Below are 60,948 nucleotides of genomic sequence, written 5' to 3' on the forward strand. Positions count from 1 at the left end.
CAAAGAGGAAGTTTAAAATCACAGATTTTGGTTTGACAGGTTTTTTTGTATCGGCAGTAAAATGTTAAGAAATCAGCTTCGTGCTGACTCATTATTCTCTGCATGTTTTTCCAGGTCCAGGAGTTCGAACATGTGAACGGTCAGTGGTCGATGCCGTGGATGGCCGAGCTGGAGGAGAACAAGAGGGCCGCAGCTCAGCCCGACTCCCCCGGAAAAACCCCGTCCACCGGAACCCCCGCCGACACTCAGCCCAACACGCCTGCTCCAGGTAACACACACACACACACACACACACACACTGTACTACACTGCATTACTCAAACTGAAAGTTTGTACTGTTACAAAATGAATAAAAAATATAAATAGTGGATCTGTTTGTTTTTGTAGTTGATGAGTCCTCAAAGAATGACGAGGCAGTGAAGGACGGAGAGAAGGAGGTGAAGAAAGAAGGCGAGGCAGAGAAGAACGGCAAAGAGCCTGGAAAGGCGGCAGACGAGGTAAAGACATGATGCGTTTGAGACACGAAAAAGAGCGAGGCCCTTAAAACTTCCACTTGCTGAAGTGAAAAGTACAGGGGGAATTTCTTTTCTGAGACATGACACAGAATCCACTTCCTCTTCCCGTCTCCTCCAGGTGATCGCCATCCCGGACGACGACGAGAAGAGTCCGTCAGCGGAGCAGGAGAAGAAGAAGAACGGGGAGGAGCCGATGGAGACGGACAAACCGAGCAACGGAGAAGCAGAGAGCGTGAAAGAGAAGGACGGCGAGAAAGAGAAGGAGGGAGAGAGCGAGAAGAAGAGTCCGGAGGGAGGAGAGGAAACAAAGCCGCCTTCAGAGGCAAAGACGGAGGGGTCAGAGGTCAAACCTGAGGAAACTGAGGTCAAAGGTAAAACTCTACATGCTCCTATTTCCAGATTTTTATTTTTGGTGCCATGGAACAAATGTTCATCAATGTTCAATTCGAGTTTCACAGTTTTATATCAGAGGTTAATCAACCTTCGTGTTGTTTCGTGTTTGTTTTTTTAATGTTTTGCAGCAGAAGAAAAGAAAGACGAAAAGACAGAGAAGATGGACACCACTCCTCCTGCAGATGAAAAGAAAGGTACCAAAGCCTGTGCTTTTCTTTTAAATCTCTCACACAGGAACAAACAGCGATGAGATTTATTTTCCTCTGATTATTTGCTGTTTTCCTCGTGTGTAATCCTCCTCAGTGGGTCTCTGCCGTCAGCTTTATTCCTTCTCTATTCGTGCAGTCAGTTATTGTGTCTCCTCTCACGCTCCTGCTGCAGATCTGAAGGAGGAGAAGGAGGCTCAGAAGCCGGAGGAGGCGACCAAGCTGCAGAACGGAGACAGCAGTAAGGAGAGCGCAGCCTCGGCGGGCTCCGCCTCAGCTGGGGCAGCCAGCGAGGAGAAGAAGAAGGCGAAGACCAGGTTCATGTTCAACATCGCGGACGGAGGATTCACAGGTACAGACACGCACACGCAGAAACACACACACAGCGTGAGGTTGTGTCTTCACTATGCCGCTGACGTCCTCCTCCTTTGTCTTTCAGAGTTGCACTCTTTGTGGCAGAACGAGGAGCGAGCTGCCACGGTTACCAAGAAAACCAACGAGATCTGGCACCGTCGTCATGACTACTGGCTGCTGGCCGGCATCATACAGTATCCTTTTCCCACCTGAATGATTGGCTCGCACGTAAAGGCGGGGTGTGGGGTGGGTGGGGTGTAAAAGGGAATTATTTGTCTTTGAATTCATCCGCTGTGACCTTTGACCCCTGACAGTGTCACATAAACTTGTTGTTGCCCTTGACCGCGACCCCCTGCAGACACGGCTATGCCCGCTGGCAGGACATCCAGAACGACGTCAAGTTCGCCATCCTCAACGAGCCCTTCAAAGGAGAGATGAACAGAGGGAATTTCCTGGAAATCAAGAACAAGTTCCTCGCCCGAAGGTTCAAGGTACGAGAGAAAACGCTGAGCGATGAAGAAGAGCAGCCTCGATGAGTCGCAGTTTCTAAATCTCCGTTTTTAGTTTCACACACTGTAACTGAACAGTTTATTCCGTGCGTGGAAATGAAATGAAAATCTGTTCAAACTAATTTAAAGCCTCTGGGGACTGTTGACTGTTGTGTCGTTGTTGTGTTGCAGATTTAAATTTGTTTACTTCGGTGTGAAAATCACCAGGTTATTGTTGGTTTTGCGGGAACACTGAGCCTCGTTCTCTCTCCTCCAGTTGTTGGAGCAGGCGCTGGTGATCGAGGAGCAGCTTCGTCGCGCCGCTTACCTCAACATGTCCGAGGACCCCTCCCACCCCTCCATGGCCCTCAACACCCGCTTCAGTGAGGTGGAGTGTCTGGCTGAGTCCCACCAGCACCTCAGCAAAGAGTCCATGTCCGGGAACAAACCGGCCAACGCCGTCCTGCACAAAGGTAAAGACGGTTTATGGAGAGGGGGACGTCAGGAGGGTTTCAGTGTGATGGGGTGTTTGCTTTCCTTCTCTGAGTTCTAGTTCCTTATTGCTCTCTCTGTGTGTCAGTGCTGAAGCAGTTGGAGGAGCTGCTGAGTGACATGAAGGCAGATGTCACCCGCCTCCCAGCAACCATCGCCCGGATACCGCCGGTTGCTGTGCGCCTCCAGATGTCTGAGAGGAACATCCTGAGCCGGCTGGCGAGCCGAGGGCCCGAGACACAAACGCAGGCACAGACACAACAGGTAACATACACACACACACACACACACACACAGAGACACACACAGTGTACATCACTCACGTGGTGTAAAAATTTCTGGTTTATTCATCAAGAATTTTAATTTTATAAAATTAAAAATTAAAACTCCCCTTTTTTTTTAAATCTGTAGTTTTATCTTGTAACAGTCGTCGTCACAGCATCACAGCGCTGTCTGACTGTTCGGGTTATTTATTTTTTAAATTTTAAATGCAGCACGCAGGATTTTACCTAATACATAAAGTAATAAAAGTTTATTTATACTGTTAGATAGTAAAGATTTTCCCTCAGCATCACATAAAACTGCCCACAGGTCAAACTGTGCCCCAGGATGCTGCGGTCACATACTCACACATTTCATTATTAAACTGCGGATTAAACTTCGACATGTTGTTGTTGTTGTGGTGTTTTGGGGTTTTTTTGCTTATAGCAAAGTACTATCAGATCTTTGGGTTTCGATAAGGTGAGATAAGCTGAATGGAGTATGTAGAACGTGTAATGAAGCTGATCATTAAGTGGCGTTTTGAGATGAGGTTGAATGAGACGCTCACACTTTGTTTCTCGTCTCTGTCTTCTCGTCCGCAGATGTCGCAGCAGTAGACTGAAACTCGGCTCTTTACCTCGAAAACCACCCCCTGCCTCACCTCGACATTCCTGATTGGTGCACAGCAGAATGATGGACAGCGTGCCCAAGCTTGAAGCCACGCCCAGTTCAGCCCCCCCCCCCCCCCCCCCAAACAGACTTTACAGAGTTTTTCTGGAGGATCGAATCCCTTCCCGACCCCCAAGTTTGAGGCTGTGGACAGAAAAGCTATTTTATTTTTTTCCTCCTTTTTTTTTTATTTCTGTATTAATATTATTGATATAATGTTATTATGATGGTTTTTTGGGACCTAAATAAAAAAATGTAATAAAGCATTTGTTTGTTCTGTTGGAGGCAGTAGAGAGAAATGCAACCTAACAAACATGGATGTAAACAGTTCAGGATTTAAAGCAGCGATCGACAACAACAACACTCAGCTTCACAGTGAGTTTCAGCTCATTGTTTATCCGTCGGGACACAACTTTACCGTCCTGGTTCACCCTCGCTGTGTCGTTTTCAGCCGGAGAAACAGCTGTGAAAAGAGGGAGTGCTGGGGATTGATCAGGTGGGCACATACACACTGATTTACTATGAGTACATCGATCTTCCTCTTATTCTCTCTGAGCACGTTTATTCCAGGATTTAACAAATGATTTCATCATCGTCATCATGTCAGTAACATCAACATGTTTTTAAAGTTTTACAGGAACATTAGTTTTTTTTCTGATAGCGGGGAAAAAAAAACTCAGAGCACAAACTCTACATGTTTGTTGCAAACATTAATTTATTTGATCCCAGGCCTTAATCAGAAAATCAGTGCCTCTCACCTTAGCCTGTCAGATAGTTGATTTCCATTAAATACACTGGGTATAACACTCAGCTTCACCCACTTTAAATTTCTCTTTTCCTGATCACCCCTGTAATTTCGACAGTCCCACGCAGACACGCTCTCCACCACTCTGAGGGTTTTCAATCAAAGAAATCCTTCACACGCAGGAATCACGTTCAAGCAGGTTCAGAACAAACGTTTCACGTTCAGACCAGACACAGGAAACACGAGTCGGGTTGGTTCACAACACAAGAAAACTAAAACCGGCACTGCTGCCGTCACAATAAGGAAAACAGAGGCTGGTCACACTAACAGGTTCCTGTTGTACTTCAACAGGAGGAGGTAAACATCTGCTCAAAGTGGGAACACATCAGTCGCAGTTCCGACACTGACAGCAAGGGGGCAGCGTCCCTGTAAAATACTGTACAGGTGCAGTTCGGACAGAGAGGGACAGGAAGCAGAAATCCATTAACCCAGGTTTAAAATGCTGATTTCTCCACAGGTTTGTGTCAGATTTCACCTCCTAAATCCTTCTTTGCTTTTCCTCCCCGTGTGCACACCCAGCACACGAGAACTGAAGATAAACTAACGTCCATGTGAACTGCCTCCAGGTTCATGTCAGACACTGTGTTTGATGAACAAACCTGGATCAATGGATTTCAGATCTGCAGCAAAAACAAAGTATTTCATTTTTCATTTTCTCGGCCATGCGAGGGTTGACATTTGTTACTAAGGACAATATCACAAGTGTCGGAAAAGAAAAGAATTCTCATGATTTAAACTGTCCTGACGCACTGAGCTGCACTCATCTGGTTCTCCTGGAGAAGAAGCTGCTGAAAGCTGCCCGGAGAGAGTTTTTCCGCTGGGAGCAGAGGAAACAGGAGGCACTGGAGCACATCACAGACCATGCATGAAGGTTTCTGGGGAAGGCATCGGTGATGAAGCGCAGGAGGGAGCACTGAGGAAAGGCTGGATTTGGCTCCGTGGTGTGGGTGCAGACTCGTCCCGTGACTTGTGGTTCCGTCTCTGGAGACCAGCTCAGTAGAAGAAATACACTGAGGAGGGAGAGCGGAAACGTAACAAGAGCTTTTTAAGGATCTACTGCTCCCTGAGCTCAGGAGTCGGCTTCACCACACCAAACCACACCAGTAAAAAAAAAAAAAGTGAAAATCTAAAACCATAAAACCTTCATTACACAATAAATAAATAAAATAAAAAGAGAAACTACAAAACAGCTATTTTCTGTGACTGAACAAACTTCAAATGTTAGAAATATTTTGTGTGGAGGGTTAGGGTTTAAACACCCTTTAAACTTGAAAGTGAAGCTCCACAGATCATAACCCGTGTGTAATGTTGGACTGTGATACTTACAGAAGATGACTCCGACACATATAATTCCTATCACTGCCATCATGATCATCATCTGGAAGAAAAACAAACAGGAAGTTAGAACAAAATTGAGCCTGAGCAGATTCAGTGACGCCAGTACTGAACATATTTTACCAAAGTTTTTTTCAAGTCTTTTTTATTGTTTTGTATCCAACGTAATTTGTTTTTCCCTCTGCCTTGGTTTTTGTTTGTTTTTCTTGGTTTTTCATAGTCAGGTTATAATTTTTTTTTCTGACTTTCTGTGGTGAAATTTTAAAGAATCCAAAAATCTTTCAGGAGAGTTTCCAAAATACTCCATAAATAAATCCACACGAGGACACGAGCGTCGGAGCTGCTGACAGACAGGAAATCACTTCACCTCTGATGGGAGGAGGGCGAGAGAGATTAACAAGAACAAGGGGTTAGAGAGAGAGAGAGAGAGAGAGCAGATGTTTGTGGATTGACGTGTGAAAATGATTTTGTGTGTGTGTGTGTGTGCGTGCGTGTGTTCGTGGTAATGAAGGAACACACACATATTGTTAGCGGGATGTTCACTGTTGTTTTTGATAATAAGATTTGATAAGAAAAATGTAGATTCATCCTTTAAAAAGCGAGGAATCTGTGTGTGAAGCTCAGGGACTCTGTGTTGTTCGGGTTAATATCAGAGGCTTAGCAGTGAATCACGTCAGTGAGGGTCCTCACAGGTATAGCAGTACGATCCAGTGTGTGTCTTTGTGTATGTTGGGGGGAAGGTGGAGTTACATCACAAATCACAGCTGGCTCTTTAATCCGGGACTGTCGCCGTAATCCAGATTGGGATTTTTCCCCCCCTCTCTCTCTCTCTCTCTCTCTCTCTCTCTCTGACTTCCTGGTCAGTCATTCTCTCCTCTAATCTGATCCTCTTCCAGTTTTCTAAACGGCAGCTCCTGATTGGACGCCATGAAAGTGTTCTGTCTGTCCATCACAGGCGGGGTTTGATGAACTGATGCTGAGATGAAAATAGATTGGCAGCGGATGTCGGATGGATGGATAAATGGATGAACGGGGGACAGCATGATGCGGTGAGGGGAGGGGGCGACGGAGGAAATAAAGATGGCGGCCGGTGGGAAAATCCAGGCCTGAGCTGTGATAATCAGCGTATCGTGACGTCTCTGTCAGCTCCAACCAGTCTGACCTCTGACCTCTCATCAACCAGGTGTCTCTGTCCTCAGAGCTGCTTCTCACTGGAGGGTTTTCGTTTTTGGTTGTGGTGAATACTCTGTTGGCTCCAGTGATGTGAACATTAACTGAAGCTCCTGATCTGCACCTGCACCTGCTGAACTGCTGCCACGTGATTGGCTGATGCGTAGCTGCATGAGTGAGAGGCTGCTGATTGAATCGCTGCTGGGAAAAGAGCGACTGAGTCACACTGAGGGATGGATGCTGCTGTGGGGAAGAAGTCTGAGATACTACTGAGAGGGACCGATGCACACGGTAACACACAGTAACACACACTGACACACAGTAACACACACTGTAACACGCCCACCTTGCAGTTTTTCCACCAGTACTTGTTCTTGAGTTTGGCAGCGCTGCTTTCGAACTGCGAGGCTCCGGCCTGCAGGGCGTCAGCCCGGTCGTCCAGCTCCGACAGCTTCTGGTCTCTCTCCAGGACTTTGTCCACATTCACACGCATGATGTCCACCACCTGAGGGACAAAAACACCTGTCAGTAACACTGTTATTGTCTGCCCCGTCTCTAACCAGACACACACACAACACAACCGACCTGCATCATCACTAAGTAACATGTTCATGTAAAGTACACAAACACTCAGAGCAGTGTCCTCACCTCGTCCACCTGTGCCTGTGTCTGCTGCAGCCGCCTGTTGCTCGTCAAGTTCGGGGCCGGAGCCGGGGGCCCCCCCTCACCCTCTGGGGCCCCGGGAGCTCCTGGAGTACCTGCTGCTTCTGAAGTAGACCTGCAGGACAAGAGCATGTGTATGAAAGAAAGAGGGAGAGAGATGAAGCGACGGCTCCTCAGACAAAACTTCTGACTTCTGTCTTCACTTCGACTCCATCACTTCATATCTGTCCATTCATTCAGGCAGAAGACCACATGAGGCTGTAGCAACAGAACACGTGAGTGTGCTGAACTGGCCACAGCTGTGTTTTATTGATTATGAATTAAACTTTTTATTTGTAGGAGACAAAATGTTTTATTTCTTCTTTTAAAAGTTACAAAGTTTGGACTTTAAAGCTGCAGAGAAACATTTTTTTGGCTCCAAACAGAAGGAAAAGTTTCGAAACTTGAATTTTACCCAAAAGAAAATGAGCATTAAGTATTTTCACGTTGTGTTGTTGCAACTTTTACTCGTTATAGATTATTTTTGTGGTTCTGACATTTTGACTTAATTAAAACATCTATACTTTTAGGAAAGGAAAATTTTAAATGCAGGACTTTTACTGTACTTGCAACAGAGTACTTTAACATTGTAGCGTTGCTACTTGTACACTGTGGTGTTTCTCTTACTTAGGTAAAATGTCTGAGTACTTTTTCATTTGTCAGCGACTTTAAAAGCGATAAAAAAGAAACTGTCCTAACAGTAAAACCTGTAAAAGCCAAACTCTAATTCAATAACAGAAACATGACTCATCTGACTTTGGCCTGCGTCCACATAATCAAAGTATCAGAGAGAAGCCGGAACAGCTCAGCAGTTTGGAGGAAGACAACGACAAAACCCAACAACATTACAAACACTGTGCAGATAATGATTTTTACTTCACACACACAGGCTACAACACAGCAGGTGGTTTGATGCATGATTACAGTAAACAGCAGTTCAGAGTCGCTGCCTGTTTTCAGAGGTAAAATGGAGAGAGATTAGTGCAGCAGCAGCAGCAGCAGCAGCAGCCACAGAGGTTCTAACAGCGAGAGCTGGATTTGACTGATGGAGATAAACATGCACGCCATAATACCCCTCCCCTCCCCCACGACAAGAAACAAATCATATTAAATAAAAAGTCTCCATAATGTATTTTTATTTTTCTAATATAAATATTGCAAGAGCTTTCAATAAGACATTTTAAATGATCTTACGTCTTTATTTTGACTCACTGCTGTTATTTTCGATGCGGAGCGCTGAATAAAGTGTGTATTTGTCTGATTAAAAAAAAAAAAGTGAGACTTCAGCCGATCACAGAATTGATGGATAGTTTTTGGGGGCGAATCAGCCGGTGAGTCACGGTGATGTTTCTGCAGTCTAACAGCTGCAGCCCAGACATTTCCAGACTATTCACAAGTTTCGAAATAAAAAGAAATAAAACGAGAGATCAGAATGAAGGAAACACGGATGAAGATGAAATATGAGCAGTTTAAATACGGCGGAAACTACAACGACCTGGACGTTTCTGTGAGATCACAAGCAAGCTACTGTTTGATTGAACTTTAACTCAGGACAGTGATTAGATATTCACAGATTTTAGAGGTTTGTAAATCATTAAAAATGAATGAAGTACTCACATCTCAGCGGCAGGATGATGGAGATAATGTGAGTCCGAGAGAGAGAGAGAGAGGGTGAGGGAGGGTGAGAGAGCTATAAAGGGAGGGAGAGAGAGGAGAGAGAGAGCGAGCGAGAGAGACTCCAGTTGAATTTAAATGGAGGATGACTCGAGTCTTCTTGTCTCTGTCTGATCTCGATTCACATTTTCTTTAAAAAGAAACGACTGAAGCACGCGCTGGCGCGCGCGCGCACACACACACACACACACACACACACACACACACACACACACACACACACACACACACACACACACACACACACACACACACTTATACACGCCCTCTCAGTCAGACGCTGTAACACCCTTAACGGAAATCATTATTTGTCTTTTCCAACACTGACCACAGATTGTTCCTTTAAATAGCTCGTAGGGTACCGCACGCGCGCACAGGCGCACGCACACGCCATATGGTCAGTCAATGGGTGAAAGTCACCTGCTCAGGTAAGCAGCATATTACTGTCAGCACATCAGCTCTCGGACACATATGTGAAGGAGTGTAGTTTTGTATTGTATACTACTTAATAGTATCTCATAGTATATTATGGTATAGAAGCAGAAGAAGTAGCCATGTCATATTCTTTACTTAAGTAAAAGTATAATAACACACTTATACTTTACTACCACACTATTTTTTAGGCCTCAACATTTCGATGTAACTGTCAGGTGGAAAACGGTTACGTGTTCAGGAGACGTGAGGTTTAGTCATCACTCGCCTTGTCACCTGAACTGAACGGGCTGCAGGGGGAGCGAAATCAAACGCATCCCCTGGGAGGATCAGGCGCAGGTGTATTAATTGTCTTCGGTTTCCTCTCGTTCGGTTTGACAGTGACATGTTGTGGCTTTAGCTGAGGCCTCACAGCGTTACAGTGAGTATTCACCTCATTCTTTCATTTTACTGACTTTTAACAGTAGTGCTGATTGACACTTGGATTGTTTGGCGCTGAATCTTTGTGGTTCTGTGCGGCTTAGTGTGTATATGTTTATATTTATTGGTTTATATCTGTACGTTGAGGGAGACCACGAGGCAGTGCTGCTGTTTTACTGAGCTTCATTTACATTAAAAGCAAAATTTTACAAACATGTTAGGATATATACTCAGCTGCCAGTTTATTAGATACTGAAACAAACAAAGCAGCCTCACAGAACAGGCCTGCAGTGGATCCTGTCTTCACCGTAATATTCAGCCTGTGTTGAATAGTAAATGGTCGAGTCAGCTTGATAGACTGATAGAAATGAACACACCTCAGACCACAGCCTCTAAAATGATTATGAAGTTGAATCAACACTTTTCCAAAGTAGTATCTTATTGTATAGTATGGCATAGTGTAGTAGTCTGTAATATCTCATAGTATAGTATGGCATAGTGTGGCATTGTGTGGTAGTCTAGAATGTCTCATAGTATAGTATGGTATACTGTGGCAAAGTATAGTATGGCATAGTGTGGTATAGTTTTGCAGTCTATAGACTGCTGGGGCACTTCCCACGATCATCTGCAAAAATCTTCTCTTTCTCTCCTCAGACCCACTGTGTCCTCTCTCTCCCGTAGTACCGTGCTTGTTCCTGTCTGGTCTCTCTTTCTCTGTCTGTGGTCCTGGCTCCACTGACCTGCCGCTGCTTATTGTCTACACTTATCCATTTCTAACACATTACTATGTTTAAGGTTCCATTCTACAGATAAATTATGGAATAATATTCTATGCAGACTGTAATGTAAATAATTACCAATTATGACAGCTTTTTGCTTCTGTGCTCTGTAGTAAGGCTTCAAAATATGCCAAAAGAAAAACGATATTTTAGGATGACCTCAAAATGTCATATCAAACATGTCATACGGCTGTAAGGCTTCAAAATATGCCAAGAAAGATCATTTTTTAGTATGACGTAAAAATGTCAAAAAACATGTGATGTGGCCTCGTCAAAGTCGGCCAAAAAAAAGTCATTTTTTAGAACAGCCTCAAAAAGTCAAAAAAAAGTCATAGCATAGTAAGGCGTCAAAATCGGGCAAAAAAAGTCAAAATTTTTGTCGACCTCCAAAAGTCATAAAACACGTCATAGTATAGTATGGCGTTTTTTTCGGGCAAAAAAAGTCAAAATTTTTTCGACCTCAAAATGTCATAAAAAACGTCATAGTATAGTATGCCGTTTTTTTCGGCCAAAAAAAGTCAAAAAATTTTTCGACCTCAAAATGTCATAAAAAACGTCATAGTATAGTATGGCGTTTTTTTCGGGCAAAAAAAGTCAAAAATTTTGTCGACCTCCAAAAGTCGTAAAACACGTCATAGTATAGTATGGCGTTTTTTTCGGGCAAAAAAAGTCAAAATTTTTTCGACCTCAAAATGTCATAAAAAACGTCATAGTATAGTATGCCGTTTTTTTCGGCCAAAAAAAGTCAAAAAATTTTTCGACCTCAAAATGTCATAAAAAACGTCATAGTATAGTATGCCGTTTTTTTCGGGCAAAAAAAGTGAAAAATTTTTTCGACCTTAAAATGTCATAAAAAACCTCATAGTACAGTATGGCGTTTTTTTCGGGCAAAAAAAGTCAAAATTTTTTTCGACCTACAAAAGTCATAAAAAACGTCATAGTATAGTAAGGCGTTTTTTTCGGGCAAAAAAAGTCAAAATTTTTTTCAACCTCCAAAAGTCATAAAAAACGTCATAGTATAGTATGGCGTTTTTTTCAAGCAAAAAAAGTCAAAAAACTTTTCTACCTTAAAATGTCATAAAAAACGTCATAGTATAGTATGGCGTTTTTTTCGGGCAAAAAGAGTCAAAAAATTTTTTGACCTCCAAAAGTCATAAAAAACGTCATAGTATAGTAAGGCGTCAAAATCGGACAAAAAAAGTCAACATTTTTTTTCACCTCCAAAAGTCATAAAAAACGTCATAGTATAGTATGGCGTTTTTTTCGGACAAAAAAAGTCAATTTTTTTTTTGACCTCCAAAAGTCATAAAAAACGTCATAGTATAGTATGGCGTTTTTTTCGGACAAAAAAAGTCAAAATTTTTTTTGACCTCCAAAAGTCATAAAAAACGTCATAGTATAGTAAGGCGTCAAAATTGGGCAAAAAAAGTCAAAATTTTTTTTTGACCTCCAAAAATCATAAAAAACGTCATAGTATAGTAAGGCGTCAAAATCGGACAAAAAAAGTCAAAATTTTTTTTGACCTCCAAAAGTCATAAAAAACGTCAGTATAGTATGGCGTTTTTTTCGGACAAAAAAATCGAAAAATTTTTTTGACCTCCAAAAGTCATAAAAAACGTCATAGTATAGTAAGGCGTTTTTTTCGGACAAAAAAATCGAAAAATTTTTTTGACCTCCAAAAGTCATAAAAAACGTCATAGTATAGTATGCCGTTTTTTTCGGCCAAAAAAAGTCAAAAAATTTTTCGACCTCAAAATGTCATAAAAAACGTCATAGTATAGTATGGCGTTTTTTTCGGGCAAAAAAAGTCAAAAATTTTGTCGACCTCCAAAAGTCGTAAAACACGTCATAGTATAGTATGGCGTTTTTTTCGGGCAAAAAAAGTCAAAATTTTTTCGACCTCAAAATGTCATAAAAAACGTCATAGTATAGTATGCCGTTTTTTTCGGCCAAAAAAAGTCAAAAAATTTTTCGACCTCAAAATGTCATAAAAAACGTCATAGTATAGTATGCCGTTTTTTTCGGGCAAAAAAAGTGAAAAATTTTTTCGACCTTAAAATGTCATAAAAAACCTCATAGTACAGTATGGCGTTTTTTTCGGGCAAAAAAAGTCAAAAATTTTTTCGACCTACAAAAGTCATAAAAAACGTCATAGTATAGTAAGGCGTTTTTTTCGGGCAAAAAAAGTCAAAATTTTTTTCGACCTCCAAAAGTCGTAAAACACGTCATAGTATAGTATGGCGTTTTTTTCGGGCAAAAAAAGTCAAAATTTTTTCGACCTCAAAATGTCATAAAAAACGTCATAGTATAGTATGCCGTTTTTTTCGGCCAAAAAAAGTCAAAAAATTTTTCGACCTCAAAATGTCATAAAAAACGTCATAGTATAGTATGCCGTTTTTTTCGGGCAAAAAAAGTGAAAAATTTTTTCGACCTTAAAATGTCATAAAAAACCTCATAGTACAGTATGGCGTTTTTTTCGGGCAAAAAAAGTCAAAAATTTTTTCGACCTACAAAAGTCATAAAAAACGTCATAGTATAGTAAGGCGTTTTTTTCGGGCAAAAAAAGTCAAAATTTTTTTCGACCTCCAAAAGTCATAAAAAACGTCATAGTATAGTATGGCGTTTTTTTCAAGCAAAAAAAGTCAAAAAACTTTTCTACCTTAAAATGTCATAAAAAACGTCATAGTATAGTATGGCGTTTTTTTCGGGCAAAAAGAGTCAAAAATTTTTTTGACCTCCAAAAGTCATAAAAAACGTCATAGTATAGTAAGGCGTCAAAATCGGACAAAAAAAGTCAAAAATTTTTTTGACCTCCAAAAGTCATAAAAAACGTCATAGTATAGTAAGGCGTCAAAATCGGACAAAAAAAGTCAACATTTTTTTTCACCTCCAAAAGTCATAAAAAACGTCATAGTATAGTATGGCGTTTTTTTCGGACAAAAAAATCGAAAAAATTTTTTGACCTCCAAAAGTCATAAAAAATGTCATAGTATAGTAAGGCGTTTTTTTCGGACAAAAAAAGTCAATTTTTTTTTTTGACCTCCAAAAGTCATAAAAAACGTCATAGTATAGTATGGCGTTTTTTTCGGACAAAAAAAGTCAAAATTTTTTTTGACCTCCAAAAGTCATAAAAAACGTCATAGTATAGTAAGGCGTCAAAATTGGGCAAAAAAAGTCAAAAATTTTTTTTGACCTCCAAAAGTCATAAAAAACGTCATAGTATAGTAAGGCGTCAAAATCGGACAAAAAAAGTCAAAATTTTTTTTGACCTCCAAAAGTCATAAAAAACGTCATAGTATAGTAAGGCGTCAAAATCGGACAAAAAAAGTCAAAATTTTTTTTGACCTCCAAAAGTCATAAAAAAACGTCATAGTATAGTATGGCGTTTTTTTCGGACAAAAAAATCGAAAAATTTTTTTGACCTCTAAAAGTCATAAAAAACGTCATAGTATAGTATGGCGTTTTTTTCGGACAAAAAAATCGAAAATTTTTTTTGACCTCCAAAAGTCATAAAAAACGTCATAGTATAGTAAGGCGTTTTTTTCGGGCAAAAAAAGTCAAAAATTTTTTCGACCTCAAAATGTCATAAAAAACGTCATAGTATAGTATGGCGTTTTTTTCGGCCAAAAAAAGTCAAAATTTTTTTTGACCTCCAAAAGTCATAAAAAACGTCATAGTATAGTAAGGCGTCAAAATCGGGCAAAAAAATCGAAGAATTTTTTCGACCTCCAAAAGTCATAAAAAACGTCATAGTATAGTAAGGCGTCAAAATCGGACAAAAAAAGTCAAAATTTTTTTTGACCTCCAAAAGTCATAAAAAACGTCATAGTATAGTATGGCGTTTTTTTCGTACAAAAAAATCGAAAATTTTTTTTGACCTCCAAAAGTCATAAAAAACGTCATAGTATAGTAAGGCGTCAAAATCGGACAAAAAAAGTCAAAATTTTTTTTGACCTCCAAAAGTCATAAAAAACGTCATAGTATAGTAAGGCGTTTTTTTCGGACAAAAAAAGTCAAAATTTTTTTTGACCTCCAAAAGTCATAAAAAACGTCATAGTATAGTAAGGCGTTTTTTTCGGACAAAAAAAGTCAAAATTTTTTTTGACCTCCAAAAGTCATAAAAAACGTCATAGTATAGTAAGGCGTCAAAATCGGGCAAAAAAAGTCAAAATTTTTTTTGACCTCCAAAAGTCATAAAAAACGTCATAGTATAGTAAGGCGTCAAAATCGGACAAAAAAAGTCAAAATTTTTTTTGACCTCCAAAAGTCATAAAAAACGTCATAGTATAGTAAGGCGTTTTTTTCGGACAAAAAAAGTCAAAATTTTTTTTGACCTCCAAAAGTCATAAAAAACGTCATAGTATAGTAAGGCGTCAAAATCGGGCAAAAAAAGTCAAAAATTTTTTCGACCTCCAAAAGTCATAAAAGACGTCATAGTATAGTAAGGCGTTTTTTTCGGACAAAAAAATCGAAAAATTTTTTTGACCTCCAAAAGTCATAAAAAACGTCATAGTATAGTAAGGCGTTTTTTTCGGACAAAAAAAGTCAAAATTTTTTTTGACCTCCAAAAGTCATAAAAAACGTCATAGTATAGTATGGCGTTTTTTTCGGGCAAAAAAAGTCAAAAATTTTTTGACCTCCAAAAGTCATAAAAAACGTCATAGTATAGTAAGGCGTCAAAATCGGGCAAAAAAAGTCAAAAATTTTTTCGACCTCCAAAAGTCATAAAAAACGTCATAGTATAGTAAGGCGTCAAAATCGGACAAAAAAAGTCAAAATTTTTTTTGACCTCCAAAAGTCATAAAAAAACGTCATAGTATAGTATGGCGTTTTTTTCGGACAAAAAAATCGAAAAATTTTTTTGACCTCTAAAAGTCATAAAAAACGTCATAGTATAGTATGGCGTTTTTTTCGGACAAAAAAATCGAAAATTTTTTTTGACCTCCAAAAGTCATAAAAAACGTCATAGTATAGTAAGGCGTTTTTTTCGGGCAAAAAAAGTCAAAAATTTTTTCGACCTCAAAATGTCATAAAAAACGTCATAGTATAGTATGGCGTTTTTTTCGGACAAAAAAATCGAAAATTTTTTTTGACCTCCAAAAGTCATAAAAAACGTCATAGTATAGTATGGCGTTTTTTTCGGACAAAAAGATCGAAATTTTTTTTTGACCTCCAAAAGTCATAAAAAACGTCATAGTATAGTAAGGCGTCAAAATCGGGCAAAAAAAGTCAAAAATTTTTTCGACCTCCAAAAGTCATAAAAAACGTCATAGTATAGTAAGGCGTCAAAATCGGACAAAAAAAGTCAAAATTTTTTTTGACCTCCAAAAGTCATAAAAAACGTCATAGTATAGTATGGCGTTTTTTTCGGACAAAAAAAGTCAAAAATTTTTTTGACCTCCAAAAGTCATAAAAAACGTCATAGTATAGTATGGCGTTTTTTTCGGACAAAAAAAGTCAAAATTTTTTTTGACCTCCAAAAGTCATAAAAAACGTCATAGTATAGTAAGGCGTTTTTTTCGGACAAAAAAAGTCAAAATTTTTTTTGACCTCCAAAAGTCATAAAAAACGTCATAGTATAGTAAGGCGTTTTTTTCGGACAAAAAAAGTCAAAATTTTTTTTGACCTCCAAAAGTCATAAAAAACGTCATAGTATAGTAAGGCATCAAAATCGGACAAAAAAAGTCAAAAATTTTTTTGACCTCCAAAAGTCATAAAAAACGTCATAGTATAGTAAGGCGTTTTTTTCGGACAAAAAAAGTCAAAATTTTTTTTGACCTCCAAAAGTCATAAAAAACGTCATAGTATAGTATGGCGTTTTTTTCGGACAAAAAAATCGAAAATTTTTTTTGACCTCTAAAAGTCATAAAAAACGTCATAGTATAGTATGGCGTTTTTTTCGGACAAAAAAAGTCAAATTTTTTTTTGACCTCCAAAAGTCATAAAAAACGTCATAGTATAGTAAGGCGTTTTTTTCGGACAAAAAAAGTCAAAATTTTTTTTGACCTCCAAAAGTCATAAAAAACGTCATAGTCTAGTATGGCGTTTTTTTCGGACAAAAAAAGTCAAAATTTTTTTTGACCTCCAAAAGTCATAAAAAACGTCATAGTATAGTAAGGCGTTTTTTTCGGACAAAAAAAGTCAAAATTTTTTTTGACCTCCAAAAGTCTTAAAAAACGTCATAGTATAGTAAGGCGTTTTTTTCGGACAAAAAAAGTCAAAATTTTTTTTGACCTCCAAAAGTCATAAAAAACGTCATAGTATAGTATGGCGTTTTTTTCGGACAAAAAAATCGAAAAATTTTTTTGACCTCTAAAAGTCATAAAAAAACGTCATAGTATAGTATGGCGTATTTTTCGGACAAAAAAATCGAAAATTTTTTTTGACCTCCAAAAGTCATAAAAAACGTCATAGTATAGTAAGGCGTCAAAATCGGGCAAAAAAATCGAAAAATTTTTTCGACCTCCAAAAGTCATAAAAAACGTCATAGTATAGTAAGGCGTCAAAATCGGACAAAAAAAGTCAAAATTTTTTTTGACCTCCAAAAGTCATAAAAAACGTCATAGTATAGTATGGCGTTTTTTTCGGACAAAAAAATCGAAAAATTTTTTTGACCTCTAAAAGTCATAAAAAACGTCATGGTATAGTAAGGCGTCAAAATCGGACAAAAAAAGTCGAAAATTTTTTTTTGACCTCCAAAAGTCATAAAAAACGTCATAGTGTAGTATGGCGTTTTTTTCGGACAAAAAAATCGAAAATTTTTTTTGACCTCCAAAAGTCATAAAAAACGTCATAGTATAGTAAGGCGTTTTTTTCGGGCAAAAAAAGTCAAAAATTTTTTCGACCTCAAAATGTCATAAAAAACGTCATAGTATAGTATGGCGTTTTTTTCGGCCAAAAAAAGTCAAAATTTTTTTTGACCTCCAAAAGTCATAAAAAACGTCATAGTATAGTAAGGCGTCAAAATCGGGCAAAAAAATCGAAAAATTTTTTCGACCTCCAAAAGTCATAAAAAACGTCATAGTATAGTAAGGCGTCAAAATCGGACAAAAAAAGTCAAAATTTTTTTTGACCTCCAAAAGTCATAAAAAACGTCATAGTATAGTATGCCGTTTTTTTCGGACAAAAAAAGTCAAAATTTTTTTTGACCTCCAAAAGTCATAAAAAACGTCATAGTATAGTAAGGCGTTTTTTTCGGACAAAAAAAGTCAAAATTTTTTTTGACCTCCAAAAGTCATAAAAAACGTCATAGTATAGTAAGGCGTTTTTTTCGGACAAAAAAAGTCAAAATTTTTTTTGACCTCCAAAAGTCATAAAAAACGTCATAGTATAGTAAGGCGTCAAAATCGGGCAAAAAAAGTCAAAATTTTTTTTGACCTCCAAAAGTCATAAAAAACGTCATAGTATAGTAAGGCGTCAAAATCGGACAAAAAAAGTCAAAATTTTTTTTGACCTCCAAAAGTCATAAAAAACGTCATAGTATAGTAAGGCGTTTTTTTCGGACAAAAAAAGTCAAAATTTTTTTTGACCTCCAAAAGTCATAAAAAACGTCATAGTATAGTAAGGCGTTTTTTTCGGACAAAAAAAGTCAAAATTTTTTTTGACCTCCAAAAGTCATAAAAAACGTCATAGTATAGTAAGGCGTCAAAATCGGACAAAAAAAGTCAAAAATTTTTTTGACCTCCAAAAGTCATAAAAAACGTCATAGTATAGTAAGGCGTTTTTTTCGGACAAAAAAATCGAAAAAATTTTTTGACCTCCAAAAGTCATAAAAAAACGTCATAGTATAGTAAGGCGTTTTTTTCGGACAAAAAAATCGAAAAATTTTTTTGACCTCCAAAAGTCATAAAAAACGTCATAGTATAGTAAGGCGTCAAAATCGGACAAAAAAAGTCAAAATTTTTTTTGACCTCCAAAAGTCATAAAAAACGTCATAGTATAGTATGCCGTTTTTTTCGGACAAAAAAAGTCAAAATTTTTTTTGACCTCCAAAAGTCATAAAAAACGTCATAGTATAGTAAGGCGTTTTTTTCGGACAAAAAAAGTCAAAATTTTTTTTGACCTCCAAAAGTCATAAAAAACGTCATAGTATAGTAAGGCGTTTTTTTCGGACAAAAAAAGTCAAAATTTTTTTTGACCTCCAAAAGTCATAAAAAACGTCATAGTATAGTAAGGCGTCAAAATCGGGCAAAAAAAGTCAAAATTTTTTTTGACCTCCAAAAGTCATAAAAAACGTCATAGTATAGTAAGGCGTCAAAATCGGACAAAAAAAGTCAAAATTTTTTTTGACCTCCAAAAGTCATAAAAAACGTCATAGTATAGTAAGGCGTTTTTTTCGGACAAAAAAAGTCAAAATTTTTTTTGACCTCCAAAAGTCATAAAAAACGTCATAGTATAGTAAGGCGTTTTTTTCGGACAAAAAAAGTCAAAATTTTTTTTGACCTCCAAAAGTCATAAAAAACGTCATAGTATAGTAAGGCGTCAAAATCGGACAAAAAAAGTCAAAAATTTTTTTGACCTCCAAAAGTCATAAAAAACGTCATAGTATAGTAAGGCGTTTTTTTCGGACAAAAAAATCGAAAAAATTTTTTGACCTCCAAAAGTCATAAAAAAACGTCATAGTATAGTAAGGCGTTTTTTTCGGACAAAAAAATCGAAAAATTTTTTTGACCTCCAAAAGTCATAAAAAACGTCATAGTATAGTAAGGCGTCAAAATCGGACAAAAAAAGTCAAAATTTTTTTTGACCTCCAAAAGTCATAAAAAACGTCATAGTATAGTAAGGCGTTTTTTTCGGACAAAAAAAGTCAAAAATTTTTTTGACCTCCAAAAGTCATAAAAAACGTCATAGTATAGTAAGGCGTCAAAATCGGGCAAAAAAAGTCAAAAAATCTTTTTGACCTCCAAAAGTCATAAAAAACGTCATAGTATAGTAAGGCGTCAAAATCGGGCAAAAAAATCGAAAAATTTTTTCGACCTCCAAAAGTCATAAAAAACGTCATAGTATAGTAAGGCGTCAAAATCGGACAAAAAAATCGAAAATTTTTTTTGACCTCCAAAAGTCATAAAAAACGTCATAGTATAGTAAGGCGTTTTTTTCGGGCAAAAAAAGTCAAAAATTTTTTCGACCTCAAAATGTCATAAAAAACGTCATAGTATAGTATGGCGTTTTTTTCGGACAAAAAAAGTCAAAATTTTTTTTGACCTCCAAAAGTCATAAAAAACGTCATAGTATAGTATGGCGTTTTTTTCGGACAAAAAAATCGAAAATTTTTTTTGACCTCTAAAAGTCATAAAAAACGTCATAGTATAGTATGGCGTTTTTTTCGGACAAAAAAAGTCAAATTTTTTTTTGACCTCCAAAAGTCATAAAAAACGTCATAGTATAGTAAGGCGTTTTTTTCGGACAAAAAAAGTCAAAATTTTTTTTGACCTCCAAAAGTCATAAAAAACGTCATAGTATAGTATGGCGTTTTTTTCGGACAAAAAAAGTCAAAATTTTTTTTGACCTCCAAAAGTCATAAAAAACGTCATAGTATAGTAAGGCGTTTTTTTCGGACAAAAAAAGTCAAAATTTTTTTTGACCTCCAAAAGTCATAAAAAACGTCATAGTATAGTAAGGCGTTTTTTTCGGACAAAAAAAGTCAAAATTTTTTTTGACCTCCAAAAGTCATAAAAAACGTCATAGTATAGTATGGCGTTTTTTTCGGACAAAAAAATCGAAAAATTTTTTTGACCTCGAAAAGTCATAAAAAACGTCATAGTATAGTATGGCGTTTTTTTCGGACAAAAAAATCGAAAATTTTTTTTGACCTCCAAAAGTCATAAAAAACGTCATAGTATAGTAAGGCGTTTTTTTCGGGCAAAAAAAGTCAAAAATTTTTTCGACCTCAAAATGTCATAAAAAACGTCATAGTATAGTATGGCGTTTTTTTCGGCCAAAAAAAGTCAAAATTTTTTTTGACCTCCAAAAGTCATAAAAAACGTCATAGTATAGTAAGGCGTCAAAATCGGGCAAAAAAATCGAAAAATTTTTTCGACCTCCAAAAGTCATAAAAAACGTCATAGTATAGTAAGGCGTCAAAATCGGACAAAAAAATCGAAAATTTTTTTTGACCTCCAAAAGTCATAAAAAACGTCATAGTATAGTAAGGCGTTTTTTTCGGGCAAAAAAAGTCAAAAATTTTTTCGACCTCAAAATGTCATAAAAAACGTCATAGTATAGTATGGCGTTTTTTTCGGCCAAAAAAAGTCAAAATTTTTTTTGACCTCCAAAAGTCATAAAAAACGTCATAGTATAGTAAGGCGTCAAAATCGGGCAAAAAAATCGAAAAATTTTTTCGACCTCCAAAAGTCATAAAAAACGTCATAGTATAGTAAGGCGTCAAAATCGGACAAAAAAATCGAAAATTTTTTTTGACCTCCAAAAGTCATAAAAAACGTCATAGTATAGTAAGGCGTTTTTTTCGGGCAAAAAAAGTCAAAAATTTTTTTGACCTCAAAATGTCATAAAAAACGTCATAGTATAGTATGGCGTTTTTTTCGGCCAAAAAAAGTCAAAATTTTTTTTGACCTCCAAAAGTCATAAAAAACGTCATAGTATAGTAAGGCGTCAAAATCGGACAAAAAAAGTCAAAATTTTTTTTGACCTCCAAAAGTCATAAAAAACGTCATAGTATAGTAAGGCGTTTTTTTCGGACAAAAAAAGTCAAAATTTTTTTTGACCTCCAAAAGTCATAAAAAACGTCATAGTATAGTAAGGCGTCAAAATCGGGCAAAAAAAGTCAAAAATTTTTTTGACCTCCAAAAGTCATAAAAAACGTCATAGTATAGTAAGGCGTCAAAATCGGACAAAAAAAGTCAAAATTTTTTTTGACCTCCAAAAGTCATAAAAAACGTCATAGTATAGTAAGGCGTTTTTTTCGGACAAAAAAAGTCAAAATTTTTTTTGACCTCCAAAAGTCATAAAAAACGTCATAGTATAGTAAGGCGTCAAAATCGGACAAAAAAATCGAAAATTTTTTTTGACCTCCAAAAGTCATAAAAAACGTCATAGTATAGTAAGGCGTTTTTTTCGGGCAAAAAAAGTCAAAAATTTTTTCGACCTCAAAATGTCATAAAAAACGTCATAGTATAGTATGGCGTTTTTTTCGGACAAAAAAAGTCAAAATTTTTTTTGACCTCCAAAAGTCATAAAAAACGTCATAGTATAGTATGGCGTTTTTTTCGGACAAAAAAATCGAAAATTTTTTTTGACCTCTAAAAGTCATAAAAAACGTCATAGTATAGTATGGCGTTTTTTTCGGACAAAAAAAGTCAAATTTTTTTTTGACCTCCAAAAGTCATAAAAAACGTCATAGTATAGTAAGGCGTTTTTTTCGGACAAAAAAAGTCAAAATTTTTTTTGACCTCCAAAAGTCATAAAAAACGTCATAGTATAGTATGGCGTTTTTTTCGGACAAAAAAAGTCAAAATTTTTTTTGACCTCCAAAAGTCATAAAAAACGTCATAGTATAGTAAGGCGTTTTTTTCGGACAAAAAAAGTCAAAATTTTTTTTGACCTCCAAAAGTCATAAAAAACGTCATAGTATAGTAAGGCGTTTTTTTCGGACAAAAAAAGTCAAAATTTTTTTTGACCTCCAAAAGTCATAAAAAACGTCATAGTATAGTATGGCGTTTTTTTCGGACAAAAAAATCGAAAAATTTTTTTGACCTCGAAAAGTCATAAAAAACGTCATAGTATAGTATGGCGTTTTTTTCGGACAAAAAAATCGAAAATTTTTTTTGACCTCCAAAAGTCATAAAAAACGTCATAGTATAGTAAGGCGTTTTTTTCGGGCAAAAAAAGTCAAAAATTTTTTCGACCTCAAAATGTCATAAAAAACGTCATAGTATAGTATGGCGTTTTTTTCGGCCAAAAAAAGTCAAAATTTTTTTTGACCTCCAAAAGTCATAAAAAACGTCATAGTATAGTAAGGCGTCAAAATCGGGCAAAAAAATCGAAAAATTTTTTCGACCTCCAAAAGTCATAAAAAACGTCATAGTATAGTAAGGCGTCAAAATCGGACAAAAAAATCGAAAATTTTTTTTGACCTCCAAAAGTCATAAAAAACGTCATAGTATAGTAAGGCGTCAAAATCGGGCAAAAAAAGTCAAAATTTTTTTTGACCTCCAAAAGTCATAAAAAACGTCATAGTATAGTATGGCGTTTTTTTCGGAGAAAAAAATCGAAAAATTTTTTTGACCTCCAAAAGTCATAAAAAACGTCATAGTATAGTATGGCGTTTTTTTCGGACAAAAAAATCGAAAAATTTTTTTGACCTCCAAAAGTCATAAAAAATGTCATAGTATAGTAAGGCGTCAAAATCGGGCAAAAAAAGTCAAAATTTTTTTTGACCTCCAAAAGTCATAAAAAACGTCATAGCATAGTATGGCGTTTTTTTCTGACAAAAAAAGTCAAAAATTTTTTTGACCTCCAAAAGTCATAAAAAACGTCATAGTATAGTAAGGCGTTTTTTTCGGACAAAAAAAGTCAAAATTTTTTTTGACCTCCAAAAGTCATAAAAAACGTCATAGTATAGTATGGCGTTTTTTTCGGACAAAAAAATCGAAAAATTTTTTTGACCTCCAAAAGTCATAAAAAACGTCATAGTATAGTAAGGCGTTTTTTTCGGACAAAAAAAGTCAAAAATTTTTTTGACCTCCAAAAGTCATAAAAAACGTCATAGTATAGTAAGGCGTCAAAATCGGGCAAAAAAAGTCAAAAATTTTTTTGACCTCCAAAAGTCATAAAAAACGTCATAGTATAGTAAGGCGTCAAAATCGGGCAAAAAAAGTCAAAATTTTTTTTGACCTCCAAAAGTCATAAAAAACGTCATAGTATAGTATGGCGTTTTTTTCGGACAAAAAAATCGAAAAATTTTTTTGACCTCCAAAAGTCATAAAAAACGTCATAGTATAGTAAGGCGTTTTTTTCGGACAAAAAAAGTCAAAATTTTTTTTGACCTCCAAAAGTCATAAAAAACGTCATAGTATAGTAAGGCGTCAAAATCGGACAAAAAAAGTCAAAATTTTTTTTGACCTCCAAAAGTCATAAAAAACGTCATAGTATAGTAAGGCGTTTTTTTCGGACAAAAAAAGTCAAAATTTTTTTTGACCTCCAAAAGTCATAAAAAAACGTCATAGTATAGTAAGGCGTTTTTTTCGGACAAAAAAAGTCAAAATTTTTTTTGACCTCCAAAAGTCATAAAAAACGTCATAGTATAGTAAGGCGTTTTTTTCGGACAAAAAAATCTAAAAATTTTTTTGACCTCCAAAAGTCATAAAAAACGTCATAGTATAGTATGGCGTTTTTTTCGGACAAAAAAATCGAAAAATTTTTTTGACCTCCAAAAGTCATAAAAAACGTCATAGTATAGTAAGGCGTTTTTTTCAGACAAAAAAAGTCAAAATTTTTTTTGACCTCCAAAAGTCATAAAAAACGTCATAGTATAGTAAGGCGTCAAAATCGGACAAAAAAAGTCAAAATTTTTTTTGACCTCCAAAAGTCATAAAAAACGTCATAGTATAGTAAGGCGTTTTTTTCGGACAAAAAAAGTCAAAATTTTTTTTGACCTCCAAAAGTCATAAAAAAACGTCATAGTATAGTAAGGCGTTTTTTTCGGACAAAAAAATCGAAATTTTTTTTTGACCTCCAAAAGTCATAAAAAACGTCATAGTATAGTAAGGCGTCAAAATCGGGCAAAAAAAGTCAAAAATTTTTTCGACCTCCAAAAGTCATAAAAAACGTCATAGTATAGTAAGGCGTCAAAATCGGACAAAAAAAGTCAAAATTTTTTTTGACCTCCAAAAGTCATAAAAAACGTCATAGTATAGTAAGGCGTTTTTTTCGGACAAAAAAAGTCAAAATTTTTTTTGACCTCCAAAAGTCATAAAAAACGTCATAGTATAGTAAGGCGTTTTTTTCGGACAAAAAAAGTCAAAATTTTTTTTGACCTCCAAAAGTCATAAAAAACGTCATAGTATAGTATGGCATTTTTTTCGGACAAAAAAATCAAAAAATTTTTTTGACCTCGAAAAGTCATAAAAAACGTCATAGTATAGTATGGCGTTTTTTTCGGACAAAAAAATCGAAAATTTTTTTTGACCTCCAAAAGTCATAAAAAACGTCATAGTATAGTAAGGCGTTTTTTTCGGGCAAAAAAAGTCAAAAATTTTTTCGACCTCAAAATGTCATAAAAAACATCATAGTATAGTAAGGCTTCAAAATCGGGCAAAAAAAGTCAAAATTTTTTTTGACCTCCAAAAGTCATAAAAAACGTCATAGTATAGTAAGGCGTCAATATCGGGCAAAAAAAGTCAAAATTTTTTTTGACCTCCAAAAGTCATAAAAAACGTCATAGTATAGTATGGCGTTTTTTTCGGACAAAAAAAGTCAAAAAATTTTTTGACCTCCAAAAGTCATAAAAAACGTCATAGTATAGTAAGGCGTCAAAATCGGGCAAAAAAAGTCAAAATTTTTTTTGACCTCCAAAAGTCATAAAAAACGTCATAGTATAGTAAGGCGTTTTTTTCGGACAAAAAAATCGAAAAATTTTTTTGACCTCCAAAAGTCATAAAAAACGTCATAGTATAGTAAGGCGTCAAAATCGGGCAAAAAAAGTCAAAAATTTTTTCGACCTCAAAATGTCATAAAAAACGTCATAGTATAGTATGGCGTTTTTTTCGGCCAAAAAAAGTCAAAATTTTTTTTGACCTCCAAAAGTCATAAAAAACGTCATAGTATAGTAAGGCGTCAAAATCGGGCAAAAAAATCGAAAAATTTTTTCGACCTCCAAAAGTCATAAAAAACGTCATAGTATAGTAAGGCGTCAAAATCGGACAAAAAAATCGAAAATTTTTTTTGACCTCCAAAAGTCATAAAAAACGTCATAGTATAGTAAGGCGTTTTTTTTCGGGCAAAAAAAGTCAAAAATTTTTTTGACCTCAAAATGTCATAAAAAACGTCATAGTATAGTATGGCGTTTTTTTCGGCCAAAAAAAGTCAAAATTTTTTTTGACCTCCAAAAGTCATAAAAAACGTCATAGTATAGTAAGGCGTCAAAATCGGACAAAAAAAGTCAAAATTTTTTTTGACCTCCAAAAGTCATAAAAAACGTCATAGTATAGTAAGGCGTTTTTTTCGGACAAAAAAAGTCAAAATTTTTTTTGACCTCCAAAAGTCATAAAAAACGTCATAGTATAGTATGGCGTTTTTTTCGGACAAAAAAATCGAAAAATTTTTTTGACCTCGAAAAGTCATAAAAAACGTCATAGTATAGTATGGCGTTTTTTTCGGACAAAAAAATCGAAAATTTTTTTTGACCTCCAAAAGTCATAAAAAACGTCATAGTATAGTAAGGCGTTTTTTTCGGGCAAAAAAAGTCAAAAATTTTTTCGACCTCAAAATGTCATAAAAAACGTCATAGTATAGTATGGCGTTTTTTTCGGCCAAAAAAAGTCAAAATTTTTTTTGACCTCCAAAAGTCATAAAAAACGTCATAGTATAGTAAGGCGTCAAAATCGGGCAAAAAAATCGAAAAATTTTTTCGACCTCCAAAAGTCATAAAAAACGTCATAGTATAGTAAGGCGTCAAAATCGGACAAAAAAATCGAAAATTTTTTTTGACCTCCAAAAGTCATAAAAAACGTCATAGTATAGTAAGGCGTTTTTTTCGGGCAAAAAAAGTCAAAAATTTTTTCGACCTCAAAATGTCATAAAAAACGTCATAGTATAGTATGGCGTTTTTTTCGGCCAAAAAAAGTCAAAATTTTTTTTGACCTCCAAAAGTCATAAAAAACGTCATAGTATAGTAAGGCGTCAAAATCGGACAAAAAAAGTCAAAATTTTTTTTGACCTCCAAAAGTCATTAAAAACGTCATAGTATAGTAAGGCGTTTTTTTCGGACAAAAAAAGTCAAAATTTTTTTTGACCTCCAAAAGTCATAAAAAACGTCATAGTATAGTAAGGCGTCAAAATCGGGCAAAAAAAGTCAAAAATTTTTTTGACCTCCAAAAGTCATAAAAAACGTCATAGTATAGTAAGGCGTCAAAATCGGACAAAAAAAGTCAAAATTTTTTTTGACCTCCAAAAGTCATAAAAAACGTCATAGTATAGTATGGCGTTTTTTTCGGACACAAAAATCGAAAAATTTTTTTGACCTCGAAAAGTCATAAAAAACGTCATAGTATAGTATGGCGTTTTTTTCGGACAAAAAAATCGAAAATTTTTTTTGACCTCCAAAAGTCATAAAAAACGTCATAGTATAGTAAGGCGTTTTTTTCGGGCAAAAAAAGTCAAAAATTTTTTCGACCTCAAAATGTCATAAAAAACGTCATAGTATAGTATGGCGTTTTTTTCGGCCAAAAAAAGTCAAAATTTTTTTTGACCTCCAAAAGTCATAAAAAACGTCATAGTATAGTAAGGCGTTTTTTTCGGGCAAAAAAATCGAAAAATTTTTTCGACCTCCAAAAGTCATAAAAAACGTCATAGTATAGTAAGGCGTCAAAATCGGACAAAAAAATCGAAAATTTTTTTTGACCTCCAAAAGTCATAAAAAACGTCATAGTATAGTAAGGCGTTTTTTTCGGGCAAAAAAAGTCAAAAATTTTTTCGACCTCAAAATGTCATAAAAAACGTCATAGTATAGTAAGGCGTCAAAATCGGACAAAAAAAGTCAAAATTTTTTTTGACCTCCAAAAGTCATAAAAAACGTCATAGTATAGTATGGCGTTTTTTTCGGACAAAAAAATCGAAAAATTTTTTTGACCTCCAAAAGTCATAAAAAACGTCATAGTATAGTATGGCGTTTTTTTCGGACAAAAAAATCGAAAAATTTTTTTGACCTCCAAAAGTCATAAAAAATGTCATAGTATAGTAAGGCGTCAAAATCGGGCAAAAAAAGTCAAAATTTTTTTTGACCTCCAAAAGTCATAAAAAACGTCATAGCATAGTATGGCGTTTTTTTCTGACAAAAAAAGTCAAAAATTTTTTTGACCTCCAAAAGTCATAAAAAACGTCATAGTATAGTAAGGCGTTTTTTTCGGACAAAAAAAGTCAAAATTTTTTTTGACCTCCAAAAGTCATAAAAAACGTCATAGTATAGTATGGCGTTTTTTTGGGACAAAAAAATCGAAAAATTTTTTTGACCTCCAAAAGTCATAAAAAACGTCATAGTATAGTAAGGCGTCAAAATCGGACAAAAAAAGTCAAAAATTTTTTTGACCTCCAAAAGTCATAAAAAACGTCATAGTATAGTAAGGCGTCAAAATCGGGCAAAAAAAGTCAAAATTTTTTTTGACCTCCAAAAGTCATAAAAAACGTCATAGTATAGTAAGGTGTTTTTTTCGGACAAAAAAAGTCAAAATTTTTTTTGACCTCCAAAAGTCATAAAAAACGTCATAGTATAGTAAGGCTTCAAAATCGGGCAAAAAAAGTCAAAATTTTTTTTGACCTCCAAAAGTCATAAAAAACGTCATAGTATAGTAAGGCGTCAATATCGGGCAAAAAAAGTCAAAATTTTTTTTGACCTCCAAAAGTCATAAAAAACGTCATAGTATAGTATGGCGTTTTTTTCGGACAAAAAAAGTCAAAAAATTTTTTGACCTCCAAAAGTCATAAAAAACGTCATAGTATAGTAAGGCGTCAAAATCGGGCAAAAAAAGTCAAAATTTTTTTTGACCTCCAAAAGTCATAAAAAACGTCATAGTATAGTAAGGCGTTTTTTTCGGACAAAAAAATCGAAAAATTTTTTTGACCTCCAAAAGTCATAAAAAACGTCATAGTATAGTAAGGCGTTTTTTTCGGGCAAAAAAAGTCAAAAATTTTTTCGACCTCAGAATGTCATAAAAAACATCATAGTATAGTAAGGCTTCAAAATCGGGCAAAAAAAGTCAAAATTTTTTTTGACCTCCAAAAGTCATAAAAAACGTCATAGTATAGTAAGGCGTCAATATCGGGCAAAAAAAGTCAAAATTTTTTTTGACCTCCAAAAGTCATAAAAAACGTCATAGTATAGTATGGCGTTTTTTTCGGACAAAAAAAGTCAAAAAATTTTTTGACCTCCAAAAGTCATAAAAAACGTCATAGTATAGTAAGGCGTCAAAATCGGGCAAAAAAAGTCAAAATTTTTTTTGACCTCCAAAAGTCATAAAAAACGTCATAGTATAGTAAGGCGTTTTTTTCGGACAAAAAAATCGAAAAATTTTTTTGACCTCCAAAAGTCATAAAAAACGTCATAGTATAGTAAGGCGTCAAAATCGGGCAAAAAAAGTCAAAAATTTTTTCGACCTCAAAATGTCATAAAAAACGTCATAGTATAGTATGGCGTTTTTTTCGGCCAAAAAAAGTCAAAATTTTTTTTGACCTCCAAAAGTCATAAAAAACGTCATAGTATAGTAAGGCGTCAAAATCGGGCAAAAAAATCGAAAAATTTTTTCGACCTCCAAAAGTCATAAAAAACGTCATAGTATAGTAAGGCGTCAAAATCGGACAAAAAAATCGAAAATTTTTTTTGACCTCCAAAAGTCATAAAAAACGTCATAGTATAGTAAGGCGTTTTTTTCGGGCAAAAAAAGTCAAAAATTTTTTTGACCTCAAAATGTCATAAAAAACGTCATAGTATAGTATGGCGTTTTTTTCGGCCAAAAAAAGTCAAAATTTTTTTTGACCTCCAAAAGTCATAAAAAACGTCATAGTATAGTAAGGCGTCAAAATCGGACAAAAAAAGTCAAAATTTTTTTTGACCTCCAAAAGTCATAAAAAACGTCATAGTATAGTAAGGCGTTTTTTTCGGACAAAAAAAGTCAAAATTTTTTTTGACCTCCAAAAGTCATAAAAAACGTCATAGTATAGTATGGCGTTTTTTTCGGACAAAAAAATCGAAAAATTTTTTTGACCTCGAAAAGTCATAAAAAACGTCATAGTATAGTATGGCGTTTTTTTCGGACAAAAAAATCGAAAATTTTTTTTGACCTCCAAAAGTCATAAAAAACGTCATAGTATAGTAAGGCGTTTTTTTCGGGCAAAAAAAGTCAAAAATTTTTTCGACCTCAAAATGTCATAAAAAACGTCATAGTATAGTATGGCGTTTTTTTCGGCCAAAAAAAGTCAAAATTTTTTTTGACCTCCAAAAGTCATAAAAAACGTCATAGTATAGTAAGGCGTCAAAATCGGGCAAAAAAATCGAAAAATTTTTTCGACCTCCAAAAGTCATAAAAAACGTCATAGTATAGTAAGGCGTCAAAATCGGACAAAAAAATCGAAAATTTTTTTTGACCTCCAAAAGTCATAAAAAACGTCATAGTATAGTAAGGCGTTTTTTTCGGGCAAAAAAAGTCAAAAATTTTTTCGACCTCAAAATGTCATAAAAAACGTCATAGTATAGTATGGCGTTTTTTTCGGCCAAAAAAAGTCAAAATTTTTTTTGACCTCCAAAAGTCATAAAAAACGTCATAGTATAGTAAGGCGTCAAAATCGGACAAAAAAAGTCAAAATTTTTTTTGACCTCCAAAAGTCATTAAAAACGTCATAGTATAGTAAGGCGTTTTTTTCGGACAAAAAAAGTCAAAATTTTTTTTGACCTCCAAAAGTCATAAAAAACGTCATAGTATAGTAAGGCGTCAAAATCGGGCAAAAAAAGTCAAAAATTTTTTTGACCTCCAAAAGTCATAAAAAACGTCATAGTATAGTAAGGCGTCAAAATCGGACAAAAAAAGTCAAAATTTTTTTTGACCTCCAAAAGTCATAAAAAACGTCATAGTATAGTATGGCGTTTTTTTCGGACACAAAAATCGAAAAATTTTTTTGACCTCGAAAAGTCATAAAAAACGTCATAGTATAGTATGGCGTTTTTTTTCGGACAAAAAAATCGAAAATTTTTTTTGACCTCCAAAAGTCATAAAAAACGTCATAGTATAGTAAGGCGTTTTTTTCGGGCAAAAAAAGTCAAAAATTTTTTCGACCTCAAAATGTCATAAAAAACGTCATAGTATAGTATGGCGTTTTTTTCGGCCAAAAAAAGTCAAAATTTTTTTTGACCTCCAAAAGTCATAAAAAACGTCATAGTATAGTAAGGCGTTTTTTTCGGGCAAAAAAATCGAAAAATTTTTTCGACCTCCAAAAGTCATAAAAAACGTCATAGTATAGTAAGGCGTCAAAATCGGACAAAAAAATCGAAAATTTTTTTTGACCTCCAAAAGTCATAAAAAACGTCATAGTATAGTAAGGCGTTTTTTTTCGGGCAAAAAAAGTCAAAAATTTTTTCGACCTCAAAATGTCATAAAAAACGTCATAGTATAGTAAGGCGTCAAAATCGGACAAAAAAAGTCAAAATTTTTTTTGACCTCCAAAAGTCATAAAAAACGTCATAGTATAGTATGGCGTTTTTTTCGGACAAAAAAATCGAAAAATTTTTTTGACCTCCAAAAGTCATAAAAAACGTCATAGTATAGTATGGCGTTTTTTTCGGACAAAAAAATCGAAAAATTTTTTTGACCTCCAAAAGTCATAAAAAATGTCATAGTATAGTAAGGCGTCAAAATCGGGCAAAAAAAGTCAAAATTTTTTTTGACCTCCAAAAGTCATAAAAAACGTCATAGCATAGTATGGCGTTTTTTTCTGACAAAAAAAGTCAAAAATTTTTTTGACCTCCAAAAGTCATAAAAAACGTCATAGTATAGTAAGGCGTTTTTTTCGGACAAAAAAAGTCAAAATTTTTTTTGACCTCCAAAAGTCATAAAAAACGTCATAGTATAGTATGGCGTTTTTTTGGGACAAAAAAATCGAAAAATTTTTTTGACCTCCAAAAGTCATAAAAAACGTCATAGTATAGTAAGGCGTCAAAATCGGACAAAAAAAGTCAAAAATTTTTTTGACCTCCAAAAGTCATAAAAAACGTCATAGTATAGTAAGGCGTCAAAATCGGGCAAAAAAAGTCAAAATTTTTTTTGACCTCCAAAAGTCATAAAAAACGTCATAGTATAGTAAGGTGTTTTTTTCGGACAAAAAAAGTCAAAATTTTTTTTGACCTCCAAAAGTCATAAAAAACGTCATAGTATAGTAAGGCTTCAAAATCGGGCAAAAAAAGTCAAAATTTTTTTTGACCTCCAAAAGTCATAAAAAACGTCATAGTATAGTAAGGCGTCAATATCGGGCAAAAAAAGTCAAAATTTTTTTTGACCTCCAAAAGTCATAAAAAACGTCATAGTATAGTATGGCGTTTTTTTCGGACAAAAAAAGTCAAAAAATTTTTTGACCTCCAAAAGTCATAAAAAACGTCATAGTATAGTAAGGCGTCAAAATCGGGCAAAAAAAGTCAAAATTTTTTTTGACCTCCAAAAGTCATAAAAAACGTCATAGTATAGTAAGGCGTTTTTTTCGGACAAAAAAATCGAAAAATTTTTTTGACCTCCAAAAGTCATAAAAAACGTCATAGTATAGTAAGGCGTCAAAATCGGGCAAAAAAAGTCAAAATTTTTTTTGACCTCCAAAAGTCATAAAAAACGTCATAGTATAGTAAGGCGTTTTTTTCGGACAAAAAAATCGAAAATTTTTTTTGACCTCCAAAAGTCATAAAAAACGTCATAGTATAGTATGGCGTTTTTTTGGGACAAAAAAATCGAAAAATTTTTTTGACCTCCAAAAGTCATAAAAAACGTCATAGTATAGTAAGGCGTTTTTTTCGGACAAAAAAAGTCAAAAATTTTTTTGACCTCCAAAAGTCATAAAAAACGTCATAGTATAGTAAGGCGTCAAAATCGGGCAAAAAAAGTCAAAAATTTTTTTGACCTCCAAAAGTCATAAAAAACGTCATAGTATAGTAAGGCGTCAAAATCGGACAAAAAAAGTCAAAAATTTTTTTGACCTCCAAAAGTCATAAAAAACGTCATAGTATAGTAAGGCGTCAAAATCGGGCAAAAAAAGTCAAAATTTTTTTTGACCTCCAAAAGTCATAAAAAACGTCATAGTATAGTAAGGTGTTTTTTTCGGACAAAAAAAGTCAAAATTTTTTTTGACCTCCAAAAGTCATAAAAAACGTCATAGTATAGTAAGGCTTCAAAATCGGGCAAAAAAAGTCAAAATTTTTTTTGACCTCCAAAAGTCATAAAAAACGTCATAGTATAGTAAGGCGTCAATATCGGGCAAAAAAAGTCAAAATTTTTTTTGACCTCCAAAAGTCATAAAAAACGTCATAGTATAGTATGGCGTTTTTTTCGGACAAAAAAAGTCAAAAAATTTTTTGACCTCCAAAAGTCATAAAAAACGTCATAGTATAGTAAGGCGTCAAAATCGGGCAAAAAAAGTCAAAATTTTTTTTGACCTCCAAAAGTCATAAAAAACGTCATAGTATAGTAAGGCGTTTTTTTCGGACAAAAAAATCGAAAAATTTTTTTGACCTCCAAAAGTCATAAAAAACGTCATAGTATAGTAAGGCGTCAAAATCGGGCAAAAAAAGTCAAAATTTTTTTTGACCTCCAAAAGTCATAAAAAACGTCATAGTATAGTAAGGCGTTTTTTTCGGACAAAAAAATCGAAAATTTTTTTTGACCTCCAAAAGTCATAAAAAACGTCATAGTATAGTATGGCGTTTTTTTGGGACAAAAAAATCGAAAAATTTTTTTGACCTCCAAAAGTCATAAAAAACGTCATAGTATAGTATGGCGTTTTTTTCTGACAAAAAAATCGAAAAAATTTTTTGACCTCCAAAAGTCATAAAAAATGTCATAGTATAGTAAGGCGTCAAAATCGGGCAAAAAAAGTCAAAATTTTTTTTGACCTCCAAAAGTCATAAAAAACGTCATAGTATAGTATGGCGTTTTTTTCGGCCAAAAAAAGTCAAAAATTTTTTTGACCTCCAAAAGTCATAAAAAACGTCATAGTATAGTAAGGCGTCAAAATCGGGCAAAAAAAGTCAAAAATTTTTTTGACCTCCAAAAGTCATAAAAAACGTCATAGTATAGTAAGGCGTCAAAATCGGACAAAAAAAGTCAAAAATTTTTTTGACCTCCAAAAGTCATAAAAAACGTCATAGTATAGTAAGGCGTCAAAATCGGGCAAAAAAAGTCAAAATTTTTTTTGACCTCCAAAAGTCATAAAAAACGTCATAGTATAGTATGGCGTTTTTTTCGGACAAAAAAATCGAAAAAATTTTTTGACCTCCAAAAGTCATAAAAAACGTCATAGTATAGTATGGCGTTTTTTTCGGACAAAAAAATCGAAAAATTTTTTTGACCTCCAAAAGTCATAAAAAATGTCATAGTATAGTAAGGCGTCAAAATCGGGCAAAAAAAGTCAAAATTTTTTTTGACCTCCAAAAGTCATAAAAAACGTCATAGTATAGTATGGCGTTTTTTTCGGCCAAAAAAAGTCAAAATTTTTTTTGACCTCCAAAAGTCATAAAAAACGTCATAGTATAGTAAGGCGTCAAAATCGGGCAAAAAAAGTCAAAATTTTTTTTGACCTCCAAAAGTCATAAAAAACGTCATAGTATAGTAAGGCGTTTTTTCGGACAAAAAAAGTCAAAATTTTTTTTGACCTCCAAAAGTCATAAAAAAACGTCATAGTATAGTAAGGCGTTTTTTTCGGACAAAAAAAGTCAAAATTTTTTTTGACCTCCAAAAGTCATAAAAAACGTCATAGTATAGTAAGGCGTTTTTTTCGGACAAAAAAATCTAAAATTTTTTTTGACCTCCAAAAGTCATAAAAAACGTCATAGTATAGTATGGCGTTTTTTTCGGACAAAAAAATCGAAAAATTTTTTTGACCTCCAAAAGTCATAAAAAACGTCATAGTATAGTAAGGCGTTTTTTTCAGACAAAAAAAGTCAAAATTTTTTTTGACCTCCAAAAGTCATAAAAAACGTCATAGTATAGTAAGGCGTCAAAATCGGACAAAAAAAGTCAAAATTTTTTTTGACCTCCAAAAGTCATAAAAAACGTCATAGTATAGTAAGGCGTTTTTTTCGGACAAAAAAAGTCAAAATTTTTTTTGACCTCCAAAAGTCATAAAAAAACGTCATAGTATAGTAAGGCGTTTTTTTCGGACAAAAAAATCGAAATTTTTTTTGACCTCCAAAAGTCATAAAAAACGTCATAGTATAGTAAGGCGTCAAAATCGGGCAAAAAAAGTCAAAATTTTTTTTGACCTCCAAAAGTCATAAAAAACGTCATAGTATAGTATGGCGTTTTTTTCGGCCAAAAAAAGTCAAAAATTTTTTTGACCTCCAAAAGTCATAAAAAATGTCATAGTATAGTAAGGCGTCAAAATCGGGCAAAAAAAGTCAAAAATTTTTTCGACCTCCAAAAGTCATAAAAAACGTCATAGTATAGTAAGGCGTCAAAATCGGACAAAAAAAGTCAAAAATTTTTTTGACCTCCAAAAGTCATAAAAAACGTCATAGTATAGTAAGGCGTCAAAATCGGGCAAAAAAAGTCAAAATTTTTTTTGACCTCCAAAAGTCATAAAAAACGTCATAGTATAGTATGGCGTTTTTTTCGGACAAAAAAATCGAAAAATTTTTTTGACCTCCAAAAGTCATAAAAAACGTCATAGTATAGTATGGCGTTTTTTTCGGACAAAAAAAGTCAAAATTTTTTTTGACCTCCAAAAGTCATAAAAAACGTCATAGTATAGTAAGGCGTCAAAATCGGACAAAAAAAGTCAAAAATTTTTTTGACCTCCAAAAGTCATAAAAAACGTCATAGTATAGTATGGCGTTTTTTTCGGACAAAAAAATCGAAAAATGTTTTTGACCTCCAAAAGTCATAAAAAACGTCATAGTATAGTAAGGCGTCAAAATCGGGCAAAAAAAGTCAAAATTTTTTTTGACCTCCAAAAGTCATAAAAAACGTCATAGCATAGTATGGCGTTCTTTTCTGACAAAAAAAGTCAAAAAATTTTTTGACCTCCAAAAGTCATAAAAAACGTCATAGTATAGTAAGGCGTTTTTTTCGGACAAAAAAAGTCAAAATTTTTTTTGACCTCCAAAAGTCATAAAAAACGTCATAGTATAGTAAGGCGTTTTTTTCGGACAAAAAAAGTCAAAATTTTTTTTGACCTCCAAAAGTCATAAAAAACGTCATAGTATAGTAAGGCGTCAAAATCGGACAAAAAAAGTCAAAATTTTTTTTGACCTCCAAAAGTCATAAAAAACGTCATAGTATAGTATGGCGTTTTTTTCGGACAAAAAAAGTCAAAATTTTTTTTGACCTCCAAAAGTCATAAAAAACGTCATAGTATAGTAAGGCGTTTTTTTCGGACAAAAAAAGTCAAAATTTTTTTTGACCTCCAAAAGTCATAAAAAACGTCATAGTATAGTAAGGCGTCAAAATCGGACAAAAAAAGTCCAAAAATTTTTTTCGACCTCCAAAAGTCATAAAAAACATCATAGTATAGTATGGCTTTTGTTTCGGACAAAAAAATCGAAAAATTTTTTTCACCTCCAAAAGTCATAAAAAACGTCATAGTATAGTAAGGCGTCAAAATCGGACAAAAAAAGTCAAAATTTTTTTTGACCTCCAAAAGTCATAAAAAACGTCATAGTATAGTAAGGCGTCAAAACCGGCCAAAAAAAGTCAAATTTTTTTTTTTATCTCAAAAAGTCATAAAAAAAGTCATAGTATAGTAAGGTGTCAAAATCGGCCAAAAAAAGTGCAAAAAATGTTTAACCTCAAAACGTCATTAAAAACGTTATAGTATAGTAAGGCGTCAAAATGGGCAAAAAAATCAAAATTTTTTTTCACCTCAAAAAGTCATAAAAAACATCATAGTATAGTAAGGCGTCAAAATCGGGCAAAAAAAGTCAAAATTTTTTTTCACCTCAAAAAGTCATAAAAAAACGTCATAGTATAGTAAGGCGTCAAAATCGGCCAAAAAAAGTCAACAATTTTTTTGACCTCAAAAAGTCATAAAAAACGTCATAGTATAGTAAGGCGTCAAAATCGGACAAAAAAAGTCAAAATTTTTTTTGACCTCCAAAAGTCATAAAAAACGTCATAGTATAGTATGGCGTTTTTTTCGGACAAAAAAAGTCAAAATTTTTTTTGACCTCCAAAAGTCATAAAAAACGTCATAGTATAGTAAGGCGTTTTTTTCGGACAAAAAAAGTCAAAATTTTTTTTGACCTCCAAAAGTCATAAAAAACGTCATAGTATAGTAAGGCGTCAAAATCGGACAAAAAAAGTCAAAATTTTTTTTGACCTCCAAAAGTCATAAAAAACGTCATAAGGCGTTTTTTTCGGACAAAAAAAGTCAAAATTTTTTTTGACCTCCAAAAGTCATAAAAAACGTCATAGTATAGTAAGGCGTTTTTTTCGGACAAAAAAAGTCAAAATTTTTTTTGACCTCCAAAAGTCATAAAAAACGTCATAGTATAGTAAGGCGTTTTTTTCGGACAAAAAAAGTCAAAATTTTTTTTGACCTCCAAAAGTCATAAAAAACGTCATAGTATAGTAAGGCGTCAAAATCGGACAAAAAAAGTCAAAATTTTTTTTGACCTCCAAAAGTCATAAAAAACGTCATAGTATAGTATGGCGTTTTTTTCGGACAAAAAAAGTCAAAATTTTTTTTGACCTCCAAAAGTCATAAAAAACGTCATAGTATAGTAAGGCGTTTTTTTCGGACAAAAAAAGTCAAAATTTTTTTTGACCTCCAAAAGTCATAAAAAACGTCATAGTATAGTAAGGCGTCAAAATCGGACAAAAAAAGTCCAAAAATTTTTTTCGACCTCCAAAAGTCATAAAAAACATCATAGTATAGTATGGCTTTTGTTTCGGACAAAAAAATCGAAAAATTTTTTTCACCTCCAAAAGTCATAAAAAACGTCATAGTATAGTAAGGCGTCAAAATCGGACAAAAAAAGTCAAAAACTTTTTTGACCTCCAAAAGTCATAAAAAACGTCATAGTATAGTATGGCGTTTTTTTCGGACAAAAAAATCGAAATTTTTTTTTGACCTCCAAAAGTCATAAAAAACGTCATAGTATAGTAAGGCGTTTTTTTCGGACAAAAAAAGTCAAAATTTTTTTTGACCTCCAAAAGTCATAAAAAACGTCATAGTATAGTAAGGCGTCAAAACCGGCCAAAAAAAGTCAAAATTTTTTTTTTATCTCAAAAAGTCATAAAAAAAGTCATAGTATAGTAAGGTGTCAAAATCGGCCAAAAAAAGTGCAAAAAATGTTTAACCTCAAAACGTCATTAAAAACGTTATAGTATAGTAAGGCGTCAAAATGGGCAAAAAAATCAAAATTTTTTTTCACCTCAAAAAGTCATAAAAAACATCATAGTATAGTAAGGCGTCAAAATCGGGCAAAAAAAGTCAAAATTTTTTTTCACCTCAAAAAGTCATAAAAAAACGTCATAGTATAGTAAGGCGTCAAAATCGGCCAAAAAAAGTCAACAATTTTTTTGACCTCAAAAAGTCATAAAAAACGTCATAGTATAGTAAGGCGTCAAAACCGGCCAAAAAAAGCCAAAAATTTTTTTGATCTCAAAAAGTCATAAAAAACGTCATAGTATAGTAAGGCGTCAAAACCGGCCAAAAAAAGTCAAAATTTTTTTTGATCTCAAAAAGTCATAAAAAAAGTCATAGTATAGTAAGGCGTCAAAACCGGCCAAAAAAAGTCAAAAAATTTTTTGATCTCAAAAAGTCATAAAAAAAGTCATAGTATAGTAAGGCGTCAAAATCGGCCAAAAAAAGTGCAAAAAATGTTTGACCTCAAAAAGTAATTAAAAACGTTATAGTATAGTAAGGCGTCAAAATGGGCCAAAAAAGTAGCATTTTGGCAGGTCAGGATGGGATCAGAAGTGGGAATAATGTGTAGAAGTATGAAGTAACAAAGTCAAAATATTCAGGTGAAGTACCTCTAGAAATTGGTCTTCATGACAGTATTTGAGTAAATGTACTCAGTTACTTTCCCCCAATTTCTGTTCAGTACTGTACTTTCCTGTTATATACTGGACAATACATCACTGTGTTGTATCTTTGTCTCCTCACACACAGTGGAGTGTGCTGGCAGCTGTGCTTCTCTGAGCTCTCAGTGTTTAAAGTGCTGAAGCAGCTCAGCTGTTTTCCCTCAGCAGCTCTTTCTTCTGCTGCTGTTTGTGTGTTTGTTTGTCTGCATCGATTTGCTGTGAAGTTTGTTTTGCTGCTTTGGTGTCTCCGGGTGTCCTGCTCAGACGCTAAAATGGTCTGAACAGGAGGAAAAATGTGTTTTGATCTGTACTGGAACTAAACAACCAGAAGCTGAAGAAGCATCTGAAACCTTTAGTAGCAGCAGTCGTATTCACAAACTTCCTCAAGTACAAGTCGCACTTATTAAAGCAACTATTAAACAATAGTTAAAGTATCAATACCACAAAGTAAAAATACTCCATTAAAAGTCCTGCATTCAACTGAGTACTTTAATACTTTAATTACATTTTTCTAACACTACCTCCAAACATGGCAGGAGTTTAACATGTACTGGAGCATTTTTTCAGTGTGGTGCAGCTACTTTTACTTTAGGAACTAAGTACAAGGCCGAACAAATTTATTAGACCACCACCTAATGTAAGGTTTATGCAGCTGCCCTAAATTAACAGCAGTGGTAATTACGAAAATCATTTTGTTTCTGTAATGGTTAATACCCCAGTATGTAGAAGCTCTTTAACCCAAATGATATTTTAATGCTAAAATATAATTATTATTTTTATCCATGAATTTTCTAATTTACTGTTCTACAAAAAAACTGAAAAAAAGTAAAGCACATTATTTCTTGATTAAGATGTCAGTTTTTTTTTGTTGTGTGAAAAAGGACTGTTTAGTTGTCTCTGTTTGTTATTTGCCAAATAAACAACAATAACATTTTTAGTTTTTGAAAGATTTGTACAATATTTTTGTTTTCTCGTTTTTATGACAGGTGGTCTAATAAATGTGTTAAGCACTGTGTTTCATCATATCTGTTCTGCTGTTAAACGTAGTGAAATGTAATACTTCTCTTTAAAATGTGGTGGAACAGGAAGTAAAAACGTTTCGAACAGTATCTGAATAAATGTAGTTACTTTCAGCCTTTGTAAAACAAACTCGTACAACAGAGGCTCTTTGAATGTTCTTTATTCTGTGGAACTGTTGACTCAGTAAACTGATCAGACACACAGCTCTGCACAGTCTGACAGTTAAAGACCCCTTGAAAACTGAAATGTCTTGTTTTCCTTGTGGAGACATGGAGAGTCTGACTCAGGCTCATTAAATCACTCCCACAGAGCCCGGACTCAGCGTTTCTCATCAGTCCTGTGTCTCATTCATGCATTTAGTTGGTACAGAGACAACCAGGTTTCGTGCCATGCTCAAGGACACGCTGGCAGAGACTGAACTCGTCTCACAGTTTCAGGCTAATGAGCATCAGCTGGTTTATTTTGCTCCTGTTGTGCAGCTTGCGTATCTTATCCTGTTCATCTGAGACACACTCTCATCTGTTCATGAGCTCTAATTTCTGTTTCAGGAGGTCTTTAACTCTTTCACACTTTGTTTTCTGCTCTTTCCATAGATGCTATTTACATCCTGCAGCTACACAGATCCTGGCAGTTCAGCTAAAGCAGCATCTGTACAGTTTCATGAGGTGAGTGACGTTTGCCTGTTTTGTTTTAAAGTATATTGCAGACTTGCTGTTGCTCTGATTCTCTTTGACATTAAAGGAACAACATTTTGAATTTTAGTCCTTGGGTTTCTTCACTGGTAACCATCTGTAACATAATAGTACATGGAAACAAGCATTTTAAGTTTTATTTATTAAATTTTTTCGGTCGTCTTGATTGAATATGTTAAGAGAAGAAAACCTGAGGACTAAAACTGAAAGTGTTCCTTTAATGGATCTGTGTTTTCTGTGGTGAACATGGCAGGTTACTGAATAAGCAGACATTCATTTGATCAGTGATGTGACAGTGTTTGAAGAGGTGAACTGTAAAACAGAAACAGAGGCGGAAAAACTGGCACAGATGTTTAAAATGATTGTTTTTCGGCTTTTTGTATGTTTCTGCTCAAACACACCTGCAAAAAGGCTTCGTTCCCTCACCAACAACGTGTACAAGTCCTCAATCAGAAAATGAAAACATAAACTCCCTTTAGCTCGAATCATTTCTGGAGGTGTGTTGGATCTGAAACAATTGAATAAAGAAAAGCGTCACTAATGCCAGCTCTGCTGCTATGATACTGCTAATAATTCAGTCAATAGCAAAGCTAAAACCAAAATAATGGTGTAAATAAAATCTTAAATTGCACAAACCCTCAGCTAAATTTACATCATAAGAACATGAAGCTTACAGCATTATTGGTTCAGCTCTATGTACAGCCTTATTATGTACATTACATACAGTATTTAGCCTTTACAAACTGTACATTTGAGGACAAAGTTTCCTTAAAATAAGTTTTCGATTTTGTTAAAGAAAGAAAATGTTTGTAAATTTCTCAAAATCACAGACAAATCCTTCCAACAAATCTGTCACATGTACTGTGTTTTTTTTCTTTGACACAATAACTGCGTAGGGTTGCATGGGACTTTGAGGGTTATGGGTAGTTGATTGATAAACTGATTGCTCTTAACATGGACGTTGGCTTTTATTGACGCTGTATCTAAAAATGTGACACCTTCTCTATAAATTGACAGGAAAAATTCATCAAAACTAAAATTTTTCCTGACTAATTTTTACTAAGAAAAAGCTAAAAAAAAAAGATAGCCTTTACTTTTACAGACTGTATTTACAAGCCAACAGTTTGTGGTACAGATCTGAGGAAACATTGTCCCGCCAACTCTTCTCTCTGTCACAGGATGTTAAATTATCTGTGGACAGTCTCAGTGTTGGGTCGAACTCAGCCTGTGTTAACTAAAAGATATTAACAGTCCAGATTTCCATAGTGCAAATGTTTGGATGGACACCAAAATAATCCCTACTAAATTCAGATTAAACAATCAGAGGTGGAGTTTTTCACTTAATTTTGGTGAATGAATGATGTTATAATGCAGTTTCTTTTGTTTACTGTGAAAATTATTTTTTTCAGGACATTTATCCAAATAAGAAACATGCTAAACATACATTTAACCTTTTGGTCAGAGAAGGTGTCATATTTCTCAACTATCTGATATCTGATCTGTTTAAGGCAAGCTGGGCTTTGATAAGTGGAGATTTCTTTTCATCTTGTAGTTACTGTAGTATAGGCTCAGGCAACAGGGGTAGAGCTTCTACTGTACCTCTACACAGGAGTTCAAGTAAGACAGAAATACAGAATAAAACCAAAGATTTAATTATAATAGGGGGAAATAAGTTAACAAAAAGTTTATATAATAGCTCTAAACATTGATAATGAAAAATGTGCAGACTATTTCTTTGTGCATTGCTTCCTCTCAGTTGAAAGGAATTATTGCAGAAATTGTGCAAATAATTGGCTCCTGCACTAAACAGCAAGATCAGTGTGCAAACTAAAAAAACATGCTGTTCGTCTTATTACACAGGAAAATAGAAGTAAAATCAGTGAATGTCTCTTTGTTTTTTATAAGTCATGTAAGCAAATCTGTGTTTGTGTAAAGACGAAGGTGAAAGTTTCCTGCCGACACTTTTAAATCTGCTGATCTTAAACTAATTTCTGCTTCAGGTGAATAGACAGACGGCACTAGAGGAAGAGAAGAGCATGAGTGTGACATTATCTCAGAGTACCAGCAGCGGGAGTTAGGGTTTCCTCCAGGTCAGAGGAGGGATGGCGGCGTTGACGTCGCAGTAAGAATCGCTGCTCTCAGAGTCGGCAGGTAGAGCCGGCTTCTTCCTCTCCTTCTCCTCGCTGTCGGTGTCGTCCACCGTCAGTGTGATGAGAGAGGTGGACTTCCTGTCAGTGGAGAGAGAGAAGAAGAGGAGGGAGGTTAATGTAGCAGGGACGTTTGCTGCTGCTTAAATGTCTCATCCACATTAAACCTGAAAAGACAAAAAGCTGTGCTGCTCTGATGCTTAGCTGAGTCTCAGAGCGCCACCTTCAGGCCAAACTCTACCTCTTTCACACCATGAATCCTTCCAGCTTACGCTCATTTCTCAGGGTTAAGTTTGGATTTCTATCCCAAAACACTCAGGCATCTGTGATGTTAACTGCATTCACACATCCAGCAAGAACAATTCAGTGTTGTTCAGATTGTTTATCGTGTTGCCTTGTGTGTGTGTTACCTGTCTCCGCTCTGTGTGATGAGTCTCCTGCAGGTCTCCATCTGGACGTCCAGCCCTCTTTTCATCGAACACATCTCCATGTACTCGTGCAGGTGACGGTTCATGTCGCTCTTCGCTGTGGCCAGTTCCAGCTGATCGACACAGAAAACATATTAATGCCACTGAAAACTGGACTGATGGCATTTACTGCTCACACTGTTCCAACAATAACTACTTCAGATACACTGGAACTATTTGTACAGTATAAATATCTCATTGAAATGTGACTGTAACGCATATTTGTCCCTGTGACGTGGTAAATTCGATAACCATAAATGACTGTCTCACCTCTATCTGGTCGATGGTGTCCTGGTATTCCTTCTCTCTGGATTTGAACAGAGACTCCGTGTCTTTAATCACTTTCTCGATGGACTCCTCCTGCTGCTGCAGCTGGACAGAGTCAGTGTGTGAGACAGAATAAAACAGTCAGTCTACAGCAACACAGCCTGATCTTTACCGCTGAGCTGAATCAACACATCTCTACTATAAATGTGCCAAATTCCATCCATGAACAGATGTTAGACTATCACCCTAAATTAATCTATAGTTGATTAAATAAATAATTGACAGATTTAGTCTCTGCAGAACACTAAAAAATGACATAAATTGCTTTTGTGTTGTTTTGTTTAACCAAAACCCAAACACGCTGAATACACAATGATATCCTACAGAAACACAACAGATCCTCACATTTGAGAAGCTGGAAGCAGGAAGTATTTGGTATTTTTACTTGATTCTGACACAATGTCAGCCGAGCACAGCTGTGAGAACACAGTTAAAACTTCAGTGCATCATGGGAGTGTTGCGTTTTCCCTGCAGCGTCTTTCAGCTCCTCACTCAGCAGGTCGTTAGCCTCCTCTGACTTATCTGGTTAAAAACAGCTCACAGGTCACTGAAATAGACTCGAGCCATCTGCATCATCAGACTGTACTCAACAACAAAAACATCAACCGGCTCCAGTGAACTGTAATAAGGGGCTAAAAGCAGCTCGTCCACCGGGTCAGGTCAGCCAAGTGGGACAAACTAAAACTGCCCCTGACAGGAGACGCTGGCGGCTTCCCCGACGGCGGGAAAACAGATTTGCACAGAGCTGGATGAGGAACACTACAACCTACACGTGCTGCTGGTCACTGCAGCAAACTGGGAACCGCACACACATTTTCAGGACAAGTTTCTTGTTGTAAAGGTAAAAGTTTAGATCTTGGGAGTAACAATTAACAACTTCCTGTTTGAAAGTGCAGCGCCTTTATGAACATCTGAGCAGCGATTCTACGCAGAAAACACTAAAACTCGTGACACAAACACGTTTTAGTTACATGCACAAAACTTTTCAGCTTTAAAACTATAATCAGATGTTTAGAAAGCACCAAACTATTTTATTATTACAAATTAAATTAGTTGTCAGAAAAGACAAATGATAGAAAGATGCCACTGTGGATCACAGACTGTTCGATGGCCATTTTTCCTTATTTTCTTTTACATTGTGTGGATTAAACAAAAAAAATCAATACATGACTTGATAATGAAATAATTATTAGTTGTAGCCCTTTGACCTGTCCTGTGTACACGTCTACGGTCTATACAAATAAACCTATGTGTAAGAATGTGTGTGTGTGTGTGTGTGTGTTTACCTCTCCCTGTGTTTCAGCTCCCAGTGTGTAGCCAGAAAAATCTTCCCACAGTAAAAGAGTTTCTTCAGTTTCCTCCCAGGCCAGACTGTCACAGTCATCCTCAAACTCACACTCTCTTCTGGGTAAACACACAGACACACACACACAGACACACACATTAGATGTATCACAGACACGATGCTTTAGCGTTGGCACACAAACATCTTTGGCTAAAACCTACAGCTGATTCAGCATCTTCTGCATCTGCTCGTTGATCTGATTGGCCGATGTGCTGCACAGGTCCTCGTCTCTACCCCCGCCTCCCTCGCTCTCTGACATGCTCAGTTCATCTCCATCACCGCCCTTGGCCGACTGGCCACTCTGTTTCCTGGCCCGGCGGTTCAGGGTGGAGGGGGGCGTGGCCACCTGCTGGGAGTGGGGGAGACAGGTGTATTCAAAATGAAGGAGGATGATTTTTTTTTTAAGACATTCATCGTCACAGACGTACCTGGAAGATGTGAATCATGTCCTCGCAGTTCCTCTGCTGGGCGACGTCACAGAGGCGGGCGGTGATGTCGATGCGGCGGCAGATATCCATGTCCACCTTCATGGCCTTTTCCTGGATCTTACTGTCCAGATCTGACAGGTTCTGGAGGAGAGAGAGAAAAGATTTGTCTTCTTTTCCATTCATTAAAATAATGTGAACCTTCTCTGATGATAACCATTCTCTGTGCTTACAGAGGAAACCTTAAATAAACAGTGAATTCTCTACCATTAATTAGCTTGTGTTCAGTTTGGGAAATATTTAAATAGTTGTCTTATAATAATTATTTATAAAAATCTTAATGAAAAAATATTGTGGACCCATTTCTAAATATTTCAGCCTAAATAAATAAATAAATAAAGCAGCACAAAACAAACTTACGTTGCTGACGAGTCCTTTAAAGAGAACGAGCTCAGCCTTCAGCTGCTTCACCCGAAGAGCCAACTCATCCTGACACACCTCACTCTCCTGCAGGTCCTGAAAAACACACACACAGTAGGAAGTTACATCTTACACAGAAAATATTAGTGTATTATATGGTGATAATAAATAACATTTGTCTGTGAATGGCTGTGAAATCAGTTTAACCATCAGAAGGTTCATAAATTTAGTTCTCAGCCTCCAGACAATTATTTTCTGCTTTACCTTTACAATTCAAAGGCGCAGCAATAGAACAGACTCCTTATCACCAATAATCAATATACAAAAATGACGAATGAAAAGATGTTTGGGGCTTCACCTTAAGGTTGGATTCACATGGAAGCAAACGTTGTAGAGACTTAATATTTGTTTACAAATGGTTATATATTATTCTACATTCTCACATATAGCTAAGTAAAACCTGTTAAAGCTGGTATGCACAGCGAATGGTGTTTTACAACTGATTGGTACTGTTTATGTTGATTCACTGACCAGTTAAACCAAGATGAGATCATGTGTAAATATAGTTATAGTAATATTTCTTCACCTCCTCCAGTTCTGCCACCTTCTCCTGCAGGTCCACTCTGGCTGTGTACTCCTCCTCCCATCTAGAAACACACAAAAAAACGAGTGTTCATGAAATATTTATCAAGTCTGGAGCAGAAAATCTGTCTTTCAGAGCTACACAAAGATTTGCTGCATCCATCTGTTTTACATTTATTAATCAAGGAAAGTTTCGCCCCATTCACTCATATACACACAGACACACACACAGTTTACACTCGGCCAGTCAAGTGTCTCCTGTTACTTTAAAGTTCAACGTTTTTTTCTATTTGTTTATCGTCTTTTATCTTTGGTGTTTTTTATTGTTCATCTGCAAACAGTGTCAGCTGCTCTTTTATCACAGGAACATGACTCCACCCGATGAGATGGGTGAGGAGGCTCAGCCTGAGATTAGTCCAGCTTCCTGATCTCCTCGATCTCCCCACGGTTACCTGACTGACCTACACTGTGCAGCATCAGGGCTCCTCCTACCACCGCTGGTATTACTCAGCATGTGTTACATAAGGAGAGACCGTGCAGTGTGCATGTAGAGCGTGAACAGCACGAGGAGCATGAGAAGCATGCGACAACACACGGCCAGTCGCTATGGAGAAGACATAAATAAACAGGAGAGCAGAGACAGACAGGCTGCAGTTCCACTTCAGGGCCACAACAGTAACATGATTTTTGGGGGATTTTCTTCATTGTAATGTGATAAATCTAATGTCTGAACTCACAGCAATATAAAGAAAATGGCCTGTGTAATAGGAAATGCTAGTAGCAGCTAACGTGGCCTGTAACCTGCAGCAGAGATGAGGAGCAGGCTGCAGAGGTCTGACCAGCTCAGTCCTTTCTAACTCAGCAACATCAGATTTTCGCTTTTCAACCAACCGTCGACTCAAGTGACATTATAAGAAGAGACATTTATCAGACGTCACTCCCACAAAACACCAACAACCAGGAAACACACTGTGCTGAGTAAAATCACTGGAGTTTCCCTTTAAATACCATCATCACATCCTCTCAGCCGCTCTGGCTTCTTTCCATTTCTGCATCGTTTTTGTCCTTCACAGTAAAACTACCCAGCTCAGCTGCTATAGCAACAAAATTATGACATCATGTCTCCGGTGGATGACCTCAGATTAAATTACCGTCCTGTCGACAGAGACAAGTACAGTACAAGCGCAAGTCATGTGAAGATTACGTGCACTGAGAAAAACGATGTGTCATAGTTAGGAATATTTAACAGGAAGTGGAGTAAGTGACCGAAGCCAGAGACAAAGAGACAATCAGACACAGAGAGCGAGGGCGTCACAGTGACGGAGCTGATGTCCTTGTAGCTCTGCTCAGTTTGTCAGTCTCAACACGTGGCTCTGCAGAGAGGCTCATTATGTGTGAGTGGACACACAGCAGCCGGTTCATCTGTACGCGTGATGACGTCGTAGCCTCTGGATGTTAAAACGCTGCGCAGCACTCGCGAGCTGTGACGTCAGCAATGTAGGACGTCACCGAGAGGACGCTGTGAATTTAAACTGTCCTCTGCAGAACCAGCAGAGCGGTTTGTTGCGGTAGGCTTGTCAAGCTACACCTGTACTACACCCGCAGAGGCAGGAGGCAGTGGGACGATTCTGTTTGGGTGAATTTAGTCATTACTGCATTAAAAATGTTCAGCAGCCAACTTCTGAAAGCACCAAACATAAATGCAACAGAACAGCTCTCAAAATACAGCATGACATAAATAACAAGTCTGACCAAAAAATAGAGGTGACTCAGATCAGACTTAGAGTAGAATGAAATCCAACAAACGCTAAAACCTGGAAATTCATCACTATGTTTAGTAGGTGGTCTCTCTGTATCTATACACAAGCTGATGTTGCTTTCTAGTTTTATTTCTTTCATTCTCACACTCACTCCCTCACCTACAAACACACACACACGCACACAAGATGATGATGATGATGATGATGTTAGCGCCAGTCTGACGCTGCCGAGGGTCACATGGGACAGAGGGGAGGGGGTGAAAAGAGGTGTGTGCAGGCAGACGGGCAGAGATGGATGAACTATTTCATAGGAAAAAGACAAGACAGGGAGAGAAGTAGAGAAAGACATTTAAAGAACAGACAGAGAGACAGATAACGAGGAGACACACCAGGGAAACACTGATGGAGGCAGAGGGTAAAGGGTAAAATGGAGAGGAGACAGACGGAGAGACAGCAGACTGGGTGACATCACTGTTGGTGGTCACAGGCCAGTGCTGCATTGCAGGTGCCGGGACAAAACCCAGCAGGGAGGAGGACGAGAAAGACGAGGACCAAGAAAAGAGGGAAGGAGAGACAAAGCAGAGGACCAAGAAGAAGGAAAGGAGGAAGGAAAGAAATGGGGGGAGGATGGGGGACAGCGATGTGAGAGAAAAACAACAGCTCATGTTAAACCTTTCCCCAGACACCTCCTCCTCCCTTCAGACAAACGTGTGCAGTCACAGCAAAATGAAAGAGCTGCTCCTTTAACCTTAAAATGTCTCTACAATAGAGACAAATGTCTCTACAATAGAGACATTTTACTGGAAATTCCTGTTTTCTCTTAATGATATCCTAAATATTCCTCACCATTATTATTAAAATGCTGGATATTTCCCTGCACTGTGTTTATTTTATGGCCATCAGTTCCTGAGAAATGCTGTATTTTCCCATTAGTGTGGTACAGTGGACGTCTCTAAATAATACAGTGAGCCTTGGCTGCCATTGTTCTGGAGACAAAAGCCAATCAGAGGCATAAAACAGAGCTGGAACAAATTTAAAACGCTTCTCATGGAGCCAGAACTTAAAGTGAGCTGATTCATACCACTGTTTAATGTTTAATGTTTCATCAGGCGCCTGTGAAATGTAAACTTCAGCCTGCTGCTAGCAGAACTAACAACCGAGCTGTGTGATTGGACGATTCTCACCTTGGGAATTGTAGGTGACTTAGGTACAAAGCTACAAAAGCTTGTACCTTTGACTTTTGACAGGTGTTCATGGTTCGTTCTGGTGACACCAACACCAACCTCCCACTCTGCAACTCTGAATGTGGTTCAGTGCAGCACTAACATTTAAAGGATAAGCAGCTTGTGAACAACATACAGGTCAGAGCGTGAGTTGCTGCTGCTCAGTAAAACATCCTGCTGGTTCTGAAATCGATGTGACTGAAGCTTCGTCTTGCAGCAGCGTCCTGCCTCAGCAGGCTGAAGCACAAAGCAGCGAGGTCAGTGCTTTTCAGCATAACACAGCAGTGAAGGACTGTGTGTCAGTGCACGAGTGTGGAGCAGGTCAGTGCTGGAAGGCAAAGACGCTGCACGCTGAGTGAAACTATTTATACAGGTCAAAAACTGTTTCTATATAACCTCTTTAAAACAACATAACTGCGGCCAATTAACACTTTTTAAAATTATATTTCCTAAGAATAAATATGCAAAATTAGAGTGATAAAGGATGGAAATGAGTCCAACAACTTCAGCCCAAGGTGACATCTTTAAATGTCTCGTTTTGTCCAACTAAAAGTCCACGCCACAGATATTCAGTTTTCTATCACAAATGAGAAAAACAAGCATAAAATCCTCACATTTAAGAAGCTGCAGCCATAAAATATTTGACTAAAACAATTATTCAATTATGAAAATAGTATCTGATTAGTTTTCTGCCAATCACATAATCAAAGCATGGACTAATCACTGTGGCTCTGTACAGGCGCAGTTCATCTTAAGCTGGTTGAGTCTGTGAAAGCTTTAACAGCGCAATGCTTAAATTTCAGGACTTTCACATATTAACTGAAAGAAACAATATTTCAGCAAATACAGTGAGACAGCCATTAGCTTAGAGCAGAGGGTGAACGCTCTGCTTCATGCCGCCATCCACAAGTCAGCACCACTCAGACCGACTGGTGGTTTAATATCATTCCCAGAAAAGGAGCTGGGTTGTCCTGAAAACATCCTGCATAATGCTTTTATCTTTTACAACCATCTCCCTGAAACCTGCACGTCTCCAGTCTGTTTCCTTTGCCCAACTGATCATACAGAATAATAGTTCGACTTTCAAACAATGATCAACACGATGCAGTATGGCACTTTGGTTTGGTTGGGCTGTTTAGTTGGACAAAACAAAATCAACAATGAAAATAACTAATCTTCTAAAGGCAACTTTCAGCAGGATAATGCTTCATGTCACAAACTAACATGACACTGAGTTCAGTGAACTTCAGTGGCCTCCTCAGTCACCAGATCTGATTACAGTAGACCACCTTTGGGATGTGGTAAAACAGGAGACAGGCAGCATGAATTACGTGAGGAATCGTCTCCACATGGAGCAGAATCTCAAAGGAAGGTTTTCAACATCTTGCTAAGCCCACGCCAAAGTGCTGGGTGAGTATATATTACTGGAAGAATATTCTTACTGTGACATCAGTTTCAGCCATATCACACAGTCCTATGACACAACATGAGAAGCTGCTCACTCTTGCAGAATGAAGCACTGAATACTTCAGCTAATCTCTTCACCCTGATGAACATAAACCTCTGCAGAAAACTCAAACTCACGCTTCTCTAATGGCACAAAACATCAGCCATCAGCAACCAGAGAGCCAAAGAACACCCATTCATTCACACATGCACCTGCCATACATCATCCTGACCATAAATTCATGTCATCGGGGCTCCAGCCAAGCAAAGTGACTAAAAACCACCAATAACCTGCTGAAAAAAAATATTAAACAGCCCTTACCTTCGCTTGTACTCGTCTCTTTCTCTCTTCACCTTGGCCAGCACGTTGTACAGGGCCCGGATCTCTGGTGTAATGGTGTCGATCTGGACCCCGACGCCGTCCGGGTGAGTCCAGGAGACCCCTGGCCCGGTGACGCACGGCTCCCTCCCGGTGCCAAACCGGCGGGTGTGGTTGAAGGACCAGATTGTTCCGGGGAGGAAACGTGGTGGAGGAGGGGGGGCGCTGTTGGTGTTTGTCCCGGTGTGAGCAGCGTATTTCTCGTTGATGTTGGTGATGGCTTTGGACGGGTCGATGGGACTCAGAGCCGGGCTGACTGAGAATCCAGACGTGGTGAGGTTGGAGTTTGAATCTGTGGAGACTGTGATCGGGTTGAGATTGTTTCCCAGCAGGTATTTGTTGTCAAAGAGAGGAGGAGGGTTCAGAGTTGGAGAGAGGAGGCCACCGGGCAGGTAGGCTGAGTTGTTGGCATTGTGGAGCGGGATGAAGCCTGGTCTGGCTGGGATGGGCCCAATAAATCCAGTCTGGACCCCCATCTCTTTGGTTAGTGGTTTCTGGTGTCCATCACCTCCGCTGTTATTCTCCAGAGCTTGCTGCAGCTGCTTCTCCAGCACCTTGTTCCTGCGTTCCAGCTCATGCACTTTGGCCAGAAAGCAGCGGAAGCGCAGATTCAGGGTCTTCAGCACACTGATGTTGGATCCCAGGTCGTTGCGCAGCGCAGTGGCCGCCGGGGGCACGCGGTGCAGAGGGCTGCTCAGGTGCAGGTAGGCGAGCCCTGAAGGTGGCAGGGCGCCTAGGTCCAGCCCAGAAAAACCATCAGGCCCAAACCCGGTGTGGTCCCCAAGGAAGTAACCAGGCTCCGGGACGGCGGAGTCGGTCTGGCCTGTCATCTGGTGGTGGTGCTGCTGCGGTGCCAAAAAGCCACTCTCCCCCAGGACCGGATTCATACTCGAGTAGGAAAATCTGAAGTGCTCGAAATCCGGCATGAACCCAGACTTCTATAGATTCAGCTCGGCAAGTAATTCCGTATAAAATCTGATTGCTGTCCCGAACCAGAATCAGGCCCTGCAGCCTCCTTTTGAGTCCTCCTCCAGATTTCACCTTTACGCAGAGGAGCTGTGGGCTAACAGTCAGATGATGCGGTTAAAAGGATGCTTTAAGGGCCTAAAAATCACAACCTATCACGGAAATACTGCGGTAAACCTGTCCTGAAACACGGCGAGGAATAAAAACAACAGAGAACCATTAGATGCCTGTAAACTTGGAGCTAAATCGCAAGCCCCTGCAGTAAAATTAGACTGCTGAGTTTACTTTTACGCAGGACTAATTAGGAGACCGATCACAGAGGCGATGCGCACTGTCATAAAACTAATGACTAAGCCTTAGAATAAAATCCTACGGAAATGATGTGCAGCTTTAATGAAATGTGAGCAACGTACCTGGCAGTCGGAGGAGTAAACACCAAGTTTGGCACCAGTTAATGAGGTGAAATCAGTCTGAGCAGTGTCGAGCAGAGGCGCAGCAGAGCTAAGGGATAAACACAAGTGAATGACTGCGGCTGTTGTTTACCGTACTGACTCTGAAAGAGGAGCCTCGGGCCGCTTCTCCTACCGTAATAAACATAGTAGAGGTGCACCTGTATGATATGTGAAAATAACCATTGCTCTGTGTATCCTCTACTCATAGCAGTGTTAGCTAGCTGTGCTCATTCGGAGATCCTGCTGCTGTCTACCCGGAAGTGGCCAGAATCCGACTAACCTTGTTTTAAAAACACACGCAAAGGCACTTCAACATTCATGTAAACTACAACAAGCGTTCACTTTGCCAGTTTAAGTTACTTCTAGTTAAGTTAGTTAGCTGGCATCGCGAAACTGCTGTTCGCTGCCGTGACTTCACCAGCGAAACAGGTTAGCGTTAGCTAGGTTTAGCTAACTGTAACGACTGACTTCGAAAAATGTTAGCTAACCTGGTTTGACTGGCGAGATTTGGTTTCATCGAGTCAGACGAAAAACAAAGTGTGTGAACCGCAGATATCGGATAGTGTAAACAGCAAAAATTATCATTTTGGTACTCCTCTCCCGCCAAACAAACACACCTGTGAACCCTACGGTAGCCTACCCTGATCTCACCTAACCACGCCCACCACGACATCACCTAACTCCGCCCACCATGACATCACCTAATTCCGCCCACTCTAACCTGACCTAACACCAGCCCTGACACCGCCTCTTCACCCTCCCACAGACCGGAGCAGCAGGGCCTCCTCTACCGGCCTCTGCCACAGCATCAAGCCCAAAACTGCGCTGACATATAATGAATCAAGCTGCACTCCTACCCCGAAGACTGAAAGGCGTTTGTATCTGTTGTTAGTTTAAAGTTTTTAGGGGTTTTATTATAGTATTTTGTTTTTGCCCTTATCACTGTTTTTGCACACGTCCTGTGTTGCATTGTTACGTTTAGTTTTGCATCTTGACCTAATGCACCAATACACCACAGACAGGTGATACATTTATGACATGACATGTCAAAATATCTGCAGTGAATAAAGGTCTGTTGTCCTTACAAACACATTATACTGCATTGCCCATTAAAGTTTTTGTTTGCACCCTTAAATTGTTGTTGGATGTTCCTCAGACAGATTAAGTTGAACAGACAGTTTGTGGATGAGGTAGAAAGCTATGAACTATTAAATGTTTTCAGCAAGTCAGTTGACAGAGGGTTGATGTGAAATTTTTTTCCCTAATGAACTTTTTGGTCTTTGTGAATTGAAGGTGATGTGCAAAACAAAGTGTATAATGATGGACACTAAAGGCCGGAGCACCAGTGAAAAACAGACCTATTTCCTAGAGAGAGGAATACACACTAATTTTGTACAGCAAATACAATATACACCATAAAAACTGAATGTCTGTCCACAAACAGAGGACTTTATTATCACCTAAGTGCTAAAGGAGCCACAATGCATGTTTAGTGCAACAAGACCATTCAGTACAATACAGTTCAATGATGGAAAATCATCTGTACAAACACTGCCTGCTGCAGTCCTCACTGTTGAACACAACAGAACAGAGGTGACTGTAGGATATAAAAAAGGTTTTATCTGCTAGACGTTTGTCATAGAAGAGTTTGCTCCCGGGACGGATGGCAAGGCATCCAATTACAGGTGAAGGAAGAGGGAATCATGGGAAGGAACGATGAGTCATGACAGGACACTTTACTCCTTGGAGAACATGTGCTGGACCAGGTCGCACACACGGTTGCTGTAGCCGAACTCATTGTCGTACCTGCAGTGGAACAGAGATTGAGGAAGGTTAAAGAGAGCGTGATAAATATATGATACTAAGATAAAGTTAAAAACAAAAGCTTTAAAGTACCAACATTAAATTGTTGTTTTGTTTGGTAGAGACAGAGAAACATTGAGTTTAAGCCAAATTTCCATTCAGGGTGAGATAAAGTATCTCATCTTCATTCACAGGAGAATTTTCTGGTCCTCTGAAGAAGCACTGCACACCGTTCACTCACCATGAAACCAGCTTGACAAAGTTGTCGTTGAGTGCGATGCCAGCACCGGCATCAAAGATGGAGGAGTGGGGGTCGCTGTTGAAGTCTGTGGACACAACCTGAGCGGGAAGAGACGAGCACAGGTGTTTGCACATGCTGGGATAGTTGAACATAAAAATGTCTGCAGTGTGTATGCATGCAGGTGTGAAACTGTAAAGGGAAATGTGGTGGGCTTAGAGGAATGCCATTTTATGGAATCTATGGAAATGAATACATTAAATCAGCTTATGCTCCAGTAAATGAATCAAACTAAGCAGTAGATTAAGACGTCTCAAACTGCCAAGTTATTTAGAAACATGCTGCCATCTAGTGGCTTCTGTATGACACTACATACTATTTAAAAAAAACAAAACAAAAAAAAAAAACACTTATGATGGATCTCTTGTGTCAATGAAATTTTTGTACCTGGTCCTCTGTGTATCCCAGAATTCCCTTCATGGGTCCCTCAGCGGCAGCCTTGACAACTTTCTTGATGTCGTCGTACTTGGCCTGAAGGAGAGGATATATTAATTAAAGCAAACAGGAGGAATTACATCAGAAACAAGTGTCTGAGGGTTAGTTTTCAAAACGGCAGCACTAGAAGAATTATTTTCACAAAAATTCAGCTTGATTTCAGGTGTTTATTAGAAATGACAATAATGTCTCAAAATGATGAAGACGCTACAAACAAGCATCTGATGTCCTGTAGAGATCAATATATCCAAATAGGAGAAGCAGGGCTCAGATTGTCTTCCCCATTTGAGCCCATATTTACAGTTAAATAAATTCATAAAATCTAGATTAAAAAAGAGATAAGGTAATAATCACCTGCATGATGGTTATAAAATAACATCCCTATGTGAGGTTATTTAAAAAGGTTATCAGAGATACTTACAGGCTTCTCCAGACGGACTGTCAGGTCAACAACAGACACGTTAGGGGTGGGGACACGGAAAGCCATACCGGTCAGTTTGCTGTGACGTCAAGACAATCAGAGTCAGAGCTCAGGACACGTTCCACTTACTGATGATTGTATTCTCTTTAACAGCCCAAAGACTCAAACTTGTGTGACATATTTCTTGTAACTGCTCAGTCCTCCCAAAACCAAAGTAAGCACCTACGTACCCGTTCAGCTCGGGGACGACCTTGCCCACGGCCTTGGCGGCTCCGGTGGAGGCAGGGATGATGTTCTGGGAGGCGCCACGTCCATCCCTCCACATCTTACCAGAGGGACCATCAACGGTCTTCTGTGTAGCAGTGACAGCATGGACTGTGCTCTGGAGGGAGAAGACAGGAAAGTACCATTTCTTGATCTGGCATTTTTGGTTTGGCTTATTACCACTGAACTGTGACCAAAAGACCAAAAAAGTAAATCTTTAAATGCTTTTTATTAACAGCTGTTAGTGTGAAATAGGATGTAAATGAAATTAAAGCGGCAACGTAATTTAGTGAAGTGTCCGAATTCTTTACCATGAGACCTTCAACGATGCCAAAGTTATCGTTGATGACCTTGGCGAGGGGAGCCAGGCAGTTGGTTGTGCAGGAAGCGTTGCTATGGAGACAAGATGGGGAATACATGTTACAGTCACTCCACTATATTTTGAGATGATCTTGGTTTAACGTTTGCTAAGATCCAGTATCAGCAGAGACTCACCTGACAACCTTCATGGAGTTGTCGTACTTTTCGTGGTTGACACCCATGACAAACATGGGAGCATCAGCACTGGGAGCAGAGATCACCACCCTCTTAGCCCCGCCCTTCAGGTGAGCCTAAAGGTAGAAACGAGAGGAAAAAGGTCAGGTAACGACAAACGCGATAATAACTATGCTCATCAAATTAAGGAAATCTGTAGGTTTGCAACACACAGTCATTTCTATATGATAGATGTGGAGCTCCTTTCATCCCTTCATGCTCTAGAATAAAATCTAGTAAAAATATTTACTGCACTTCTGGTGTAAATTTCACATGCTCTTCTTTTACAGTCTACTGTAATAAAATAAATAATATTAAAACAGAAAATACAAAATTTAAAAAAATTCTAGCCACATGTATAATTGTCTTCCAGTGAAATCAGCCCAGGGGCAGCTGGTAAACTTACAGAGGCCTTCTCGATGGTGGTGAACACACCGGTGGACTCCACGACGTAGTCAGCGCCAGCATCGCTCCATTTGATATTTGCAGGGTCCCTCCTGCACAAAACAACTAATATTTTAGACACTTGGACTATTTGACCAGAACACACCCACAGGACAATGATGCTAAAACACAGTAAAAAGAAAAAATAATAAAAATAATGAACGGATGATGAATATGGAACACATACTCATGGAAGACCATGATGTGCATGTTGCCGATGATCAGCTTGCCGCCCTCGGCCTTCACCTCTCCGTGTTTCCACACACCGTGAGTGGAGTCATACTTGAACATGTAGACCTGCAGCAGGGGAAGAGAACATGAGAAGAACATTTAAAACAAGCATTAATGCCTGTTTGACAGACTATTCCTCTGCCACAGCCAGTCCTCTCACCATGTAGTCCAGGTCGATGAAGGGGTCGTTGATAGCCACCACCTCGACCTTGCCACCTTTGGCGGCAGCACGGGTCACCAGACGGCCGATACGTCCGAATCTGCAACACAAGGCAACACAGTGAGCGTGGACAAGGAAAACCCAGCAAGCTTAAAGAGGAGTCAGTGTGTAAAGACTCAAAAGTAGTATGTATAAGTATGTATGTCCCTTTGGCTCCAAGTCTGAAATGATCAGTTTTCACCCAAATTATTTAAAAGCCTTTTCCCTTCTCTGGCCACCCGGTGGCACTGAAACTCAAACTACAATGTGAGTCACTGCAGGGGACAGACGGGCCATACAAGGCCTGCCAACCCTGACTGAAGATAACAATAGTTGGCACCGGCAGCTGAAAGCCTGTTTACGCCTAATATGGCTGCCATCACAGCCGGTCAAGCAGCGAGGGGCCTGTCACGGAGACCAGAGATGTTTCATTCAGGAGCGGAACAGATTTTTATTTTACATATTACCAGAGAGAAAAAGCAGACTGAGCTGCAGGGCTTTGATAATGTGTGAGGAAAGCAATGAGCTAAAAAAAAAAAAAAAAAGGATGGAGGACATCACTTTCCCTTCAATTTAGCTTTAGATCACGGAGCGAGATGAGAAGGAAGAACACCTGTGGATGACTGTCCAGACGGAAAGGTCAAACATCGAGGCGTGCAATGAGCCCCTCCCCCATCATAGATCCCGTTTGTTTAGGATGAGGATAAAGAATAAAAAGGTGAAGACTTCACACTGTTATCGTGTTACTGTAACTACACTATTTATACTTTAACACATGTTCAGCACCGACTGAGTCCTGTTATGTAACATTGCATGTCTCCAGGGCTCAGGAGTCACATTACAGACTTACTATTTGTCCTCATGGGACAGTTCAAAATTTTACCCTGTGACAGAGACAATCTCACACTCTGGACCCCCTGGAATAAGAGACCACGTCTGTCTAGAGAAAGGTTGAGGGTCACCAGAATGTCATAACAGTAGCACTGAACAAATGTGAGACTATCAGAGCCAGTCCAGCGATCACACCTAAACAGTACCACGCACCGAATCTGAGCTCTTAAAGGTTTTTCATCAATGTTTCCATACAACACAAATCTTCCTCCGGCCGATGCTTTTTTTAATCTGTGACAGACTTGAGTCAAAAGGGAAACAGATGCTTGCAGATAAAAACAAAAAACCTGGGGAACAAATATCTCACTCGTGCAGCAATTTCTATACTAGTCTCAACATTCAGGGAGCTGATAAAGAACCAAAGAAACCAATAATTAGGCAAATACTTGGAAAAAAGTCAGTGTTAAAATCAGGTTATTTGAGGCTGCAGAGCTTTTTACTTTAAATCCTCATAGAAAAGCCCAGAGCCAAAACTCTGAGAACCCTTTTTCTGCCCTCTTTCACAAAAAGAAGGGACATGAGGGAAAGTGGCAGTGGACATGCAGTTTTCCTCGGGTTAGTTTTGGGAAGCCACCAGGCAGCCAGAAGGCCAAAATGGACTAGAGCCCATCTTCTGTTTCCAAGGCCCAGTGTTGGTGTTGGTAAAGAGCCAGGATCAAGGAGCTAAATCTCCCTGTAGCTCCACAACAGCTGCTTCACAGAGGAGGAGAGAAAATGTTTCACCGGTGATCAACAAGTCTGAGCAGCGTCCGTAAGCCACCGGCCGGATGGTCTCTGAACTTCATCGGAAAGGTTAGAGGGTTAAAAATAGACGAGGGGAGAATAAAAGGAATGTGACAGCTGAAGAGAACAGTGGTACAGACAGAGAGGAGATTGGAGGGGTCTGAAGGGTGTGGAAGAAGAGGGGACACCAAGACCGTGACACCACAACACTGCCGGACTATAAATAACCAGAGAATAGATGGGTCCAGGCCAGAGTCCTCTCCTATCACTGTCCAGCATTTGAACAGTCTCAAATAAAAAGTCGCTCAGGTAGGGCTGCAGCCCTCTTCAGCAAGAAACAGATCTTTTCTTTTTGAGTCATTTGTCAGGTAAACTGTGGCTGAGAATCCTAAAAAGTGCTTTTTGGTTGTTTGGCTCGTTTGGTTTCACACGACCCCCGAAGCATAAAGTTATCACTTCATCTGCTCCAGAGAAAAATCATTTTATCTCCACATTGAATCATTTCCTCCTTTCAAATTTCCTTCCCTTCAGCTGACTCCATTATGCTTCTATCCTGAAGTTAAAATAATTAAAGTCCTCTCAGATAATCATTTGAGGTCACAGGAACATTGCTGGAGTCCTGTAGTTAGATCACCTTTGCACTCTCAACTATTAGGTGCTTAATGTATCAGCAATTTAGGAAATAAATGGCTTTTCTGCTCTCGATCTCATATCATGTCGATCTGCATCAGAGCCCCAGCTAAAACCCCAGAATACAAAAAGATCCAATAAACCCGAGACCTTGTGTGTCTGCTGCAGCCTTTCCACACTCAGTGAGTCTCAGGACGCCCGAAATCAGGGACGCCAGCGTGTCACATTTCAGACATGACACTACAGAGGGATCTAAGGGCTTAAGGACTTTTTGGATTCTAGCCTCTTTGGTCTTGCATCTTCACTGGCCCCACCCAAACCAAATAGTTTCCCCAGATTACAAGTAATGTCAGTGCAGTTGGTAAATGTCTGAGGATATGGCAGAGTGACAGAACTTAAATCTTTCTACATGGCAGCAATGTTCAAGTCTTCCACAGGATTTGAAAACTTGGCTCTCCATATTCTCTTTTTTATCTGTGTATTCAGCACCTTGATTTTTGTGAGAGCAGAGACCACTGAAAGTTTTACTCAGAGTTTTCCCTCAAAGGACAGCACCAACTAAACTGACGAGTGAAAAATACAAGAGCATCAACTCACCCGTTGATTCCAATCTTCACCATTGTGTCTGATGTGGTCTGCTCCTCACTGGAACAGGAAAAGCATGAACACTTGATTAATTTCCCTCCTGAAACTAAACAGGACTAAACTCATCAGGCAAAGCTGGGAGGCTGCTGCAAAGAATCCACGAGACAAAGACCACATGAAACCTCTCCATGACTAAACAAATGGAAACTGCAGTAATACTTAAATCAATCAAGGAAATAAATCACTATTTTTGCACAACTTTGAAAACAGCTCGCAGTTAAGCTTGGAGCCCAAATCAAGGGAAATTGATCTGGGCTTGAACAACTACACAAACTACCATAAAAATCAGCTCTAACGACTTCACAGGTGATCTCTCTGGCAGTGTGTGGTCCACCTGTTGCTAAGAGCAGCGCGCAAAACCAGATCCAAACTCTAAAAACTCTTCCACTGCACTGCCTCAACTACTTCAGTCTCACTCACACCGAGGAAAAGGTAAAGAAAAAAAAGTACCGTTTGTGAAAGCACCTTAGGCTGACCGTGGAGAAGTGAGAGCGGGGACGAGCCGACGGGGGGTCACCGGCATTTATCCCCGCTGCGCGCCGCCGGACACGCCCCCATCAGAATGTCAAGGTCGTAGTTTGTCAGAGTTTATCTAAGCCACGGCCCAACAGGTTCACAGGGGCTTCACTCCAGCTGAGACGTTTTCCAGAAGACCTGAACTCACCTGGACTCCGGTACCATCACTCTGTTTGACTCATTTGTTTCATTGGGATTTGTTATGGTCCGTTCTCTATTAAACACCATTCCTCCGCCAAATAAAGTAGTTCCCGGGCAGACGATAAACAGCGTGGTTGAACACTGCCCTCCTGCCCCGGGCTCATGTTCACCGTATGACCCTGAGGGTCTGCGGGCCACATGATGCTGTGGAGCCCACTGCTACGTGAAGCGCAGCACGAACAGAGAGGTGGTGGAGGGGAAGCGTCATGGCAGGTTCACTGCGGCTTTACGCTGCCACAGCCATTTTAGTCTTCATCCTCCTGCAGGTCCCTGAGCTACAGTCCAATTCAAAAGAGCCAGAGCATAAACCCCACATGTTCACAACTTGAGCTCCTCCTGAGGACACCCATAAATGGAGGTTGATGTATAAACAGGTGATGAATGACAATATAGTAAAACACAATTCTAATAATATAAAAT

At 37.4% G+C, this 60,948-nt stretch overlaps 4 protein-coding genes across 9 annotated transcripts in view; 1 reads left to right on the forward strand and 3 right to left on the reverse strand.

The window, feature by feature from the left end:
* chd4a (chromodomain helicase DNA binding protein 4a) overlaps positions 1-3,641 on the forward strand; it is a 21,282-nt gene extending 17,641 nt beyond the window's left edge. For 3 of the 5 annotated variants that reach the window (XM_041052904.1, XM_041052903.1, XM_041052906.1), the window contains exons 32-41: positions 115-268; positions 388-497; positions 634-886; positions 1,034-1,102; positions 1,290-1,466; positions 1,554-1,662; positions 1,827-1,959; positions 2,234-2,429; positions 2,537-2,712; positions 3,312-3,641. In XM_041052904.1, the coding sequence (XP_040908838.1) occupies positions 115-268; positions 388-497; positions 634-886; positions 1,034-1,102; positions 1,290-1,466; positions 1,554-1,662; positions 1,827-1,959; positions 2,234-2,429; positions 2,537-2,712; positions 3,312-3,326 (1,392 nt within the window). In that variant the 3' untranslated portion in view covers positions 3,327-3,641. The remainder of the gene's footprint in view (positions 1-114; positions 269-387; positions 498-633; positions 887-1,033; positions 1,103-1,289; positions 1,467-1,553; positions 1,663-1,826; positions 1,960-2,233; positions 2,430-2,536; positions 2,713-3,311) is intronic. The other 2 variants (XM_041052905.1, XM_041052907.1) reach the window with 2 other exon arrangements.
* A 467-nt stretch (positions 3,642-4,108) lies between these two features.
* On the reverse strand, positions 4,109-9,033 carry vamp1 (vesicle-associated membrane protein 1). The gene is made up of 5 exons (XM_041052908.1): positions 9,008-9,033; positions 7,337-7,466; positions 7,035-7,193; positions 5,510-5,561; positions 4,109-5,193 (listed from the first exon to the last, which is right to left on the reverse strand). Coding segments are annotated over exons 1-5 (360 nt in total). The 5' UTR covers positions 9,010-9,033; the 3' UTR covers positions 4,109-5,176.
* Positions 9,034-39,829: 30,796 nt separating this feature from the next.
* On the reverse strand, positions 39,830-52,488 carry iffo1a (intermediate filament family orphan 1a). Of its 2 annotated transcripts, none has more exons than XM_041052560.1 (10): positions 52,255-52,488; positions 50,819-51,938; positions 46,072-46,132; positions 45,486-45,581; positions 45,069-45,209; positions 44,802-44,986; positions 44,582-44,699; positions 43,239-43,340; positions 42,912-43,042; positions 39,830-42,582 (listed from the first exon to the last, which is right to left on the reverse strand). In XM_041052560.1, the coding sequence occupies exons 2-10, from the start codon at positions 51,799-51,801 to the stop codon at positions 42,429-42,431; spliced, it is 1,971 nt and encodes a 656-aa protein (XP_040908494.1). In that variant the 5' UTR covers positions 51,802-51,938; positions 52,255-52,488; the 3' UTR covers positions 39,830-42,428. The 2 variants fall into 2 exon arrangements, with proteins under 2 accessions (XP_040908494.1, XP_040908493.1); XM_041052559.1 differs by having other exon boundaries at positions 44,802-44,989.
* A 1,232-nt stretch (positions 52,489-53,720) lies between these two features.
* Positions 53,721-60,341, reverse strand: LOC121191881 (glyceraldehyde-3-phosphate dehydrogenase-like). Its single transcript, XM_041053320.1, has 12 exons — positions 60,262-60,341; positions 59,764-59,811; positions 56,884-56,983; positions 56,680-56,789; positions 56,455-56,545; positions 56,010-56,125; positions 55,826-55,907; positions 55,481-55,632; positions 55,251-55,329; positions 54,782-54,865; positions 54,338-54,435; positions 53,721-54,099 (listed from the first exon to the last, which is right to left on the reverse strand). The coding sequence occupies exons 2-12, from the start codon at positions 59,784-59,786 to the stop codon at positions 54,030-54,032; spliced, it is 1,005 nt and encodes a 334-aa protein (XP_040909254.1). The 5' UTR covers positions 59,787-59,811; positions 60,262-60,341; the 3' UTR covers positions 53,721-54,029.
* Positions 60,342-60,948: the final 607 nt, after the last annotated feature.

Source organism: Toxotes jaculatrix, chromosome 13 (assembly GCF_017976425.1).
Source record: "Toxotes jaculatrix isolate fToxJac2 chromosome 13, fToxJac2.pri, whole genome shotgun sequence".
Lineage (NCBI taxonomy): Eukaryota > Metazoa > Chordata > Actinopteri > Toxotidae > Toxotes > Toxotes jaculatrix.

Coding starts and splice junctions, on each gene's coding strand:
- LOC121191881 (XM_041053320.1), bottom strand. CDS start 59,786: ATGGTGAAGATTGGAATCAACGG. Junction 56,126..56,454: donor CCACCATCGAGAAGGCCTCT/GTAAGTTTACCA, acceptor TTCTACCTTTAG/GCTCACCTGAAGGGCGGGGC. Junction 55,633..55,825: donor GCATCGTTGAAGGTCTCATG/GTAAAGAATTCG, acceptor TTCTCCCTCCAG/AGCACAGTCCATGCTGTCAC.
- vamp1 (XM_041052908.1), bottom strand. Junction 7,194..7,336: donor CACAGGCACAGGTGGACGAG/GTGAGGACACTG, acceptor TTTGTCCCTCAG/GTGGTGGACATCATGCGTGT. Junction 5,562..7,034: donor ACTGGTGGAAAAACTGCAAG/GTGGGCGTGTTA, acceptor TTTTTCTTCCAG/ATGATGATCATGATGGCAGT.
- iffo1a (XM_041052559.1), bottom strand. CDS start 51,801: ATGCCGGATTTCGAGCACTTCAGATTTTCCTACTCGAGTATGAATCCG. Junction 45,582..46,071: donor AGGTGGCAGAACTGGAGGAG/GTGAAGAAATAT, acceptor TGTGTTTTTCAG/GACCTGCAGGAGAGTGAGGT. Junction 44,990..45,068: donor ACATGATTCACATCTTCCAG/GTACGTCTGTGA, acceptor CCCCACTCCCAG/CAGGTGGCCACGCCCCCCTC.